At 40.4% G+C, this 72,089-nt stretch overlaps 5 protein-coding genes across 6 annotated transcripts in view; 2 read left to right on the top strand and 3 right to left on the bottom strand.

Annotated features, from left to right (window-relative positions):
- The window catches only part of grid2 (glutamate receptor, ionotropic, delta 2), a gene marked incomplete at both ends in the record, with an annotated part of 484,572 nt that extends 475,207 nt beyond the window's left edge, over positions 1-9,365 (top strand). The window contains one exon of the mRNA XM_080499738.1: positions 8,904-9,365. Within this exon, the coding sequence (XP_080355864.1) occupies positions 8,904-9,365 (462 nt within the window). The remainder of the gene's footprint in view (positions 1-8,903) is intronic.
- Positions 9,366-16,363: 6,998 nt separating this feature from the next.
- atoh1a (atonal bHLH transcription factor 1a) lies at positions 16,364-17,737 on the top strand (the record flags this gene model as incomplete). The annotated part of the gene is made up of 2 exons (XM_080499992.1): positions 16,364-16,634; positions 16,896-17,737. 2 exons carry the CDS (start codon positions 16,364-16,366, stop codon positions 17,735-17,737), a joined length of 1,113 nt encoding a protein of 370 aa, XP_080356118.1.
- A 30,879-nt stretch (positions 17,738-48,616) lies between these two features.
- Positions 48,617-52,408, bottom strand: elac1 (elaC ribonuclease Z 1; the record flags this gene model as incomplete). The annotated part of the gene is made up of 5 exons (XM_080500120.1): positions 48,617-50,116; positions 50,436-50,646; positions 50,988-51,046; positions 51,659-51,865; positions 52,252-52,408. 5 exons carry the CDS (start codon positions 52,406-52,408, stop codon positions 49,623-49,625), a joined length of 1,128 nt encoding a protein of 375 aa, XP_080356246.1. The 3' UTR covers positions 48,617-49,622.
- A 615-nt stretch (positions 52,409-53,023) lies between these two features.
- me2 (malic enzyme 2, NAD(+)-dependent, mitochondrial) lies at positions 53,024-68,575 on the bottom strand. Its single transcript, XM_080500142.1, has 15 exons — positions 68,435-68,575; positions 64,333-64,488; positions 60,436-60,569; positions 60,181-60,330; positions 59,592-59,667; positions 59,126-59,287; positions 58,805-59,018; positions 57,808-57,905; positions 57,576-57,689; positions 57,295-57,406; positions 56,785-56,927; positions 56,596-56,698; positions 56,279-56,349; positions 55,663-55,761; positions 53,024-55,530 (listed from the first exon to the last, which is right to left on the bottom strand). The coding sequence occupies exons 2-15, from the start codon at positions 64,444-64,446 to the stop codon at positions 55,369-55,371; spliced, it is 1,752 nt and encodes a 583-aa protein (XP_080356268.1). The 5' UTR covers positions 64,447-64,488; positions 68,435-68,575; the 3' UTR covers positions 53,024-55,368.
- A 3,348-nt stretch (positions 68,576-71,923) lies between these two features.
- The window catches only part of mapk4 (mitogen-activated protein kinase 4), a gene marked incomplete at both ends in the record, with an annotated part of 12,502 nt that continues 12,336 nt past the window's right edge, over positions 71,924-72,089 (bottom strand). For both annotated transcript variants that reach the window (XM_080499308.1, XM_080499309.1), the window contains one exon: positions 71,924-72,089. This exon is cut by the window's right edge and continues 800 nt beyond it. In XM_080499308.1, coding sequence (XP_080355434.1) covers positions 71,924-72,089 — 166 coding nt within the window.

Raw genomic sequence — 72,089 nt, 5'->3', positions numbered from 1 at the left:
CCCCCCCCAATGCTAACCATGGTTTACTTATCGGAGGACAAGAATTTTGACTACATAATTCCCATGCCAACTACTCTTTTTACCAAAACTTAGAGTGAAATATGCTCATGTAATTTATTTTAATCACTACTGTTGAACTGCAGTATTTCATATGCAAAACGTGTTACTGATGAGCTCAGGAAACACAATTATGTGCAAAATAATGTTTTCACTTTTCATTTGGAGTTAATTATTTATGTGTTGATAACAAATTACACTGAGGCACGAAGCAACAGATTAATTTTTTTGCTAAAAAGAATGAAATGCTAATTTACCACAGTCTCAAACAATTGCTTTTTCCATGTTTGAAGAGGCAATTTGAGACAGACAGGTTAAGGTTAAAGTGTGGATATTGACCAAAGACAGTCATTGGAAAATAGATTCATCACTGAACATTTTGTTCTTGTCGAAAACCAACATACTTCAAATCCATAGGATGTTTAAGTGTTTCGAATGCTGTAAGATGTGGTCAAAGGGGAACAATGTTGCCCAGTTCATACGGTTTGTCTTATTTGAACGTATCTCCATGAGTCCCAGAAAATAAGTGATAAAAAGCCTGTCTCATTTACCTAATCCTTGGCATCATATTAATTTGAAGTTCTGGAGAGAATAAATTAGAAAATTTGACCAAAAGAAGGGGAGTGAAAATTCTGATGATGTGCCCAAGATGATGTGATGACAGATTGTGTTACTCGATGATCAAAAATCAACTGCAGCAGTCATCGGGAACATAATCCAGAAATAAACTTCGGCATGGCATTTCTGGAGATCATGAGTTTCAAATTATCTAATGAACTGACACTGTTACTACAATACTACAGCTGGTATATGCACACTACTGTGTCGACATTGACTTTATTTTGGCAATGAGAGCATACATTTTAAAAGCAAGACCTCCAATTAACTGCTATTCCTTGCAGGTTTGTAACATGAATAATGTGTCTCATCAGCTGTGATCACTGCAGTGCACACAGACCCTCAGTTTAACAAAATACTTCAAAGTTTCACAAAGCTTTGTTTCCTACAGTCTGACATACCACCAGCACCAGCCTGTTTATCACACACCCTTTAGGCTTTTCGCTCATTGTTCTATTGAGTTGTTTAATTTCATTTGCACCCCATGTTGGCTCGTTTCATTTTTAGAAACTGAATCAGTTTAGGTTTTGCTCGGAAGAGATGAGTATGGCATGGTGAATGCACAAACAGGTGCTTTTTAGGGTCATGGGAGGATTCCTCTCATGTCAGTCAATTTGCCAAGTGCACGTTCACCTTGCGTCATGAATCTTGTGCCATTAAACTGACTACAAGCTTCAGTGAGAGTAGAGCAACATTTACAAGTTGACTGCAGTCCAATCTGCTTAAGCATTATTTAGTTTCTTTGATACGTAGACTGGTAGTTCTCCTTTCTACCCTCCAATTACATTTATAAATCAAATGAAACGTATTCAATATTTACCCCACATGCTCACACTTATCATGTGAACTACAACAGATATAACTGGAATATAGATTGTAAACCTCTTGGCCTCTAAGTGTTATCTTTTGGGGGGTCAGGGAAGGGCATGCTTTCTCAAGACTTGTTGGCTGGTAATACAATAATATATTGTGATTCATTGGCTCTCGATTATATGCTCTAATGCATGCAACGTAAGCATCTATAGGGCTCCTTATTTATCGTCAAGCAGCTTCTTTTTCAGTGCACGCGACACACACCAGATACCCCCTACCTTCAACACCCTGCTCCGTTACCAGCTTTAATCTGTCATTCAGACCAGTAGTCATGTCAACCACTGAGCAGCCACAATGACACCAAACCTCGAGTTGAACTCAAAGTCATCTTAAGCACAGTGTGGTTCAGCTGCAACACAAACAAACACACCCACCCCCTGCCATCCTCATTAGCCACTGAGGGCAGCCAGTGGAATCAACCCCAGGCTGAGCACAGGAGTGGAGTTACACCGGTGAATAGGAGGAACAGCGGGGATTTAAATGGTAGTAGTCTTTGATTCTCTTTGTAGACCTGAGCAATCACTTGTATTGATTTGGAAGTCACAAATGATTGTTTTTCAGTTAATTTACATTTAGTAAATCAACATTTGATATGTTGAGACACGCAACTAATTTAATGAGTGAATTGTGGCCAGGGACTCATAGGAATGAATCGCAGAGGTCTGCCATGTCAGTCTTTTTTTTTTTGGATGCTTTGATGACTGACAGTTAATCTGAATATAAATCAAACCCAAGCATTTCTGCTGCAGTAGTGGGTACCAAACAAATGATATCTAATGTGAATCCACAGTTATCAGAATAGCTGTGCCAGTGCTTCCATGGTGAAAATGTAGTTGGCTCAGTCAGCCATGATTGGTTTTGATGGTTGACCCCTGACATGTATCCTTCACCCTGCTGTTGGTGTAGCTCAAGGTTTGCTAAGTGCAACCACTGAACCTTAAGGAGCCAGTCCGCTTCAAACAAAGTGCTCGTCTGATCATCCAACAGCAGCTGTGAGTCTTCACACCAACACCTTTCCCACATCAGAACTGGAGAGATCGGGGGTTGCAGTGGAGAGTGCAACTTTCTAAAACTTTCCCCTTAACTTCCTTTCTCATAACAAGGCAACTTCACATAGTCATTGGACAGGTGTGTCAAGGTGAGAAGCAGACAGGATGTGGACTCTCCACTGTCCCCTGCACCATCACAAAGTGTTGAAACAACATAAAAAGCTTTAAGAGGACACTGTCAAGTGTGCAACATACGCGAATATAAGCTCATCATAGTTTCTTATTAACATTTCCATCACCTTCTAGTGTGAGAAGTCTTCTTAAATAACATTTGGAGCCTGAAAATTTACTTTTACATGTTATATTCAATTGAAAATTGTCAGCCTGATCAGCTTTTATGATGGGGCTCACACACTGCTTTCTTACTTCTCATTAAAATACCCCTGCCATAATACATGTAAGAAGAGTGGGCATGCTCTGATCTGAAATCTGATCTGAAATCACCAGAATGTTTTCAATGAGCAACCAGCTGCAAAGATGGTCTCTGAGAAGAGAACAAGAGAGAGAGTCAAGCTGGGAGCACTGCTGCATGTCCCAACTCAGTGGAGGAGAGAATACAAGTTTAAGTCAACTTCAAAGCAACTAATTAGATAAATTGCATATGTTTCAATTTATCAACTGGGGAAATCTCTGCCCGTGCATGCACTTTGGCCTTAGTCATGGCCAATGGAGTAAATCCAGTGTGTTTCAAGACATCCGACTTCCTAACTTTGAATTAATAATGTGAAGCAAACCATAAAGCTTATAATTAACTCCACCTGACGCTTCCCCTCTAATGTCAGGTTAAATGAGGAACTCGTTGGCCTTCATCTTACTGTCACAGTGAACTTTAAAACTGAGACCATCACACAGGGCCAAGATCATGTGGATTATGTGCATTTTTCCAAGTTTCACATAAAGTGAGTAAGCAACGTGTGGTGACCTGATCTTTACGTGTGGGCCCAGAAAACGTGGCTTAATCCAATGCATTGGAACCACGAAGATGCATTGGAAGTACATAATTGGCATTAGAACAGGTTCTAGTCTTGCTTCAGCACAGGGAGTTACTCTGCCCAGGAAGGCGTAGTGTGATTTTTTTTCTTTCAGAAAGAGCATATATGTAAAACAGAACTGGTGCACTGGTAAACTGATTTTGCCGTTGGGATTATCAGTTGTGTCTCCTTTGTTACAGCTATTCGTTGAACAAGACCAGCGGATTACCGTGCATGTACAAAATGATTTCTCACAACAACCTTAATTTCCACCATAAAAAAAGGACCATTGGTAAAATGTATATAAAACAGTATGTAATTGTTTTTGAATCTCAAAAACACACATCATTCATAACAATCCTTATTTTTCATTCCTACTGGACATAGACGCACACACAGATACACTCACTTGCCCACACACTTGCATGCATACATGTAGCTTCCATGTCACTTCCATCTTGTCAGGTTTGCATCAACATAATGAATGTTTAAAGTATGTGTCAGACACATCATGTCATAATCTATATCTCCAGTTTGTTTTTAAACACCCTTCATGCGTTGGGGAATTTCACTTCATGCCTGTTCCTTCTTCAGTACCTGGCTTTCAGTAACACATGCACTACCTGAGTTGGATATAATTCACCCAAATCACTGTCACGAGTAGATTCATCTGTTCAATTGTATAAAGAAATATTTCCACTTTCAGCATACATTCATCTATACATGCCTTCTCTATACATAACCCTAAAATCCACTGTTTGACCTCTAAAATCTGTGTTTGTGTCTCTGTCTCTGAACTAAAAACATGCATTACCACCTGCTGTACATGTCTAAATATGCCTTCACATCCGTACGGTTTGCTGCAATGGTGTGTTTAATGCTTATGATTGTGGGCTGTCTGTCAGTGTTTGTCTGTGCTGAAGTTCTGTGTTTTGGAATGGCTGCTCCTCTGCTTCTTCTTGGTGTAAACTGTGTGCTTCTCAGTATTTCTGTCAGGGTCATATAGTTGAAGACACTACACATAGACACATCACCATGCTGGCTGTTATAGGTAAGCAGTGGTAAAAACCGTTTCATGACTGAGCACATTTAACAAGAACACTATGTAGACATAATAAAGGGCAACTGTGTATTAACGGCTTCCCTTGCAAGTTATTCCCGTTATCTTGGGATCGTTCACTGTGCTTTTATTACTGCACTTCTTATATCTGGACTTTATTTTCCTTTGGTACACATAAAATGGATTTTACAAAGGTTTTTTTTATCAGTCATTTCCCTGTACACAACAACACTTTGACTATACACAGAAGCATCTGAACTCATTCTCAGAGAGTAATATGGGTGGGTGTGTTTGTAAATGCTGACACTGTAAAGCTAATGAAAAATTGATCAACTTGTGCATTTAACTTTTTTTTTTTTAAGAAGTCTAAAAAGTATTTCCAAATGAGTGTCCAAGCACAGTTCATTCATAGCAGGGTGTTCATATTGCTTTTCTCTTTTTTGGCCTATATACATATGTTGGATCTGAGGTTGGTATGAAAGAGTTCTGTCATTGAATTAAATCACAAATTTCAAAAGTCAAAGTAACATAACATTTATTAGCCATTGTCAGAACTCTTCCATAATGGTAACATCTGTGGTTTTGACCATGTCTTGATATTTCATATAATCCATGTAGGTTTAGCACGAAAAGAGCTGGCACTCCTTCGTGTATCAGCACCTTTGGTACAATCAACAAAGTACAACCCCCACCCCTACTCTTTTTTTATTTTAATTAACTTTGAAGTTTGCAGTTTGAAAAGGGGGCTGCCGCTCTACTCGTTCTAACTCTACACAATGATCTGTGTCACTGTGGCTCAAAGCTCTCATATTGCCTTTTTGTTTTGTTTTTGTAGATAAGTACTCTGTGTTGAGGGGTGTAGCGGGCGAGGGGGAGAGAGAGGGAGAGAGCAATACAAAATGGCATTTAAACATCTCCCCTTTCCAGGTATATAAAGACTGTGTGAATGTCTCTCTGAGGACAACACAGAGCGACCTGCTTAACTGTGTGTGCTGACTGACTGCCATGTCTTTCTTCTTGCTCACCCCCCACCCATCTGTCCCTCCAATTTACCTCTCTCTCCTCCACCTTTCCATTCCTCCATCTGCCTGATCTTGTCCGTCACCCATCTTTCCTTTGTCTGCGGCTGTCTGCCTGTGCGTCTATTTGGAATTTGTTTTGGAACTTATGTTATTCCTCTCACTTAACTTGCATGCATACAAACACAAAAATGATACACAAATGACTCCACATCTCTTTTTTTTTATCACATCTCTCTCTCTGTCTCTCTCTTTTCCAAACCTGTATTTTGCTCACACAAACGCACTCACACATGCGTGCACCATCTTGCACATCACACACACTCACACCAGACGCAGGCAGATGGCCCATCTGCCAGGCAAGCTGCCGATCCGCGTCCTCACAGCCCCAGAGAACATTGTCTCGTGCTGGGCAGTCAGACCCTGAACCAGAACCCCAACACTGCCAACACCACTGCCCCCACTGCCACCCATTACCAGCCCCCAGCATGCTGCGACATTCCCTGCGCCCTGATCGTGCAACACTCCTACGAATCCAACCCTTCCGAGCTCACCCCCAAAATGAGAATGACCACCTTCACCACTTCTCCACCTACTCCAAGGTTATACATACAATAGGATTTTAAAAAAAATTTTTAAGTCATATAACTGCTAGAAATGCTTCAAAATAGATGCGTTTTGAAATGTCTATGAATGACACTCAAGAGGGATGATGAACATCAGGGAGCAGAGTTCAAACTTTGGTGATCATATCAGCAGATCTCTTTACAAGAGTTCAAAAGACTTCTTTTTTTTTTTTTTATGTGTTTACCTGGCATGGTGCCAGTTTACTGTATGTGCAATAAAACCATGCTGCCATAAGAGGGAGTCGTTTCTCTATCAAGAGACGGTTGGAGACTAGTCTTTTACAAAAAAGTGAGAAGTACAGGTTTTGTAATAGTATATAAAAAAAATTAATGTAAATGCCTGCTGTGATGTATTTATTTTAAATTACATATATATTTTTACAAGATGTCCAATTTCAAGTTGGGGTTTAACTTGGCTTTGTTCTCCAAATAAGGCCTTTTCATCACACAGTAATTCAGAGACACACAGATTTTTTGAGTGGTTAACATATTTTGTTTCATCATCAAGTTTATTTGGGTGACTCAAAGTTAACTTAAGCAGTTATACAGCAGGCATTGAAATGATAAGCATACCCCACCTCTCAAAGTAATGTACTGTAAGGGCAGGTCAGGTCCTACCACACCCCCCTCCCCCATAAATGTGTCCTCACCTCACATCCCTTTTACCCTCTTCCTGTAGTTTCTCCTTTCACAGAGAGCAGACTGATCATTTGTGATTCATTCTTCTTCTTTCACCTTCTTTCATCTCTGTCAATACCAACTCCCCCCCCCCTCCGATATCCCCTCCTTCAGTCTGTGTATGATAGTTTCACATCAAACATTAGCGCCCCCTCGTCCTGTCCTTTCCCCTGCCGTCCCATTTTTAGAGGGTAACCAGGGGACACCGTCACCCGTCCCCTCTGCCTGTGAGCCACAGACAGTACCAGAGCCCCCAGAAACAAAGGACACGGTCAGTAAAATCATCTTCACCCCCGGTAAAGTGACTCCCACAAATCACCAAACCCCAGTTTGAATCTTTCTTGCTCGTCCCACCATAAAGTGTGAAACAGCTAAATGTGACACCTTGCAATATCCTCCACCTGCTCCTCTGAGACCCTTCCTGAAAACTGTATCTTACCTTCCTCAAGCCAAGGAAAGCACTGTGGCACACATGTGTGGACAAGGCAATAATATACAAGTCTCTCCAGCATCTTCTCCCAATCCCAACTGTTCACCTGAGCCCTCACCTCTCTATATGCTCACTTCATTCTTTGCAAGCTGAACTCCCCTGTATCACCCCTTCCCCACCATCCTATGCAGTGAAAGCATGAAACACCTCTCACTGAGTGTTACGATCTTTTAGAGTATGTGGATAAGCTATATATCTGCAACTATAGTCATAAAATGTATGCTTTTGTAATTCTGTGTAAGTTTCATTTAACTTTTAATTAACAGTTAATTTGAAGCTTAAGTTTAGTGTATGTGATGTTTTAGATGGAATTGCTAAGATTGTTCAGACTGTAAAGCACTGTTTAAGTTAGATTATCTGCATTGTAGTATGTCATTTTTTGTTCAAACAGCTACTGTGATCATTATGGCCAAGTATGAATTTAGATGAAAATAATAGGTCACTCTAACTATCAATTTATTAAATACAGTGGCCATAATGGCATGTTGTTGACAAAAAATTGGAAGAACATTTTAACTTTCTTCATAGTATAAGTTGCAAATGAAATTTGATAGTGGATAATGTATAGTAATGCTTGCGCTAATAGACCTAACACCCTGGAATCACGGAGCACACAGCATGACAGCAGTGTGTTTTCAATGTGTATTCCAGATTCTCTGCACTCCCTTAAAGACCTTGTAGAAGTGTATGTATGTTTATCTCTTTGGATATCCTGACCACCGCTCAGAGTGTGCTTCTCTATCCCTCCCTACATCTCTCCCTTCCTCTCTTTTTGCCCTCCTCAACTTTACCTCACATCCCGTCCTCTCACATGTTTCTTTGTGTGATGTTAAACATGTATTTTATTACTTTCATGTTGTATCTTGTCCATTTTCTCCACCTAATACAATCAACTGCAATTTGGATATTCTTTTTATGACTGTGCCAAATTGTTTGTCTGTGTTTGCATGGTATCCTGGCCTCATTTTCCATCATTTGCTTTGTCCAACAACCTCCCACTGCTTTCACTATACTTCCTCCTATCCATTTATATGGGTTGGATGAATGCCATCCCTGTTGCTGGATACAAATACTCCTCATTTATGGTCTATTTTTCCAACCGTATCCTCTCTGCACATACTCTGCTTGCTCCCATATTCATTATTTCACAATCTGCTATGCTTCCATTACATCCTCTCTCATTGCTTTCTTCATACATTGTTATTTTGTCCTTTTCTTTTTTCTCTCCTTTTATCTTTTTCGTTCTTTTCTCTTTTTATTTCTGCCCTGACTCTCATCCCTACAATGAATCTTTCTCCCATCTCTTCTCCTCCATTCTTCTTCTCACCATCTTTCCTCTCACCATGTCTTCCTACCTTCCCTTCGCTGCCCTTCCCGTGAACATATCTAATCTTCATCCATTTACCATCGTTGCTTCCTCTTCTTCGTTCTACTCCTCCCGCCTTCCCCTCCCCACCTGCAGGACGATAAGGAGATCGACCTGGAGCACCTACACCGCAGGGTTAACAGCTTGTGCACCGAGGATGAAAGCCCCCACAAGCAATTCTCCACCTCTTCCGTCGATTTAACACCTCTTGACATGGATGCGCTGCCTGCTGCTCGCCAGGCACTTGAGCAGATCAGCGACTTCCGCAACACCCACATCACTACCACCACCTTCATCCCTGAGCAGATCCAGACCCTAAGCCGTAGCCTCTCCGCCAAAGCCGCTGCTGGATTTTCTGCTGGTTTCGGTAGCGGTGGTGGTGGTGGGGGCCTCCAGGACCATCGGACTGGTGGTGTTGGCCCTTTCAGGCAGAGGGCTCCCAATGGTGGCTTCTTCCGCAGCCCAATTAAAACAATGTCCTCCATCCCCTACCAACCAACAGGTCCAGGACCCAACTTCGGATATGGCAATGATCCAGACAGGGGCACCTCCATATGAGGAGTTCCTAAGGATGTGGTTGTTTTGGGAGGAAGAGAAGGGGGAGGAGTAGGAGGTGATGGAGTGGTTTGATGTCAGTCACAGGGCGATAGAGTGAATATGTGGTGGCCAACCTAAAAAGTCAGAAGACAGAGATCTGTGTACATAGGAATCCTTCTGTTTTCAGTTTCTGCTTGGAGTGTCTGTTTTGTATGTGGAGAAGATGAGGTTAGAGGTGTGTTGGGGCATCCCCTATCCTCCTGCAAACTATGCCAGTGAGATGCTCAAAGGTATAGGATGGGAGGGTGGGGGCTTGAACCTTTTCTTTATTGTTGTTGTTCTTGTGATTGTTTGGGCGATTATTTTGGGAGATGCGTGTGAAAGGGGGTATTTTTCTTCTTTATGTTTCATAACATGAGGACTGCCTCATGGAATGGAAATTTGCTGATATGACATGACTCCTCCTACAGTCCAAACCCCCCCTCAGAGGGTTTAGTTTATACTTGTCCAACAACAGAAAATATTCTATATTCTTAGCTACAGTGCTCTCGTTGGTGGATGACCAGTGGACTCCTTAGCCATGAAACAAATCCAAGGGGCTCTATCTAATAAGTAATTATGGAGCTGTTATTTTGGGTTGGAATATAGGACATATGGTTTTGTCAGTATCCCTGGGAATAAGTATGGGCATTGGTCCTTTGTAGTGTTTAGAAAAGGCCCCAATCTCAGTGAATATTGGAAGATTCTTTTTCTCCAGTTTTGCTCTGCCTTTTCACTATATGGGAGTTCATACTCCAGTTTTTGCTTCTCTGGTGTTGGTTCACCACGACCTGGGGTTCTCAATGTGCAATCATTGCCGAGATGGTGTCCAAACAGTGGCCTGACCTGACCTAAGACTAAATAGCTGAACTGTCGCTGACACGGTCCCGGTGCATCGATCTGAAAACTGTTGAAATGCCATGACAACAGTGCAACAGTATGACACTGTAGAATCACCAATTTGGTGCATCGACCTTAAACTACTTCTGCCATTTTTTTGGGTGCATCAGCCTGAAACTGTTTCACCATTTTGATGCGCATCAACTCTTTGTCGATCCCACTGCACTGTACCAGTGCCCACAGACCTGTAAGTGATTGTATGTAGATCTGACCTTTTCTTTTCTCACCTGTGCTGTGCTATCTGCTTTTCAAGTGGAGGTGAGATCCTTGAATCAGACTCTGAAGAGGTATGGTAAAAATGGATGATTAAAAAAAAAAAAAAAAGCAGCTGAAAGACTTATAAAAAAAAAAATACATAAAAGACAAACCGAAAGACTTCAAGAAGCTTATGCTTATTATATGTCTTTTATTAAATTTTGTTTATGAGAAAAAAAAAAGATTTTATCGCGTGGAATGTGTTTTGGTCAGGAAGTACAAAAAATTACATTGTTCTGAGGTGTCTAATTGTTTATTTTTTCTTTTCAGCAAATTTTGAAAAACTGCTAAATGAGTGCTGTAGTCTCTGGTTTTGCATCATTAAGTCATTCAAAGTTCTGCGTTTGAGTTTCTTTTGTTTTTGCTTAATTTTAGTGCTGCCATCGCCCGGTTGTTTTTAAAAGCTGAAAGTTCATTCTGTAATCTCATGTCATTTTCAAGCTCATGAATCACTTCTTATCAGGTCCAAGTGGTGAAATGGAGTTGATTTTGCATTAAGGAGAAGCCATTGCAACAGCATCTTCAGTACAGGCCTTATTTGTCAACTAAATAGCTGTACCCTCCCAACTTCCAGTCAAACCCAAAATAGCACCCGGTACTGGAAACAGTGAAGAGCAACAAATCATCGGTTGTGCTGTAAGTCATGTGAATATGTCTTGAAGAGGCCATCAGATCCGAGCGGCTGCCTTTTAAGAGACAAGGCCAAAACACTTCTGTTTCATATCTCTTGTTTTAAGGGTACTGTTTGTATAACTTGTTTTGGTTTTTTTTAAAGTGCCAATTAATTAAAATGAGACCACTAAGGTGCATTTTTGGGTGAAGAATGGGAGCGGTACATTAATAACATACTTTGTGGCTCACAGGGGTGGGCGGATTGGTAAATTGAACCAAACCTTTTTCCACTAACACTGTATTAATAATTGATAATGTTAGTTGTTTAGAACAAGTTTTCAGTTTGTTATCTTTAAGAACTAAAACTGCAAAATGTTGTGTGTAGAGAACTCAGTCAAGCCACAGTGTTTTAAAGCAAGCATTTTTAGGCATTCTTTTCTTATATTAGGCTACAGTATGGCTATCGAATGACAAATAGGACACAGACGTTTAAAATTTTTTATTTAGTATAAATGAAAGAGACATTATAAAAATGTATATTTTACATGGTGATGCTATTTTTGTTTAACAAAAAGAGAAGAGTATATCATGTTGAGCTTTAGTTTTGAGTTGAACAGTCACATTTGGTTTTTCCCACATCCTGCCCATGGTAAACATAGAACACACTTTTATTGGTTTTCTCATGTCATACGTGATACATTTTGCTGGCTAAATAACAAAAAGTGGCAAGTTCACTAAAAAGAAAGCATGCACAAACTTGCTGTTTTGCTATCTGTTAACATTTATAATTTCATACATAGAACTACAGGATTTACTTGATAATTTTCAAAAATTTATGATGTACAGTATTTAATATAGGCCTATTTTGTTGTATGTGTTGCATATTATTCAAAAACCGAACAAACTGGGGCCTCTGTTACAAGTGGCAAAGCTTTCTGTGTATAATTTGTCTAATAAACAGGTTTTCTACAGTGGGATAGTATTTGTTGTCTCTGATAAGACTTCAATGTGATTTTTTTTTTCTTGTGAACAAATTATGAATAATTGCCACAAGGATTTTTATGTGGTTTTCAAAGTGTGTCTCTCTTTTCCCCCTGGGACATAATTACAGAGTAGAAGCACCAGTAAAGATTTTGGTGGGGGAGCTTTTCCCAGTATGCTTTTAGAATGTAAAACATGGCAAAAACTAATTGAATATAATGTATTTACACTCACATTTCATTTTGAAACTGATTTATTGACATATTTATCGGCTAAGTCACAGATTGGACATACCAAGAATCTTTTTTTGTTGTTGTTATGGATCACAGCAGCAGTTCACAATTCTATCTTGTAACATGAAAAATATCAGGAAATCCACAATTCCAATAAAACTTTGAGATTTGGGAGTACTAAAGGGAGGGTTTATCTTCCCACATTGTTAAAACACCCCGGGGAGCTGTTGTTGATATCACTTCTAACTTATTTCATCTGCCAATTACCAGAGAATCAACCTTTGAAGAAAACACCATAAAACTCTGTAATGCCTGTCGTGTTGCTTCGGCATTAATAGAGCAATCACATACTTTCTATTACAAGCAGCAGGCATGACTTTTAGTGAATGTGGCTGATTTACTTTTTTTTTGCCCTTATTTCAAGCAGTGTTGCCAATTGTCGTGCTGCTAAACTGATCCAGATACAGGTAAGTATGATCATCTCAAGCTAGAGATGTTGTGACTACTTAGGATGTGGTTCTTTTTAGTTCATGATTCTTTGAGTTCTTTGTGAAACATCAGATGGCTACTGGTTGTTTGTTTTATCTAAGAGTCATGTGAAATAACAGACATCCATTGTTAGTGTTGCTTCATAACTATGTCAATTGAGGGTGGGTTAGGTCGTTCACATGTCACAATGTAATTTTTGACCTTTTTAAAAATCAAAGTGTCACTTGATCCAGAACAAATGAGCAAAATTGATTGAGGCAGATGGTTTCTTTGTTTATTGGTTGTTGTTTTTTTAATCTTTGCATGAGCAATCTTTTTTTCAAATTCCAATCCATCACTGAGTAGCTTTAAGCAGAAGACATGATATGATGCTCAAGGAAAAAGTAGCAAGCATTTGGGTGATATGAGATCATATTATGTGCATAAAAAAAACTTCAAGCCTGAACTATGCTTTTGTGTCTCACTTCAAAGCCCTGCATACTGCTGTTAACAGCTGGACAGATATACTGCTGGGGAGACTGCTGTCAAGTTCATTGGAGCATTGCAATGCAGTTAGCCGCGATATCCAGATAGTGGCGCTATGTCGCTCCCAGAGCTGCGCCTCCGTTTCAGCTCTCAGCTTCACTTTGTGGTCCGTGTATTTCTGTCAGATAAGACAATAAAGTATCAAACTGAAAGCATAAAGAAAGAGTAAATGTATCAGATTGTGTTCATGCTTTGAATTTCACTAGAAAGAACAAGGGACACGAAGTTCATAATTAGAGATCAATGTTGTCTTGATTTTGCGCAATGGGTACAACTAAAACGATTCTGTCCTCAGGCTTGTTCATCGAATTTACCTGACTTTAAATGTACAAAATAATCTCTAGGAGTACAACTCATTAATTCCGAAAATCATAGAGTTGAACACATATCTTTGCTGACACGAAATGCAACTACAGTTATTTTAAAAGGTCATGTAAACTCTGGAGGTGATTATTCGGTGTTTAAACTGTAACATACATAACTTTTCTGTACAAAATGTTCACCATGGAGTTATTATTAAATCATTACACTTAGCCAGAGGTCCAAAATAGTCCACAACTTCTTATTTCCACCTTTTTTCTTTTTCTTTTTCTTTTTTTTTACTACAGTAAAAAAGTTTATCTACTAGATCTTATCCAGCGACAACAAAACTTTGCCAGTTTGAGTTATGATGCAGAAGTTCATTAAAGTTTCATTGTCATTGATTTAATGATTTTAACAATGAGGGTTTGAAACCCCTCACTCCAGCCTCGTGCCCGTCGCGCCCCGGTCTCCTGGGAGATGGGAATGAGAAGGGGCAGCACGCAGACTCTCCTCGCGCATTGGAATGGGAGCCCAGCCCTCTCCCTGGAGGCGCCCCCCAGGCGTGACCAATGGAACATAGAGTCTCCATTGTGGCCACGACACTTTAATAATCGCCAGCTACAATATCCAACCTGTCGGTAGCTTCAGGAGCCCGGCCCGGCCCGTTGGACAGGGGGACTGTAGGTGGGACGAGGGGGCGAGCGCTCGGCGCCAGACCTCTCGCCCGCAAGACGTCCCCATGATGAATACATGAATAAAACATAGGAGAGATTGATGTCGGGTTATCTCTGAAATTATGGGATTTCTTCACACAGTTTACACGTTCCCACAATTTCAAAAGCACTCATACGTGGTGTGTGAATAGTAATCCACACTGCTTAACTTTCAATTAAGTCTTTTTTGTTATGAAATTATGTCTATTTTTAAATGGACCAGGCTATCTTATGTTCAGTAGAAATAAAGATGAGGCACTACGTGGTTGGTAGATTAACGTTCAATCCTCTTAGCAATGGCTAAAATATGTTACTGTAAACAAAGCAGTGAATGGGGATTTAGTCATTAAAAGTTTAGTCCATATAGGCAGTTTGTCCGATCAGACCCATATAGTGTGATTTGTCTAAAAGGTTTGGGGCAATAATCACATATGTTAAACGTAATCCCGGGGGGTCCAACACCAGTTCACCAGAGGATCGAATCCGGCCGCAGGATTAATGTCAATGAAAATGCGAAAGAAAATAATGACTTAAACTTTTTGTTCATCAACACTGAGATCCGACCAATGAGGCACACTAGCTGGCTGGCTTCTTGCTTGTAAAGTAGCATCGCCATCAAAATCGCTCGATGGGGGCTGCAAAAACACACAAATCGAGGGCTTGATTTAATTTAGCTCAAGCTGCATTTTGGCCAAAGGCTGTTTTAGGCTGTCTCCAGCGGCTAAATTTGTATGTATTTTAACTTTTAACTTTCACTTTAACTTTCAGTTTGTTTAACTTTGTGAATTTCACTTTGTTGAGGTTTAGGAAACACATTAAATGATTCAAAGTGTACCTCAACATTACAAAAAATAAGACAATTTAAAGTTGACCAAGTTTTTTGTGGGGTTGTTTTTTTGTTTGGGGGGGGAGGGGGGTTCTATTGTTCAGTCCCACTCCAAAAACAATGGGGCTGCGTACGGTGCCTGGGTAAAAAGAAAAGAAAAAGAGTTTGGCACCCCTTACGGTAAAGTATGCTCGCGCATGCGTGCACTTTCCCCATTCACAACTTGTACACTGTATAGATAAGAGCGCGCGCCACTTGCAGCCAGTGTCAGCACGGAAACAGTGTAGAGCGCTCATGTTTCCCTTCCCTGTGAAGCTCTTTTTTTAACCGACAGGGCGTTCCGAGACCCGGATCAAAAGGTTTTAGACCCTCCACAAAAGAAAACTGGAAACTGGAGATGATCTTAGGATGAATGAATTGACAATGAGCGCGCGAGCACCACGCAATGAAAATGGCCTTTTTTTTGTTTTGTTTGTTTTATTTTCAGTTGTCTTTTGAACAAGTTTGTAATATTGTAAATACTTTCATTTGTTTTGTGTGTGGTACAGTGTCAAATGAAATGTTTGTGAAAAAAAATGACCAATCTGTTTAGTTTTTGTGAGTGGTGGGCTTCAGTCTGTGTTTCAGACTTGGGAAGTTCTGGGAGGAGGGCGATTGTTGCTTCTTAATCCAGACTTGGATTATGAAAAGTACCAGTGCCTCACCAGCTCCCTCTTTCTCCTCTCTCCTTCCTCTGTCATGTCTTGATGCAGCACGCCTAAGCAGTCGTCTCACGCCGTCCACGCTTCTCACCTTAAATCGTCATCACCTGCACGTGCGTCCGGTGGGAGGTTCCCCTTACCTCCCTTTGCGTTAAACACCCCCTTGAATCGTAACGCTATCATAAACAGCCTAACTTCGGGGGGCCATAAACGTATCTCTCGGGTTTTGTCGAGGCTTCTCATTGGACGTCAACACGCGACCAGCGCGAGGAGGGGGGCTTCCAGACGCGTGCCGCTTTTTAAACCGACGCGGCGCCTTGAGACATCAGAGAAGGAGTCCCGCACGCGACAGTCATATCCACACATTGCGACAACGCCTCAGTGCGAGTATCCAAATACTTTTCCCGCCCCTCATTTGGTTAGGAATTAGTTTTAGGGAAAGATGGATATCCTCACTCTGGAAGACTGGAGCGAGGGCGCACGGGACGGGGAGTCCCTGGACTCACCGCAGGAAGGATGCAGCAGAGCCAAACTGATGGAGAGGGGTGGCAAGGAGCAGTTTGAGGGTTCCTGCTACGACGCTGGACTCAGACTCGTGGACAGCGGCAGTGACCCACGCGCCTGGCTGGCTCCTTCCACTGGCACCTGCGTGGCACACGCCACTTCACCCGACTACCTGCGGCACTCGCCGTGTCCCAGCACCGGCTCCTATGGTGAGACTCAGCAGGCATGCATACAAGTTTGGGAAATTAATACAAGTTTAGAGAATGTTCCAAGTCAACGAACGCAGCTTGCACAACGACATGCGCGCCGCGATTAAGTTATTTTGTTTGCAAAGAAGTTGGAAACATGAGTAGGCCAGTTATTTTTGATCAATTGAGATGCTGGTTGATTACAAAGCAAAGAGGCTTTGCAAGATCATGTCTCTGAAGTTTCATCAGGCCTGTTGTTAAACTTGTGTTTTCACCTTTCAGAGAGTGGCTCCCCGGGGTCCTCGGGCCACCCTAGTCCCCCCAGCTTCCGAAAATCTGCCAAGAGCCCCTCCTCCTCCTCCTCGCTCAAAGTCAGAGACCTGTGCCGCCTGAAAGGCACGCTCCCCGGGTCCGAAGAGGAGGCGTCCATGAGACAGAGAGCCCCGTCCAACAAACCGGCCAACGGCGTCCAGAAGCAGAGGCGGGTGGCCGCCAACGCTCGCGAGAGGAGGCGCATGCACGGCCTGAACCACGCGTTCGACGAGCTGCGCAGCGTCATCCCGGCTTTTGACAACGACAAGAAGCTCTCCAAATATGAAACTCTACAGATGGCGCAGATTTACATCAACGCCCTGGCTGAGCTGCTCCAGGGTCCGACCTCCGCCAGCAGCAGCAATACTGACACCTCCGACTCGAGCGCCGCCTCGCCAAAGTGTGACATTATGCCCTCGCCCTCGGTGGCGTTCCAGGAGGCGTGCGACATGCAGGACATGACGTCCCTCTCCGGGAGCAGCTGTAGGACAGCGGCGGCTGTACCCGTGTCGGGCAGTAGTTTACTGCACATCGGCGGGCTGCCTTTCCGACCCTCCTTCGAAGAAAGTGCTTTCTCTGGTCGGGTTGAAGAAACGATGCGCTCGGCCTCACCGTCGTCCTCATCCCGAGCAGGGGGCTCGCAGTTTGGAGGCGGGGGAAAGAAGGAGTCCCCCCGGAGCGACGGAGAGTTTTCCCCGCACTCCCACTTCAGTGATTCGGATGAAATAGCGATGGAGCTTCACTCAAGCGAAGAAGACGACCTGTCAGAACTCAAGCTACCCTCGCACCACCCGCGCGCCATGGCTTTCTAAATGATTGTAATTATAGCTTGACGTGAAGCCTCCAACACTGTAAAGTTTGTAAACTGTGTCAATCATACCATGCAGTCTATCTGTATTTTCTTTCTTTTTTTTTTAAAGACAGTTCTGCGTAAAAATAAAAAAAATAGGTCATGTTAAATTTTTAACTAACTCTATTTTGTCAACTTGTTGCACCGTCTAAAGATTATTTTTTATGTGAGATAGGCCTAATTCGGTTCTGCCAATAAATGTATATCCTATAATTTCCAGTTTCCATGGAGACGTGGCTGGAAGACCCCTCTGCCATGTCGCGCGCCGCACTGCCACGGGTATTCCCCATCGCGTCATTCCAACCAAAAATTTTAAAAAAAGCTGTCTTCCACAAAATCATAACTTTATGGATAATTACTTATATTTGATAATGTAAAGCTAATTTTTGTAGCTCTGACATGAGGTTTGTTGCGATGTATGTTTGTAATGGATAACTTTGTACAACGTGTTTGTTTTGCAACTTCAAAAGTTCATGATGCGCACTTTAAAATATGCGAGCCAGAGGCTTCAGAAATGCGACTTTTTATTCTCAAACCATACCCAACATAGTTTTGCTTTGTTTGCGATAGTGTAGTACTGCCAATTCCACACGAATAGCCTATTTAATGTAGCCATCACTGCTGCCTTCTTGTGAAATGTGTTTGTTGTTTTCACAAACGTTTGTGTGTGTTTTTTTCTTTCACTGGATGAAATGGATTATGATATGTGATGTATTTATTGCTGAAATGTTTTCATTTGATTTGCTTTTTATAAATCCATAGTTGACGTTGCTAAAAAAAAAAAAAGCAGTCATTTTTGCCATTCTTTGTTATGTTCATTTAATTTTGAGAATAAAAATGCAAATGTAAATATAAATTCTCATTTTTTTTCCACGGATATTTCAATGTTAGTGAACTATTTTATCAGTATATTAGTTATTTTTTTCTTTAGTGAGTCAATTATAATGATAATAACAATACTGATTCATTATTATTATTATTATTATTATTATTATTATTATTATTATTATTATTATTATTATTATTATTATTATTATTATTATTATTATCATCATCATCATTATCATTATCATTATTATAAGGGTATCAGGTCCAGCTTAGAACCTGATGATAACTTTTTCTGTATATACTCTATAATAGTTAACTTTAGGCTCATTATATTTAGCAGTTGCCCAATATGAATTGAAACTTATGGTCGAGAGTTTAGAGAAGCGACCTTTTCCCATTTTCATCCCCGTGGCTCCCTGAACAAGGCCCACAAACTCGGCTCCTTTCTTGTGTTGTTAAAGTTAATTAAAGTTAGTTAAATGCATTTCACTAAAGGGATCAACAAAGTGTCATGTTATAGAATTAGAATTTAGTTGAGAATTTATAATTCTATTCCATGATACTTTATTGACCCCTTTAGTTAAATGCATTTCACTAAAGGGATCAATAAAGTATCATGGAATAGAATTATAATTTAGTTGAGAACCATAATTTACAAATTGTGTTGAATTCACCGCATTAATTGAATGAATTGGGGCCTTGAAGTAAGTTTGAGAGCTTAGGAAACCAAAATAGGGTCACAAATTTACGGAGAAATATTTACTTCAAACGTCACGAGCTGACATTTCCATTGAACTAAAGAGTCCACCTGAAACGTGTCCAACACGCGCTCGTTTGCCATATGCCGCAGGTGCACGCGCCCCTGCCTCACTGTCCTGTGATTGAGCGCTCTGAGCCGCAACTTACAGTTTTACCGCAACTTGGCACTAAATCATTGCACAATGTTGTTTTCCTGCAAGAAACCTCTCCGCACTGCCGAGTCTAACCCCCCTGAACTCTCGCCACGTCCCCCATTTGGTGAATACCAGATTTGTTAATGGGGAGTGTGCATTAATTTCAGGCCATTGTTGGCAGGCTCGTGGGCCGAGGTGTTGGATGGCCTCAATGAAGCACGCGCTGTCAGCTGGTGAGCGCTCGCGGGTCCCCGCCGTGTCCCCGAGGACCTGACTCGAGAGGGAGCACACTTTCTCAACTAAAGAAAAGCCTGTGTGCGCACACACACTCTCTCTCTCTCTCACACACACACACGTTAATACACTTCACCGTCTTCACTTCTTTCATTCTCTTTTTTTTCTCTCCCCATCAACTCAAACAAGCACGCGCGTCACGCTCAGCCAACGCGACTGCTTGACTCCAGCGCACCTCTCTCTCTCTCTCGCTCTTCGTCTCTCTCTCTCTCTCTCTCTCTCTCGCTCTCTCCATTTTTTCACCTTCAGCTTTGTGATGCAACCGTGATGTTGGGGAAAAAAACATGACACACAAAAGTGCGTGACACACAAAAAAAGAAAAAAAATAGAAATTATTTATCAGAGTGGGCAACCTGTTCACTACCTGTCACTGTTCAGTCTCCCACCCACTGTGTTCAGCCAATCACAGCCCGTGCCCCTGTGCTCGCCTCCTGACTGCACGGAATAAAGGGGAATATAATAAGGATGGGTGCTGAATTATTCACTGAATTTATGCAGGTAGGCTTGTATCTGGGTATGATCAGACGATCGTCCGCGCCGAGTTCGCTTTGCGGTGAAAGGAGATCAAGTTTCTGTAAACTTTTGAAAGGACTGAAACAGCAGCGGTGATCACCTCTGTGAGGATTTCATTAATCGAGATTCAGTGGCAGGCTTGAAGAAATCATCAGACGTAGACAGCACCTTAAAATCAGTATAGTCTTTCTTTGGAAAAAAAAAAACTTTTATTGAAAAGTTTGAATAATGATAAAAACACCCAAAACTCAAACTTCTCCCTGAGTTTTCCCAAAGAACCGAATAAGAAAATTACAGTTGTTATCAAAAACTTTGTTTGATAAGTATAAAGCTCCTTTCAAATACTTAAACCACAACGAGGATGGAATCAATTTCTGCATAATTTGCATTACAACCTGTTGTTTTATGCCACAAAGACACCCCAGGGGCGCAACTTTATTAGAACACTCCCAGGGCATAAACATAAACATCACAATTCCACCATAATATCTGAAACTCAGGCAAAAACGGCATCTTCGCATTCCATTTCTTTCCCAATTTTCCCCAAGTCGTTTTATTTATATTTTGTTTATAAGCTGGTGCAGAGCTTCTAATATCCGTTATTTCTATACACAGTGTTGATACTCATGGAAAGTGGGAGGTAAACACAACCTGTCGAACAGGTGGGAGGCTGGGCATGTCCAGGTTTCACTGTTTCATGCACATCAATTATTTATGCAAGAGACGTTATGAAAAATAACAACAGACTGATAAAGTTAGGTAGAACCTGAGACACACTGATGAATGTGCATGGAAAAAAAAAACAAATGGAAAAAAGTTGATTGTGACTCCAGGTTGGTCTTAACTTACCTTTTTAGGACATCAGTGAATTGCTTGCATGTTTATGGAAGCTCATTGACAGAAATCTGATAGTTTTTCCATTTGTGTTTAAAACACATTTGCTCAGGCTCTGTCTTAGCTTGAAATAATTGTAATGGATAATTTTTCTCTTTGCTATTGTCAGACACTGTAACAAGTGGCAGACATAGGGCATTATGTCTACATCCACACCTGTTTGTGGAGATTGTAGCAAAATATAGTGTTTTTATGGCTTGGAGGGTGAAACTACAGTTTTTTTTTTTGTAAAGGTTACTTGTAGCAAAACCACATTCAGGGAAGCAGGTTGATGCATAAAATGTTAAATACATGTGCTCTGTACTTTATTGGCAAATGTTGTCTTATCTTGTCTTGTGATGTTGCTGCGCTGTGTCTGGTCTTGTCACGTTGCATCGCTTCATATCCTATCCTATCCTATCCTATCCTATCCTATCCTATCCTATCCTATCCTAACACGTCACATCTCATCTCGTCTCATCATATTTCATCATATTTCGCCTTGTCGCACCACTTTGCATCGCTTCCTGTCCTGTCTTGCCCTGTCCCGTCCTCTCGCCTTGTCTCGTCTCGTCAATTTTCATTATTAACCAACAGTAGTGTCTCCTAGACCATCATCAGTTCAGCAATATATTCATACACATTCATTTTGAGAAACACCACCACATTACTTTGAAAAACAGAGTGCAGGATATTAGTATTATGTTAGTCAACATTATTCAAGTACTCTTTGCCTTGTACCTCAGGACTTAACAGCACTAAATGTTGTTTTCTTGGAAAATATGATGTACAAAACATAAAGAAGACATTATGGTGAATTAAATTCTATTCACACTTAAAGAAAACTTTCTTTTCATTAAGTTTTATAAAGTCTGAAGGAATTACACAATATTTGTGTGTATTCAACACACTTCAATTCTCTGTAGAAATGCTCATTAAAACAAATGTATTCAGAGAAATTCACATTCCCCCGCTTCCTTTTTAAGGAATAGAAAGGCACTTGCATTTTGTATGAGATATGGGGAGTCGGGCTGTGTGCAGTCCAAAAAGCCACTGGTCTCTCTGGGGACCCAGAACAAAGGGCAGAACTGGGCCATAGTTTCCATCTGCTGTCCCAGAGAGAGAGGGAGAGAGGGAGAGAGAGAGAGAGAGAGAGAGAGAGAGAGAGAGAGAGAGAGAGAGAGAGAGAGAGAGAGAGAGAGAGAGGAGGCAAGGAGATGGGTGGTGGGTGAGCAGGAGGGGAAACGTAGAGAGCAAAGAGAGACATGAGCAACAGGCAACATGGTGGCTTCGAGAGCGTGAACAAGAGGTAATGTTGTGATCAGTTCAATTCATCTAGCCTAAACAACTAAAGTCTATCACTAACAACCAACCTTTATTTAACCTTACCCTTAAATTAACCTGAAGCCCTCACCTCTCATTAACCACTGCAGCCCTGTATTATCATGTACTGTAGCGTAACCTATAGTGGTCACACAAATACACACTGCAGCTGTGACGCAATGAGCACCTGTTGTGTTGCTCCAGCTCAGCCTATCAATTCTTAATGACTTCTACTGGACATGCAGTCAAAGAAATTGTTTCATTTCTGTCTAAAAGTGTCTTATTTTATGTGGCAGAATACACAAGTTGATTATGTCTACCTGATTTCCATTTTGTGTATTAATTTTCAACAAAAATAAATGTTACTCATTATTCAGCTTGCAAATTTCTATTGTGTTTTGAAGATTATATGATCGTAATTGGGTTTGCTCCTGATATTTTTGTAAAACTATTATTACAGTCTGCTCTTGACATCCAAAAGACTGTTGTTTAATATGTTAGTGAAACAAAAGTATTAAATATTGTTCATTAGCTCCAACAGTCATATAACCTGCTCATTGATTATTATGCAAAGTACTTTGGAAGGAAAATGTTCCTTTCATCACTAAAGTTATTATAAAAGATAATTATCATGATAAAATATTAATATCTGACTAAACCTTAGATAAATGTTTGACAACATTTTTTCTTAACATTATATTATTAGAGCAATTTTTGACTGTGTCACTTTCTCCGTGCATGATTAGTGTGAGAATAAGATCATACTGATAGAGTCTATGTTCTCATTTATGGTTAATAAAATATAATTTCAAGCAGTCTACTTTGGAGACTGATTGACATTATTTGAAAAATCATCAACAAATAAGTCAGAGTGTGTTGATTACAACATCTTTGTGTAGGACTTTTTAATTATTAATCTTTGTTTTGTTTTTTTAACCTTCAGTTATTGTCCTATAAATCAGCTCCTCTGAAGTGAGTCTCACATTGGAAGATTTTTTTTTTTGCAGTGCAGAAGGGTTACGGAGCTGAGGGTTGTCCATCTTCTTCTTCAAACAGAGAAGTGGTGAACTATTTTGACAGAATGCATCCTGTGGTTTTCCTGATGACGAGCAGCCCATCCCTCTGAACATGTCCACCTGCACGCAAACACATTGACACAGTCGCACACACAGCACATACACACTGAAAACAAGGAAGAAGATCATTTATCTCTGCGGTTCTCTCCATGAAAGACGTCCATGAGTGAAGCAGGGTCTTCCAGGGCTTTGTTCTGGGCAGGGTTCAGCTCTTTGTGTCCACCACCTTCAAAGCAAATGTACATGAACACTAACATGAGGCTTCTTGGGTAGCCAGCCCATTGAAGAGCAGCACAATAGTGCGACCAATTATCCACAGTGCTCAATGCTCCTGTGGAATCAGTTACACGGCTTTGTGTGTGCTTGTGTGCGCTTGTGTGCATGTGTATGTCAGACAGTGTGTATGCTAGATTTGCATGTTTGACGATGTAAAGCCTTTATGTGTGAGCAGGTATCTTTCATTGCATGGATTTCCATGCAGGTCAGTCCATGCATGTTTGCTCTGTTGGCATTTTTTTTGTTTTATTTTCAAAATCTTTTGCAAAGTCTTATAATCATTTTTTTAAACATTCTATTTTCAAATATTTTGTGCTGTCATTCTTTCTTTTCAAATGTTAACATGTTGTTGTCATTGAAAGTGAAACAATTTCTCGAAAAATTATTTTTTTCATAGTAATAAAATTGCATTGTAAGGCGTAGGTGTGTGCACTTCTAGTTTTATGAGTGTCTATAGGATACTTCCCAATAGGAAACACCTCAAATGCAAGGCTATTTACTCCCTTTTGACACCGTATGACTTCCAGCAGGGTTGGGTTACAGTGTGCAGCCAGCCCTCCTCAGAGTCCGACACAAGGAAGGCCTCCTCACCCTGACGAACTCCACACACATGAAAAGAAAACCTCTTCAGGAGCTTCGGAAGTGAATTGTCTGGGGTTACTGTTCCTTCTTTTTCACACCTTGGAATATGAGAGGTGTGTGAGATGAGTGCGGAGAGGGGATGGCTGTTTTGTGTATGGTCCTGGAGACACACGTGGACATATACTGGTGTGTCTCTCCATCACCGACACGCCGAGCCGCTCAACCTGACACCCATCAATTTTACCACTGGCAGTCTGCCAGTTTCACGTGTCCAGCGTGAACATGGATTGTCACACAAGCATGGAGCTCTGTGTTGCTGATTGTCACTTGACGAGTAACCAATGGCATCTACCGCAACCAGGTGACCTGGCTGCGTCAAAATAAACTCCTGTACCTTTGTGAAGAAAAAAAGCAAATCTGAATTCAAGATTTTATTTTATATCACATATCTTAGCACCCAAAAGAATTGCAAGTCGAAAGGCAAACTCATGGAATAGTGATAATAGTTCACAAGATAATAATATATCACTGAATCAACTGATGACCATCATGGATCTGACCTACTCTAGGACTACACATTTGAAAACAAGTGTAAACTTGTCATTGTGCATATCATTTAGCTCAAATACAAACTATTGGGTGTGTGTTTGAAATCATATTAAATACTGAGAGGAGTTTATAGTAATAGATTGAACATTGCCATTGTATAACTTCATTCACTTCACACTGTCCCCAAGCTGCAGCACTGCTCCCCAGCGCCAAGGGGATCCAAGGCCTCCATCACCAGCCAGAACACCCACCCCGGAAGATCTGAGGCGAACCCCACTCTGACGGGCTAAGGTCATCCCGAGCACAGCGGGAGGCCAGGAACATGACGCACAGGTATTAAAGGCAGCAACGCGAAAGAACAAACGCTCTTCAAGATAGTTTCGTTGTAAGGCTAGACGCAGAGCTGCGTATGGGGGAACGCAGAGAGCCGAGTGATAACGCACGTGGATCAGGCCAGACCTTTTATGAGTAGAAAATCTGTGGTGTCACTTTTTTTCTTTCCTTTCTTTTGTTTTTTCTCTTCAATGGACCACATCGCTCCAGATGCCTCAGCTTCAACCCAACTTCTTCACTCTCCAGCCGTATGGCTCACCAGGAAAGAGAAATACTAACTTAAATATTAACTTAAATAACCCTTTTCACAAACGAGCCTGACATTTTGGTATTAGCTACTTCCAGTTTAGCTGGTGGAGCCCCAATTTTATTATCATTTGATAACTAACCAATTTATTCAAATTAATAATTCTTCACGAATAAATTATTTTTGATAATTTTGATAATTTTAAGTGATTGCTCAATGACTCTCGGAGTTGTTAATGAGTAAATGTTTACTTCCATTAATAAGTAAACATTTTCATAAATTACTTCCAGTGATTTACTATTGTCAGTAATCTATTACTTACAGTAATTTTTAACGCTAATAATATAATATATAATAATCAACCATGAATCCCAACACCCCATTCTGCACTGAGAGGATGAGACACTGCCTGATATCTATTTGTTTGTTTGTTGTTCTTTGCCCTATCCTTTGCTCTCTTGCTATTCTCTAACCAAAGTCAAATGCAAGCACCAATCTCCCACCCCTGAGTCTTGATTTGTCAAAGGTTTCTTCTTGGTAGAAGAGAAGTTTTCTTTACCCCCCCCCCCCCCCCCCCCCCCCCCCCCCCCGTTTTCATTGTCTTCTATGCTTGCTCATGTGGATTTGTGGATGTTATTTCATTTTGTTAATATTTTGTATCGATTTAAAGTTCCATGTGTTGAAATTGGTGCCATGCAGGTGATTTGAATCAAATAATTGAACTGAATATTGAGGTCTACTGCTTTATTGATGAATCACTGAGAGAAAGCCTGTTTCAAGTAAATTGTTTTGATGATCATAAAGGCAACCATATAAATTGCATGTCTTGTAACAGTGAGCTTGCCATTTTTAGATATAATTTGTAAGCTAAACTTGAGTTAATTTGAGGAAAAATCACTGCTTGAGCATAGATTACAGAACTTGATACAGATAGACATCTTTCTGGTGGCAATAGAATACAATTTACTTGAAAGAAATGGTCAAACAAAAAGAAGGAAATAGGAAATAAGGAAATTAACAGCATCCCTTTTCTGTAATAATCATAATTTTTTACTGTGTGATTAAGGTTATGAACTGGACATAGCTAGCTCTATCTTCATTCTGCGTCTCTCTGATCTCTTCTCTTGTCCTTGCTGCACCCATTGTACAGTTGCCCTTGCAGCTCTCCTTTCAGCTAGTTGCCCTACTCAGGTTAGGGATACAGTATATTGAAGGAGATTTTGCTTGTATTTGATTCCGCTCCTTTTCAGAGAAGCTGAAAGCCTGGCCTCCATGCTGCCCTGCTCCCACCCTCCCTGTCCTGTCCGGTTCCCAGGGGACCCCCACTCTCTCCTGGGCTGGCCTGGGTGGAGCGGCCTCAGAGTGGGGCAAGTAGGGAACAGACAAGGGTATCACTTACAGCCTCCCTCTCGCACTCACACAGCAGAAAGAGCACAGACAGCAAAAGTGCACCCCTTCACCTTCCTGCCTCCCACCCTGTCTCGGGCGCACATAGACACACGGTGCTCTCGCTCACACGTACATGCATATCTTTTCTCCTTATCTTACCAATTAGAGATACATGTCCTATCGTTTTTACCCCGTCTTTTCAATCTGTCCATTCAGCCACTGATCCTGGAAGGAGGTGGATCACAATGAAGCTGTGGAAAGCCATCTCTGTGCACTGAACAGCCAGCAATTGAGATTTGGTGGCTCAGAGTGACACATGGGCTCATGTGGAGACAGGCAGAAGTTGCATTTACAGTGGCCAAAAGCTTGAATTCAAAGGAAACTGCACAGGGAAGAAGACACATGCACGCACAACCACACGGACACATGCACACAAATGCTTCCAATCACACAGATGATGAAAGGTTTTGGTTCCTTCACTCCATGTGCACACCTTTGGCTTACTGCTTATGCTGGATATCAGAAAATATTGTTCCTGTTTCACTATGAAGACATGTTTGGAGGCACACACATAATGCAACAATCAGTGACAATGTGGCATAAAATACATACATTTTCATTGATGGCTTTCCTGTGGTGAATTTGCATGTTCTTCTTGTGGTTGCACGGACTTTCCATGTGAACTCTGGTCTGCTTCTGCAGTCCAGCAAGATGATTTTGAGGTTAAACGGTGACGCGTAGGTGTCAAAGTGGATTGTCACGCTCTAATAATCAAAGATGCACTTATCCTGTAGAGACTATGTTTGTTTGCTGATTACTTAATTTACAAAGAAATACATTCCAGAGAAACATGTCTGTTGATCCCTGGTGATCCTAAATTGTCCCTCGGTGTGATTGTTGAGTGTGTGTGGTTGTCTGTATGTGTGTTAGCTGGAATCAGCTCCAGCACCCGATGACCCTGAATAAGATACATCTGTATAGAAGAATGATGGATGGATGAGTGGATAATGCCTTATTATTGCTGAAATTACTCAATTCTATTGAATGCAACATGAAAGATCTCCATCTGTAAGTAACTCTTGCCTCCAAAACACTAGACTTTAATACAGACTGTATTTTACCTAAATAATATGTGTGTAACCCTTGGATTTCTAACTAATGTAACTCCAGATAATACAATGAGTGAATTACTCATTAGACTGAGCGACACGTCGCTTACAGCATGGATGAATCCAGAAGTGGAAAGAGTAATAAAATGTTGTACTCAAATAAAGGTACAATTACATTATTACAAATTTAGTTAAATTAAATTAAAGTTATCAGTCTAACAATTTACTTAAGTAAAAATATAAAGTAGCTCATTTAAAATGTACCCAGAATAAACATTACTTTGTTACTTTTTTGACAGCAGGAGAATGGTCTCCCCTGAGTAGCACAAGAGTTACTGGGAGATAAATCTTCTTCAGCCTCTCTCAGCAAACACAGCTTACACTGCATATTAATGCTGTTGCCTTTCTTGGGCTTGAAGCTGAAGTGGTCCCTTTAATATGGCTGGGGGTCCACATTGTTTTTTCGATTACAACAGAAGTCAATGAGGTTTTGAGATCCATACCACCGACTCAGTCTCCATCTTTATTGTGACATTAGTGACAGTTTGTTGTCCTACCCATCATTCAATGCAGTATTTCTGGGAGACAATATTTTTTATTTAATAATTTTACTTTTGACTCAGTAACAGATATGAGCAAAAGTGGTGTACAATACTTAAAACAACTTACTTAAGTCAAAGTAAAATTACCGAGTTTAAGAATGACTTTAAAACGTACAAATAGACCAAAAAAAAACCTACTCAATCACAGTAATGTGAGTAAATATAATGTGTTGCTTTTCATCTCTGGCTAAATCCCAGCAACCTTACATTATTACAACTATACGTTTACATATATAACCCTCTGTCCTTGATTCTGACAGAAAGATGCTAACCTTGCACAGAAAACCCCCCAGGCCTGACCTGCAATCACACCATAGATTCATTCATTGAATTTCTGATTAAATATTTTATTTCCTTTGCATATTCAGTGACATGAAAGGGCCACACGGTGGTGTAGTGATGAGCAACAAAATCTCTGGTTGATTGCCTTGTCTGCCTTGAGTGTCTATCTGTGCAAAATTTGCATATTCACCATATCCAGGCATGGGTTCAGTCAGGGTCGTTTGGCTTCAATCCCACAAAGTTTATATTTAATCTGAGTATGTGTGTTTATCTGTCACTCTGTTTTTGCCCTGCAGTGAACTACCAACCCGCCCAGGGTGTACACGACGTTCAAACATAGTCAGCAGAGAAGAACTGCTGCACTTCGGACAAAATAGTATTAAAGACTGATGAATGATCATCATGACCCATAGAGCTCATTGAAGAAGTAACCATTTAAAGAGAGGAGCAAAGTCTTCATTAGGAAATCGTCGATGTTTTAATACGGAGCAACGTTTTGCATCACAAAAGGTTTGTTTTGGTGTGTTCAGATTCTGACATAAAAGTCTCACTAACTTCACACATCAAATCAGAGGAGGAAAGCTATCATGTATTTCTCATGTGCTCTTTGTAGACAAATCGCAATAGCTGTGGGGTGTATGTAGAAGCAAGGCCCTTCCTGGATTAAACAACCGAATGCTGCTCCTCACAGTGAAAGAACTGGATTCGCATGAATGTTTTTCAACAAAATAGGAAATGTAGGTTACATCATCACACAAAACCGCTTCAATGTCTAAAATACCGACACACTTCTTAAAAGATGTGTTGTATTTATAATGCAACCACAATATTCAAGTAGTATAGAGTTCTTCTTTAATGTGTCAATATCTGAAAGAGTCATGTGAGTCACTCATCAAAAATAAGCCTATTTGAGATAAATCCCAATGCAATTCTAAATATGTTTGTTGGTTGGTGATGCCTGGGGGGTATCTTGAAGAAGAGAAGGCTTTAATTAAGACACAAAAGGTCTCAGCAGGATTACACAGCTACTATAGCGAGACATTTCTTACCACTGGAGTGGATTAGGTATGCTTTGCAGGCTAACATAAACACAGTTGGTGTGTTAAAATCATTTACATTTGTCTGTGCTGTCTGTACAGAATGGATCATGTTTGATTAAGAAGTCCAAACCTCGATCAAACATTTAATAAAAAAAAACAAAAATAAAACTAGATTGGACCTTAGTGATTCATATAGAAATAATGTCTGCAGGCTGACATAAAACAATTAACTCTCATTTCAGTGAATGTTCAGAGGCTTTTATTCAACTTGATTTCAACATTTCAGTGAGTGAGCACGAACATCTGCTTATCAAACACTAATTGTTAATGAGCTACCCGGGACGCAAGCCTAAACGATACAAACATAAAACTGAATAAGCATCAGTGAAATCTATATTGTTATGACAATCAAGGTTATTCCTGTCAGTATACTGGCTGTGTTTGTTTGTAGCATCCTTATCATTCTCCTTCCAGATTAGTGCTGCTGTCTCTTTTCACACCATTAACACCAATCCACATCCTCTTCTTTGGAGAGGCTCCCGTGGAGATCAGTGACGCCTCACTGACCACATCAATCAATCATTCTCCCTCCGACCACCTCTCTCCTGCTTCCTTTTGTCTCTCTCTGTATGTATCTGTCTCCGTATCGCTCTGTCTCGCCTACACCACTTTAATAACGGTCTCATCCCTCTTTCCCACACATGACATGGGAACTATTTATCATGGAAACACAGATAAATGTTGTTGTTGCTTTTGTTGTTCTTCGGATAGTCGGAGCCTTTCCAGGAAGATCGTTTGGGCAGGGAATAAAGAAAGAAAGCAGCCGCTGTTACGTTTTTTTTCTTTCAAGAAAATAAGTAATAGATTAATCGTTTCTTTAAACTCAAAAATAAACTCGAACTTTTTCTCCTTCGCAAGGTTTCTGAGCAAGTCCATTTTATAAATCTTTATTTCTCTTTGCTCAGAGATTTCTGCCTTTTGTGCAGGTTTTAATCCTTACTTGTGCCACGTGTCACAGACGACGGCCATGCTTCGTGCAGCCGTCCAGAAAACCTTTGCACCTGTCTTCATAATGAGGTCAACTGCACAAAATCTGTAAGAGAAGCGAGGCCACAATAGAGATCGGCTGAACTTGCGCTCCCTGTATAGCAAAGGCTTTTGTTCCTGCATTGCCCTCATGGGAGGTCAGGTATAGACTGCATGCCACATATGTGTCCTCTGTAGTATGTTAACCCTTTATCAGTCAAGTTAACATGCTTGGTAACCTTAGAATTCCTTTGAAAGTAATAATAAGAAATGTCACTAAAAAAAAGTATATATAGTGTTTTTTGACAACCATTGGAATATGTGCTGCTGTTTTGCATCATTTCATTGGCAATTGATTTCTTAATTGGGTGTTTTTTGACGCTCATTTCAGTCGAAATACTATTTAATCCCACAATGTGATGGGGGGGGGGGGGGGGGGGGGGGGGCTTAGTAGTTTTAAAGAATGTGAAAGCAAGGAAGTGAACAAAGTGAAAGCATTTTAGCCATTTTGGAAAAATAAATAGCAAACATACGGGAAGTGTGATATATGTGATACATATATGATGGGGTTTATTTTCTTTGCCTGTAAAGCAAAAACTATTTTTGTTTGCTGTCAACCAAACTCATCTAATGAAATTAATAGCTGTCTGTAGTAATGTATATGCAGCCAAATCCTTGTTAAGTTGCAGTTCATTTTGGATTTCTTTTTTTTTTTTTTTACAATTGTCTTACCAGTTACACTGAAGCTTTTCCTAGATTATTTTTTTTTTTTTTACATTTATGAAGTTGTGATTTACTTAATTTTGCTCAAAAGCAGATTGCACGAATATGATTTTTTCTTGTCCCAGAAAAATATTTGAATGATTGAATGACTATAACTATGAATAACTATGAAACTGTTATAGGGAATGCTTGTGATTGGCTTTTTACTTTTATAGTTAAGTACATTTCAGATCCAGGATTCTTTTAGTTTTGTTTGAGCAAGGGGTTTATAATACTGTTGCCCCTTTGTTAAGTTATTCATCATGAACTTTGTAAAATTAAACCGTCATATTTTGTTATATGGGATGTTTTTATGACTGAGAGAACAATCTCAAATCTCCTCAGCTCCCATTTCAGCTTTTCTTCTTTCTTTTTTTTTTTTTACATACTTTGTTGTTCTGCTCCATCTTATCTCACCTGTCTGTCTGCATACCAACCTGTCTGCTATTTACTCTGCCTTTTTACCTCTCAGTCTGTATGTCTGCCAGCTAGGAAAGGTCAGTACTAAATGGGCTGAGTGTAAACAATGCCCTCGGTACCCAGGACAGGGACAGCCATCATCCCACAGCCGACGTCCTGCCATCACTGCATGTGGTGTATGTGTGGCCAGCCCTCTCTATTCATCTTTACTTCCCCCCTCACTTCCCTCTCTTTGCACTTGCTGCATTTGTTTCATTCAGTCATTTTTTTTCTCTTTTGCCGACCTCTTCTACTCCTCTCCTCCTTTCTCAGTCTGCTTTTGGCCACTTGTCACTTTTTTCCACCACTCTCTTTTCACCCCTCTGTCCTCCATCCCCACTTCTGTCCTTCCCTTCTTTTCCTTCCCTCCTCTCCCCATCAGTCCCCATCAGGAGGAACCTAATAGGAAATCAAAGTTTCTGGTGGAAGAATGGAGTGGGGCTTAGCATTACTGTCCCCTGGGTCCTCGCTGCTGAAAGAGGAGTGCAGAAAAGACTATACTGGCACTGTGGAGGGGAAGGTTAATGCAGCAGATAGTCTTTCCCTTGCTCTCTTTCCATGTCTCTTTATTTATTCTTTTTTTCTCAGACAAACACTCTTTCTCAAAAATTTCCCCCTGCTTACTGCCTTTCTTTTACTCAAAAACACTTAACACACATGCTGTTTTTTTTTCTGGCGAGAGGTTGAATAGCAGGTGTATTTAGCCCGTGGCTGCTTAGGCGAGGTTGAATTTGCAGACCGCCGCTGCACCGTCCGTCCTTTGGGATGTGGTGTGTATGGTTGGGGAATGGATCGTGTGTGTGAGCCACCCCCTAAGCCCTGTGCAGAAGGTACCCCTGCCCTTCAAAGCGTTGCCTATGTGTAGCAATTGACTCCATTGCCCCTGTGAGCTCAGGTACTGCTGCCTTGTAGAGCATGTCATGGTGCATTTATAAAGTTTGTCCCTGTGCTGCACGAAACATTATGTGTCTCATCAATTCACACGTGATGATAAAAGGCAGACCTAATCAATGCCATGGTCCAAATGTTGCACTTTGTATGGCAGCGTTGTTCCTACACTGCATCTCAAAGATTTGTGCAAAAGCATAATGTGATGATTGTTGATGGTCATTAATCTGACTAATTTTGAATATTAACGTTGTGACATTCACATTGAAAAATGTAAGAAAATCAGAAAATAATATTGAGGTTACATGTATTACAACTTAAAATTCATGGACTGCTTTGTAGAGTTATGCATTTATTTATTTTTTACAGACCGTTCACCTTGAGAATGATACAAGTAGAAAAACTCTATTGAGTTTGAGTGGTACCTTGCATGATCATGGTGCAGATGCTGCAGTATTCCTCACACATCAACAGACATGGGGGAAAAGTGCCATGTAAAAGTGATGGCTAAGCCTAGAATTAGTCTTGTATTTGCTCTCGGGCATCAGCCGGCTCGGGGCTCAGCAGTCCAGATCCTGCTGTGTTTAAGCTTCTTAAACACTCAAATGTAGAAAGGCTTTAACAGTGGGAATGCCTGGAGGCATGAGGAAGCACCGAGAGCAGCGGAGGAGAGGACAGAGGGCAAAGCTAGAACAAGGTGGAGCCAGTGAGCAGAAGAGGATGGAAAGAGAGATAGAGGTCATGAGGACATACAGAATCAGGACAAACAATTAGAGATGAAAATTAAAGAAAATGGTGCTGTTTCATTTTAATTTCTTAAATCCTTCAGATTTCCCCCTGTCTGCCTCTCTTCCCTCACACTCCTGCACACCACCCACCTGCCCTCTGTACTCCCCCACAGAAGAGTTCGGATTCTTGGAAGGTGTTGGGTGTCTACAGTGTCACAACTAAACAAAACCATTTGAAAACAAAGTGGGCCCGTGAATGTGCCGGCGCAATCCGACCCCTCTCCCTTTGTGACCGTAGAGAAAAACGGCCTCTCAGAATCAAGGGGATGGAGGGCGGGCAAGGGGAGGCGCACCATTTCAATCCACAGGTTACCCCCTATCCACCCACCCAGACCAGCTTTTGCCGTCTCCTCTCCACCCTGCGTACACCCAACGCTTTTAAGTGCACCCTTCAAAGGTGAACGTGAAACAGAGCTGTCTGTGTGGCAGTACCTCCAAGATCTTTTCCTCTCTTATTTCTTTTTCTTTTAAGCCAATTTCATTTGCTTTTTGCCATTTGTGGATTGTAACAGTTCAACTAGTTTTTGGCAAATGTCACACTATCTCTGGAAATAGAAAATCAACAATGACGGAAAAGAACCCGACACAATGAAAAGTATGAAATCACATCATGTGACTGGTCATTTCTAGGAAAGGATGATGATGATGTTGTGAGTCAATGCATTGGTTTGGTAATATGAGCACTTTGGAGATTTCCACACAAAAGACAGACATAAAAGTGATCACTCATAGCCGTTCAACTAAACAATGTGCGCATTGTAGATCGCATGAATGTTACATTTTCTTTTATGGTGGTAGAAAAGACCAAAAATCTATAAACATGTGTATTCGAACCTACAAGATAACATCACATGGGTGTTTTTGGTGGCAATGACTCACCCGGCACATTAGCCTTCTATGAAGACACCTTATTTTGTTTTTATCTTTATTTTGGCACACAAGGAGATAGACGGGTCATCTATCTTGTTTGTGCTGCTGATTATGGGAAAGTAATGCCCTCAGCTCACGTGTGTGTCACTGTGATGAACTGTCTGTCAATCATAGCCTGAGTTAATTATTTTGTCACCCCACTGGGTGTGAGTGTGTGTCAGGAACTCTGACCTGGGGACCTGGGGTTGAATCACAAACACACACACACACACACACATTCTTCCCCCGAGAGAGCAGAGGAGAAGTCCACCCATGTCCTTGCAGAAATTGTCTATTGGCCACGTGACTAATCACTCAGCCAACCAGAATGAGCCTCAAATGTGTGTCTAGCAAATATATGACATGATTTCTCGACACATAGCTTGGGTTTCCCCTGTACAATATTAAAACAAAACTGATTATAAGTCTTTTAAACACCTACTTCACTTACATGCAAGTCAAGTAGATGTTTCCTTTAAAAAGATTTGTTCTGTATAGAAATAATCTGTAATCAGGCAAATTGAGGGTTGGAATGATGAGTGGTGATCCCAGAGGTGGAAATGTCAACATACAAACTGACATATTATTATTAGTATTTGTATTTTTATGCATATTATTTTTCTAAATAAGACATTTTAGGAGCTACATTTTACACAATGTAATCTACTTTTCTCTGTGAAATCGTAACTCACTACTGAGTGCATCCACCATTTGAAATGATTTTAAAACTGCATGTGTTTACTCTTTTAACAGATTGAACTGGTGCTCTATATCTTCATTTATGCATATATCTTTTTTCAATCATAGATAGCTACACATAGTCTAAATAAAATAGCGAATATTTTGATTAGTTTTTTGAGAAAAGTACATTATCCTTTTTTTCTGAACAGGAAAAGCAACCGTATTGTTACCAAAACAAATTAGGGAATGTAATAGTTGTTGTTTTTGACTACATTTTTTCAGGACCTTTTCACCTTTGCAGGACCTCTGATAAAGCAATCAAACACTAAGAACATGACTTTTTTTAAACCTTTCTGTGGGACCTATTGAGGCAGAGAGCAAAAAAAACGTATATATCTTGGTGCATAATTAAATTACCTTATGTTTCTTATCAACAAATGAAATTGGCAACATTAATAAAACATGAGATTGTCCTGAATATCACATTTTCTTATTGGACAACTTGGTTATTCACAACTTTTGTGCAAAGATCCAAATTCAGAGATCATTTATTGGCAGTACATGCATGTAGAGCTGAAGAAAATGTGCACGATTACGCATAGCTTTCTTCCATATTCCTCTAATGTCCTTCATTGTATTTTATTTTTACTCACCAGAGTTCAAAGACAAGCATTTCTTTCCTGCACAATGGAGTCACAGTTCTGCTGTCTGAAAAAAAAAAACCCATTCATTGTGCACTGACCCCACTGGCCACAATCAGTGATCGAAGCCACGAAATAAGCATCAAAATGATCAGACTTAAACAGATCTTCGTAGTGTGATCCAATAGATGCTGCATCTGTGAATAAACAATAACAGAAAACTCCTATTTTTAATGACATCTAAAAGCCAAAACCCTGCACTTCATGTTCCCGCAGGAGACAAATAAAAGCTTGTACAATAACCAGCACCTACATGTGTCTCGCTCCATAAACTCCACCACACACCGTGAGCCAAATTGATGGAGAGTAAACCAAGAATGAAAATTAAAACACTGTCACCTTGTTTTTGAAGATGAAAGACGGCGAGTAAAAGAAATGTGAGCGGGGGCTCATTGGATTAGCAACCGACACAATCGCATCTGTGCAGATTTGCCTCTGTGCTGTAAATGTGATTGTGGGCAATAACATGTCGATTAAGGGGCCACGGCTGGACTATTGGAGGCTTTATGTGAGACTGCAGAGGAGGCGATTGGATTAGAGAGGGCTGGAGTGAGAAGTCCTTTGGGAGAGAGAGAGCGAATACTGATGAGAAGGTCCAGAAGTAACTGATCCACAAGTAACACTTTTCTCTTCACCTCATGTGGCGTCACGTTTGTTTCATAGAGCAAACATCGAGAGCAAAATGACTTTATGAGACCACCCAGTTCCACAATGTGCCAGCTTTCCTTAATGATGGAAAGTAATCTTCACCATGTCCAATGCAAAAGATGTTAATCCAGGAACACACCAGTTAATTTACTCTTACCAGTAACAAATGTCACTCAGGTTACATCCATTTCTTTCACACATTCACTTCTGTAGCTTGTGTCTCTATGGTCAAGCGCAACAAAGCAACTCAACTTTAAAATATTACCACAATAAATGGTTTAATTTATCTAATAATCAAATCCAATATAATCTCATCTTCAGATTTAAAGGGGTCATATTTTACATTTTTTCAACAATGCCACATGGATCTCATTAGTCCAAAAATGTTGTATTTAAAGTTTATTGCCCCAAATCCAGTTTTTCCTTGATTTTCATCCATTTGAATATTGAATCATATGAGCTGCATTTAGAATCTGCTGTGTCTGTGAGCGGGACTGGCTCCGCCCACACACACCCATCTTGGGAAGAGAAGGAAATACTTCCTATCATGGTGCCATGTGCCAGAGGAGAGCAGCCTAATTCTGGGAGGGTCAAAAAGAGGGCTTTCCTTGATTGGGATTGGCTAAACCCCCGATGACAATTTATAGGGTTTGATTTCTGATTTGCTCTGGGAAAGGCTCTATATAAATAAACTATTCTATTCTATTCTTCTAAGTAAGGTGATTTGTAAAGTATCCAAATTATCACATTGGACATTGTAGAGTAAGTCTAAGCACCAGTATATATATATATATATATATATATATATATATATATATATATATATATATATATATATATATATATATATATATACACTTTTGTATACACTTTTTCTATCATGTTCCAGCATATCGTTGTTTTGCCACTTTCAAAACGCCTGTAGTTATCTATGTTTTACAAATACTTATAAGTAATTCTGCTCTCAACCTTTTCCGTCTTCTGTCTTCTTGTAAGTAAAACAGGGCTTCTCTGATTTCTGCCTTACAAATTGTCTTATCGGTCAGTGAGCCAATTGGGGCGAATGAAAACATGACCTTCTCAGACAGGGTCCCCAGCAGAGAACTCCAGGTACACTGATCAGCACTGATAAAGGCTCAAGGAAGAGGACACCACACAGTCACACAGAGACTTATCTGCAGCTACACTGATCAGTAGTGATAAAGCCATATGAGGATAAGGGAAAGCAGTGGAGTGGCAAACAAGCACCATTAGGGTTATTCTATTCATACTTCGAGTGAGAGAGAGAGACAGAGAGGGAGAGAAAGAGAGATAGTTAAGTGGCTAACAAGGCCCATTAGTACTCCTCAGACTTTCAGAGTGATGGTTGGCAGACAGACTGGATGACTGACTAGCTTGCTGATTGACAGGACTGGAGGAGCTGAAAGGGAAGGGGAGGAATATACAATAATTTCACTGCTGTGCTCAAATATCACAGACCACTGCAAATCACCTCGTTTAGTTTAGCTACATGTGACGAAAAGTAGAAATGAGTGTTTTCCCATTGTAAATGCTCAATACACTGCCTTTGAGGGCTTTACATGATCAGATACACTCACATTGATACGAGTTGCTGTTGCATGAGGAGACTGACAGAAGTCAGGAGGGAGCATGATTTTAGGCTGGTGTGGAATTTTAGAAGTTGATTTGGACATGCAGTGTGGGAGAAATTTAATTGTAAGCATATTTTGTGCCAGAGTCATTTACAACAGTGGTGTACAACTCATTTAAATGTGGGGGCCTCATACAAGTCAATGTGATCTCCAGTGGGCCAGACAAGGAAAATGAATATATACTAACAAAGAGACAACAACTTTCCGTGTTTCCTTTTCTTTTAGTGAAGAAGTGAAGAAGAATGTGCATAACATGACACGCAAAGTTCAAACTTTTAAAGTGACACAAGTCAAATTTCAGCATTGTATCACTTTCAAATATGCCTCTCGTGTAAAATAATGACATTTTTATAAAGTATGTCCACCATATTTTCTCTCCTACTTCTGTTGCAGCTGAAAAAGTAACTGTATTGTGTTTTTCCCATTTTTTGTTTGTTTGTTTGTAAACACATTGTTTTGTCTGTCTATATGGGCTGGGAATCCTTGATCATAAAGCAGTAATCAACATAGCCACAACTACACCAAGACAAAAAACTCAAGCAAAGTTTGAACTTTTTCCTCAAGTATTCTTTTTTTCTTTTTGCCAACACTTTCTGTGTGTAAAGCCAAGTGCAAAACTTTTCATCTAAAGACTGTCTGAAAATGTGTTCTGTTAACAATCCATTTGCATCTCCTTCAGTCCGACAGCAGGCCTTTCACTCTGTCCGCCATTGTGGCCATTTGGAAGTATATCTCAATCTGTGCCATTCAAACTACTTGGGTTGAAGCATAACTGGATCTTAATTTGTCTGTTTGGTTTATGAGGTAATAACAGCATCAAAGCTGATGAAGAATGGGAAGGCTGTTGGCCCAGATGGAATACCAGTCCACACTTTAAGGGAGACAGCCGTAGGCTCTCTGACTCGACAGCTAAACTCAATAGAAATTGTAAAGATCCCAGAGGACGTGGACTGATTTCCATCTTCAAGAACAAGGGGACTTTCCAGAGCTTTAGTGCTGACACAAAAACCAAAATGTTGATCAGTCATCACATGAAGCCCTGGGAAGGAGCAAAGAGGAGCGATAGGATAAGAGGAGAGGTGACATTCTGCGAGATTTTGGTTTTAGATGCAATTTTTTGCTTTGAGAATTCTGATGGAGAAATGTGGCGAAACCCAAAAGAAGGCTTCACTACTCTGTGGATTTGCAGAAAGATGATAGATGGTGGAAGTATGGTCAAAGTATGGTAGCGCATCAGAACATCAGATGCAGTGGAGGATTACATCAAGCCATTTCTCGTGGTGATACATGCTAACGGATCAATCAGAATAGGAGTGTCCATGGACTGTGATATTTGCAGAGGACGTATTTACCTGTAGTGAGGGTAGAAAGCAGGTGGAGGAGAACCTGCAGATGTGGATGTTTGCACTAAAAAGGAAAAGAATACAGGTGAGCAGGTGTGTATGTACAGGAAGAAGGACTGTGGCACAGCCTGTGACAGTGGCAGGAGTTTAAGTACTGGAGTTGAACTGTACAAAATGGACAGTTTGAAAGAGAAAGGGAGTATACAGCCAGGGTGGACTGGAAGGAAATTAGTGTGATGGGTGGTCTGTGATGGAAAGGTCCCAGTAAGGTAGAAGAGGAGTCATCATGGTCAAGCTCTTAAAATATCAACATGAAATTTTAAAAAAGGCATGATAATTTGTTTTTGTTTTTTGTTTTTTGTTTTTGTTTTTTTGGGGGGGGGGGGGGTTGGGGGGGGAGTCAGATGAGGGGAAAACAACAAGAATATATAGAGGCTTTGGTGGGGGTGAGGAGGTGCAGGGAGATGTTGTGCTAAACTTTCAGATCTGTCCTATTGTTCCTCAATAAAAGCGTCAGTGTGCACTGTGGGAGCAAGGAGGACATGGTCTCTCTTCAAGTTGACGAAAATTTGAGAACAAGGACAGAAAGTCCAGTGAAGTTAGAGGGTATCACAACAGCATAAACATGATGGCAAAATATGATAGGCGAGATAAATATTATTAACAAAAAGGGGGGGGGGGGGGTAAAGGTAAGACAAGTTGGGGTGTGTGCACGAGACAAATGTCCCCTCCTCTTTACCTCACGCTTGGCTGCTCCAGGATGGAGAGAGAAGGAGAGAGAAGGGTTGGGGGAAGAATAGAGGGTCACACTAGACAGTGGGGGCTTTGTTGGCAGTTATCAGACTGATGGCAAAGCACTGGACCCGGAGAGAGGATAGACAGTGAATAGAAAGGGATGAAAGTGCATGTGTTTCTATGTGTGCGTGCTGGACTGGGGGTGTGGAGGCCAAAGAAGTAGGAAAGACTAGAGGGATGATGCAAATAGAGATGAGACGAGAAACTGTGAAGAGCAAAAACGGGTGAAAGAGAATGGGGGAGAAGAATGGAAAGCACACTGAGCAAAGTCACAGCACCCTGTAGATCACTTTACCGACCTGAATGCACCTTCAGGAGGGACTGAGCGAGGGAGAAAGAGAGGAAAGCAGGGTGCACAGGGACACCGACAAAGAGCGAGAAGGTCAAGGAGAGGTATATGATATGGAGATAGAGAAAATGGAAAGCAGAGTAAGAAAAGGACAAGAGGAGCTTAAGTAACAGCAGAAAAAGCCCAAAACTCCCTGTGTGTTGTGCAAGTTACTGAAAGTGTGTTCTTTATCACAGCTCAGAGTTAGTTCTTTAAAATATATTGAAGTTACTGAAAATAATAAGTGATTTGGAAAGTTTAAATAGTTGTTGTTGTTTTTTTGTCAGATTAATGATGTGAATAGTTTAATATTGTAGTGCTGCTATGACACATTAACTGAGCTGTCAGCACTGTGTCAACCAATTATTTAATAGTGGTGCATCAACATTATTTTTAAAATGATCATGAAAGATCCACTAATTAAACTGCCTGGTCCATTGAGATGAATGCATATTTCTCAAACAACTCAGGAAAACCCCCCCCTTTTTTTTCATGGAAATGTATTTATGAAATGAGGACAATGAGTTAAACCATCAACATGCAGAAAGCAGCACACAGGTCTTACAAAGGGAAACTAACATTTATGTCAGGCTACAAATACAACATCTCTATTGTTCATACAACTAATGTTTATGAAACTAAGTGCCAAACGTCTTTTCATGTCTCCATCAGGAGGCGTTAATTAATGAAACGCTGCTCCTCCAGTCAATAGGTACTTTGGGTCATGCTCATGCCAACAGCCTGCACAAGAGAGACAGCAGCTCTACAATCGCTTTTAACCAGAACAAAAAAGTTGTGAGTCACAAGCAGGTAACTGGCAGAAGCACTGGTGTTACAGTAATGCATTACTTCATATGGTGTTGTACCCAACCTTGATGATCACATCAATTTTGAAAGTGTTTCTCTAAGCCAGTAGCACCACTGAGTGCGAGTACGTTCCAAGAAACTGAAAGAAAAGTGGTTTGTTTCATGTCTCGGTTGTTGCTCACTTTGTAACTCGTACACATACAGACACACAAGCGCACGGAGTCTGCGGCAGCTCCCAGCTCCCCGCGGTGAGCCTGCTGAGAGGGGTCATGTCAGACATCAACTCCCGTCGCGTCAGCTCTTTTTCTCCCACAATTCAACACAGCTGAGGCTGTCAGCACACTAACCTTCCTTCCCCCCGCTGAAAAAAAATGGCCAGACACAGACCCCTAACATTCATGCAGACAGGAACATATTTATGATGCACACGCATAGGATCCAAAACGCTCACACACTCATTCACGAGCCTGATCAAGCACGCACATTTAGATGCAGCGGCGTTCCCAGAGGGGCCCGACCCCCGACTGGTGTCAACCAGCGGGGGTGCTGACATTCCCATCTCAGTCACCTCAACTTCCCTGCGAGTTTACAAGACTGGAGAGGCCGGGACACACAAACACACACTCCGAGACTCACACAGTCACAGTTGTCACAGCTCGTCTGCCACCAAAAGGAACAGCTTAACGAGTTTTTCATTCTCCTCCTGTCCAGACCCTCTTCTCCACTCTTCAGGCAACTTTATGCATTAATGGAAAACTTTTTTGTTCGGCAGTGTGAGTGCACATTTATATGCATCTCTGTGAAACAGTCAAGGTGAATGGATGTGTTTGCTGTAAAGTTCTCAGTTGATGGAAAGCCAAACTAGCCAGACAAAAACAGTCCAATCTGTTGATATAAAGCTACGACAAGGACCAGTTACTATACTTTAATACAGAAATGTAACAAGCAATAATATGAAGTATTTATGGGGCAAGTGACCACGTTTGATAACTTCAGCTTCTCTTGTGCCTTTCAAAGGAATAACTACGTGATGGCCATTAAATAATGCAATGATTTAATTATATTAAGCATCTGTAAGTCATTTCACCTGATTGATGCATTAACTTTACCTCAGCAAAGCATTTATTTGGGCAAATAATGTATCATATAGAAGACATAGATGACAGAGCCAATCTATTATGGAAGTTCAATGTGAAGATGTTTTCACTTTGAGGCTTTTCAGGTTAGAAAAAGAGAAATATGATAACAAACTTTTCTCCATGTGTAAATGACACATAAAGGTGTTTAAAATTACTATTGGTCTACTGTTCTTTGATAACACTATGGGGTGTGTTATTCTAATGAGTGCTCCATAAAGGGTTAAAAGACTGGATCTATGATCATCCTACAATGGCACTGTATTAGTGCTACTTCGGGAAGATTTTATTAATTCAACCATCTACAAATCAAGAATAAATGTTGAAAATTACATTTTCAGGAGAACATAGTCCAATTGTGAGGAATGTGAAGTTCTAAAACACAGGCTCATGTGGATGATAGGCCAAAAACAGCTTGTTTAGGTGAACTGATTTCCTGGTGTGGACGGCCCCGAAAGTGTATAGAAATTGAATTATTCATAAAAACAGTAGATATCTTTGTTAGGGGTCTATTGTTCAGCATTGTTCTCCTGCCTGCATGCATCAACTGACCATTCATTGTATGTATAAACGCAACACCTTAAAATTTACTCACAGTTTTCTTCTGCTGCTACAAACTCCCCATTCATTCTATAATTGACCCTTCACATATGACAATGTGTTGATACTCACCTCAGACATCAGGCTTCAGAGGAGTGGTATCATCTTGCTTGTGTTCAGCACACAATTGAAAATCCAGCTTTGGATAGAATGGGAATGCTTTCACTGTACTATGGCAGCCATTGGAGATGGCAGTAATTTAGACCACTTGCTGCTGTCAAATTGAACATGATCCAATATTTTTCATGCAATGGTCACCTCAAATATGTTATCATGTTAATAATTGACATTTTAAACTTCTTTGGAATTTGATTTGGCTTTTCATTTTTCTTGAGCAGTTCCAGTGACCAGGTTTTTGACAATAGAACGTCTCATTGCTTTTGAGGAATGCGGTGCTGCACTGTAAGTACAGTTAATAGAAACTGTGCACGTTGACTTGAATTGCTTTGTACCCGAACATGCTGATATCATTAAATGCTCCAGACTCTCCAGGTGTCAGGGAACTTATCAAACACATATTTGACTCCCTTTGTGCTGCTTTTGTTTAGTCATCACTCATGTAAGAGCTCGCTGTCTCTCTGAGAAACAGCAGCGGGGGAGAATTCCCATGTTGCTGGACGTGATGCCACAGAGCAGCCGAGACAACGCACCAATCACAGAGAGACAATGACTGATCCTCCTGGCTGACTTACACAACATCAGTCAAACAGAGCTTTGTTAGCCCTGCATTCCTCTGCATTGTCCTCCTGTGTGCAGTCCTCCATCAAACATTAATTGTATCTACATCATAAACGGGACACCTTCAATTTCTTTACATAGTTTTATTCTGCTGCTGTAAATTCCCTATGTATTCTATAAATTCAACCTCTTTTATGATGGTATATCATTAACATGCACAATCACAACTGAGAGAAAAGGTTTGCTTTTGCTCTAACTTTGGAAATGATTTGTCAGAAATGGCTGCACTTGGGTCTGTCACATTATCGCAGTGTTTTAATTAAAGAGGAGACGTGCAGAAAGACAGCGGGACAAAGACCGATCCCCAGGCTGCCTTACACAACGTTTGCTCAGACAGTGCTTCACTGGCACTGCATGTGTTTGTATTGTCCTCCTGTCTGAAATAGTTCCAGTCCAGAGATGCCAATTATGTCTTCCTCATTTAGACAAATCATATCATCACTTATATGATTCATTTTCCAGTGTAGATCCACCTTACAAGTTTATTTAATGGCCAGAACAATGGTAAATATAACTATTACACGATAGTACCAGTATAGTATTAGAGCTATATCTCGGTACAGAAACATATGAAGACAATGCTTTTCTTTAACGTATTTCAAAAGTAATGTTCAAATTGAGGGAATATTGTTTCCAGAATGACTTTGGAAAAACATTTTGAAAAGTAAAAAATATATGCTGGCAATTCTCTTTTTCAACAATGTTAAGATGTTTATTTTAAATCAAATTGGTGAATCTTGGCTCCTTTATTTCATAGAAAAACCTGCCTTGGTAAAAGGCTCTTTGTCTTGCTCCTTCCTTCTTTTTTGATGGGTGCCACTGACTCTTTCATCCTGGCTGTTATAAGTTGCCATAACTTTCAAACTGCAAGTAAAACTAAGATATTTTCTCTTCCAACCAGCTGCTATTTGTGAGGAGACCATTTTAAGTTATGTACAAGTGAAGTTCAACATATGACATGCCATTTGTACTCATGATAAACATTTGGTATTAAAAATCCTGAACAAATGTTTATGATTTGCATCACCAACATTAAGGTTTGGTTGTCTGTTTAGTACTCTGTTACATACTGTACTTCACTAGCAACAGCAGACTAAGAAGAGGTGGAGGACTGCCATACTTAAAATATCCATGGGAGTGATTACAGCAGGTAATATTTGGATAAAATTACAATATTTTGGGGGGTAATATCATTTGTACTAGATACTTCAAGGCCTCAACATGTAAGAAGTCAAAATTGCACCAAACTGGTAGAAATTTGAGTTCAAACCAAAAGCACATCCAATACGTTTTGATGGCCAAATGCAAAAGACTGTTGAGCCGAGCTGCAGTCTCTCAAACTGAATGAAAATGTGGTGGCTGCACTACATGAATGCCTGCCAATCTGTCTGATTACAATTATTTCTCTCTGCATTGACCACGTCAGCCTTACATTTATTTCCATGTTCCAAAGTCAGACTGGGCCTTTCTTTATGGAGGTGCTGGTGTGTGTGTGTGTGTGTGTGTGTGTGTGTGTGTGTGTGTGTGTGTGTGTGTGTGTGTGTGTGTGTGTGTGTGTGTGTGTGTGTGTGTGTGTGTGTGTGTGTGTGTGTGTGTGTGTGTGTGTGTATGCGTCTCTATGCATTTCTTAAGGGAGGAGAGGGGGTTACATCCCAGACGTGTTCCCATGGTAACAAGGTGCTCCCTGCCGCCGTCGGGTCTCGGCCAAGTTGGGCGCCGTGGTGACTGGATGGTGACAGACTTTGTGACGAGTCCACTGGGACATCACGGATGGGTCAACCTTAAAAAACGCACACAGACACGCATGCAATGCAGGCACTTGCCCGTGCACTTGACACAGGCACTAAATCTTTCACAATTCACAAACTGTGAACACATAATCAACACGTTAGATATGCAGGAACAAGCTTCTTGCGGGGTGCATGCTAACATCTTCCAAATGAATGTCGCTGATAGTTCACTCACATTCAGCATTGAAACGGGTATGTGAGTGTACTTTTGTGTCAGAGGATTCTCTTGTGTACTTGCAGTTTATGTGACTTGTTATGACAGTGAGAATTTGTTTACCAGAGCAGCAGTACATCATGTCACCTGCTTCACTTTTTCAGTCGGAATGATTCCATACTTTGATCTCAGATGCTGCCTCCAGCCAAAACATCCATTAAGACATCCATTAAGACTCATCAAATTTTGTTGACGCTATCACTCTGGATGTGTGTGAGTGCACATGTCTATGACTTTGCTCAGCACTGGAACAAGCCAGTGATTTATAAATGTGTTGTTATATACACACCTTACTCTACACAGGCAGCCATCTATAGAGCAGACAAACACACACACACACACAAGCGTGACTAAACTATTTGAACAAAAATGAAAAACAATATCTATACTAATACAGATGTAGTACACACACACACACACACACACACACACACACACACACACACACACACACACACACACACACACACACACACACACACACACACACACACACACACACACACACACACACACACACACACACACACACACACTTGACCAGGAGACAGGAGAAGCGAGGAGCCACAGTTTGAGCTTCCTACTGTGAGAGGTCATGACCCCTATCAGACTCTGTGTCAGTCTGCCTATTGTGCCCTGGGTAAAGCACAAACACAGACACACACAAGCATGCACACACACACACACACACACACACACACACACACACACACACACACACGCACACACACACACACACACACACACACACACACACACACACACACACACACACGCATACACAAAGCTATAACTCACATGGTCTCCATGACAATGGCTAGGCGACAGTAAGGCGGCAGGATGGCGCTGTACTGGCTGCTGAGGTGTTCTGATGAGACGAACATAGTGGATTCACTGTACACAAGCGACAACTTGCAGGTATAGTCTCCAATATGTGATTAAACATACACACGCACGCACACACACACTTCTATTTTTATTTAGTCTTTACACCAAATGATCTACTTTGCTTATTATAAAATCATTGATACTGAGCAGGCTCACTAATTAATTTTAATATTGAAATCCTTCAATCTGCATTTTTGTGTACGGTTTAGAATTAAAACACAACAAATAATGGCTTCATATTCACAGTCTTTCAAAATAAACTTTACTGTTTGTTTAATAAATATGATTTGCACATGTACCTGAATTGATACAGGTAAATATACATTAAAATGCCAGGGATTACTTTTTTTAGAGAGACTAGACAAACTAGTACTTTTACTTGTAGCTGTTGAGTAAAACATTTCCTATGTGTAGTCCATGTCTGTCTATTTCTCTTAGTTTTACAATAGGATTCATGTTTGTATTTGCACGTGGTGTACATTACCGGTAATGTAATTTTGGCAATTTGCATTATAGAAACAATCATGGCACTGTTTAAGAGTAAATACAATCCTGTTTTCCACACAACACAGGTGCAACAAACAGGAGTGAGAACAACCTGCAATCCTATGGTTGGACTGAGTGCCTTGCATGGCTCTCTGGGGACTGCTCAAGTGGTGAAAAAGTGCTATACCGGTACTGTATAAAACCATTTACAGATGTGATTCATGCCAGACCTTAGCAAAGCCCAAGCACATAAGTGTGTGCGAGGTACTGCAGTATCTAACAATAACATTGGCCATCAACACCAAGTGAGGATTAGACACAAGGGGTACAATTGGAAACGTGTAGTGGACACAAGGGGTCAGAATGAGATCATACAGCTGTAACTCTGCCTAATAACTAACTTTCAAATTTTTCTTGATCTCCGTCATTGTCACAAAGGCTCTTGAAACATGTATCTGTTTCAACACGGGTTATTACCCAAAGTACTGTAAAAAACCAACAACGATATTATATATTTTTATTGCCTCATAATGGGAAGCAGAGGAATGTCTCCAAAAACATTTCCATGAGGACAATAAAGCCTCAAGCATCATCATTTAGATGTATAATTTAAAAACGATACAGTAGAGAAAAGGGAATCTTATACCACGACGACTGAATATGTTGAAACGTCTTTATTCAATACTTTTCCATGTAAACTTCTCTCACAGTTTATACCACATCAGTAAGTGAGGACTTGCTGCTCCCTTCTGGCCAATGGATGCATGGCTGCTCTTCACTAAGCAAACGTGTTACCTTTCGACAAGAGATGAATAACAGATATAACAGACCAAAATAAGTTATTGTGTGCATTCATCCTTGTTTTTGAGAAGATTTTCAACTACTTTGTTCCATAATATGATCCTAACATGCATTATCTTGCACTGTGGATATTTAATAATCATAAAAAGAACAAAGTGAGAGAAAGTTCACTACAATTGTGGAGGCTAATGATCTTGTTTATTACTGCATGTCCAAACGTGAGTTCATAGAAAGGCTCCAAAAGGGCTGCTGAGCCCAAATTTGCTGGACTTTCTTGGCTTGATAGTTTTTAATTCTAATTTTAAAAAGAATCATAATAATAGTTTCTTGACCTATTAGACCTAGTTTATTCAACTTCTGCTTGATGTGGAGAACGATGAAATGATTGAAGTGAAAGCATTCAGCTCAAAGTGCCCATTAGCTGACAAATTTAATATTTTAATATATAATTTTCTGTCTAAACAAGCATTAGGCCTATAGCCCACATGCAAAAATATTACTTTTTACAAGCAAAGGACATACATTTTGTGAAAGAACTTACCAGACCAACACAAGCGTCTGTCCTTCACAGACAGAGTAATTAATGTTTCCTGAAAAAAAAAAGACTGTTACATCATTACAAACAGAATAGTCAGAAGAAAACCCACACGTGTAAATATCGGAAAGTCTAAAATCCAAAGGGAAACACTGATGATGCAAGGATTTTCTCATTGTGAGGCGAGAGTGCCAGTCATTGAACCAGTATTCAGCCTCCACACGCGTATGTCTTAAAGACATCAAAGAAAATATCTGACTGGGCCAGTTTTCTCGAAAGGACATTAACAGAACTTTGACAAAGATCAGAGCTGTGTATTCACAAAACAGACCAACAATTTACCATTTAAAATTACTTTCAAATAGACTTTCTAACATTGTTTTTATTCTTGTAATTTGTAATTCAAAGACTTGACATAGGGACCAAAAATCTTTATTTTACCAAAATATAACCTTTGTATGTTCAAATCTTTAAAAAAAAAAAACCCACAATTAAAACAGGTTACTTTTTTGATATAATTCAACAGTACTTTTTACTTTCAATAATATATTATCTTGTTTTGTGTTTAAAATACTGGTATTCAAATCATTGTGAAGTTAAGTGCAATGGGTAAACACTGCATTTACGTAAGTCATAATCCAAACATGCAGCGTAGCTCTAAATTTAATCTGATTCTTTACATCTGCTTTTCCTGACAGGGACGGGCAGAGTCAGAAAATCTTCGGCGAGAGTCACTTCAATGCCACAGTCCTGTAGAGCGTCTTCCGCCTGCCTCTTGAGCTCCGAAACATTGTCCTCGTCTCCGTCTTTCTGCTGCGAGGAGGGCTTGTAGCGCTGGCTGAAGTGGTACAGCACCAGCCTCCTCACGCCACACGTCCGAGCCACCGCCGCCGCCATCTGCGGCGTGCTGTGCCCGTGTTCCACCGCCTTCTCTCTGTGCTCGTCCGCGAGGGTCGCCTCGTGAACCAGGACGTCGGCTCCGCCGCACAACCCCATCGTTGCCTCGCTGGGCGCCGAGCTGCAGTCCCCGAAAACACACACTTTCCTGCCGGGAATGGCTTCTTCCAGAACGTCGCTGGGCTGCACCACGTGCCCGCTTTCAAGAGTTACGGGCTCCCCAGCTTTGAGACGCCCATAGAAAGGCCCCGGCTTCATGCCTGAGGTACATAAAACAACATCAGTCAATAGAATCCACAACAATAATCTAAAGGATAACAGAAATACGATTAAATCATGTGTACTTAATTTAATGAAGGAAAAAAATTTAAATGAAACAATCTTCCAATGCCACATATCCACAACCCACACACATTTAAAAGATATTTAAGCTGTGGAGTAAGTTCTTTCAGTTAGTGATAAGTGAAATGAATAATGTGCACATTTTTGAGTTTGTCTCATAACATCTTTTTTCACATTTCCCTAAATTATTATAAAAAAAAATTTGAGATCCTAAAACATAGAGGTTTTTTTTTTTACCGAGTTCCTTTAGCAGTTCGGTTTTCAGTCTCCCGGGTCGTTCATGCTCTTCAACGCAAAAACCAAAGGAAGGCACGCGGTGAAACAACCTGAAGGCTTTGACAACAAATTTCTTATCTTCAAAGAGGAGATACGAGTCCGTGGAGACGTCGAGTGAGATCGTCCGGCCTGGCTGCTCCTGAGGATGGAGCGGACCGCACTCTGTGGTCATCTAAAGACAGAGAGAGAAGCATACATACAAAGATATCCAAACATCTTCAGACACTTTCGCTGATGTATTCATTTTAGCCATTGAAGTTGAAGTTCTAATGCATGTTAGCTAGACATGTATTAATAAAATATTCATATTTCAAGCAGAGATGATTTTGAGATAGTGTATTCACAAATAAATGAAGCGTACATGTTGTCACTGTGACTTTAACCATAAACCAGAAAGATTTTCTTTCCCTTTCCCCAAAAGGTCGGGTATTAAAATGTCTTATGACTACTTCACGTCAGCGCCGTTGCATTTAGTCATATATTGTACCTTTACAACTAACCGACGATACTCACCTCCAAGCTGAGGCGTCCCTCGGCTGGACTCTGGTCATGTGTCGGCTCCAGTTCGTGCACTACAGCAACGCACATGGTATATTTTAAGAGTCCAGTTCAATGCAGTTCGAAGAGCTCAATAAACCCCCAAATGTGCAATTTAATACACACAATATCCACAAACAATAACTACTGTTAGAATGTTGAAGCTAATATAGAATTATTGCAAGTCAAGATCTAGTAAATGGGCAACAAATAAATAGATTGATTGGATAAATGAATGCATAAGTAGGCAATAGAAACTAGAGCTAGAACTCACACAGTTACTCCATATTATATGTCTAGTGGGGAGCTTGACATAGAATTCAGGAGATAAAATGAGGTCACAGCTACCAAAAGAGAATTTAAGTGCCTCCTCTGTCCTCCAATTATATACTAGCACATCTTAATAATGTTATTAAGGCTGCTTTTGTCTTTCAGTAAAGTTGAAAAAAAGTAAATGAAGGTTGAATTAAACTGGAACCATAAAGGTTAAAAAAAACAAAAAACTGTAATAACTACAAAACAGCAAAACCTTTTGCTTGAGCGTCAGATTGAGGTATCCTGAAGGTGGAGCGTGAAGAGCTAACTATGCATTATCCCTCTGTATATCAAGTTTGATTCAGAGCTGGTGCTGTGCATTTAGAACCTGCCTGCATAAGGGAAGAGCAGCTGGGATCCTGTGAGGCCGAGTGTGGTCCTGACGAAGTGACGGAGGCCCCGGGGCCCATAGATGTCCACGCAGTTCAGAGTCTGTTGCACCTCAGGGTTGGAGTTGAGGCTCACAGTGCAAAGGAGACCGGGCAACCCAAACAGATGATCTCCATGCAGATGTGAGATGAACACCTTAGTGATTCGACCTGCGAAGAAAACAGAACACATTTAGAAATTTAGCAACAACGAAGTAGCGTTTTTAATCCATTGGTGGTTGTTTTTGTTTTCAAATTGGGAATCCACTCGTGCTACGCATAATTATAACAGGTATTCTTCAAAGCTGTCGTTATATCCCTCTTCAGACTGAAGTACATATCGATGCTACTGCGACTTACGTTGTGTGTGTCATCCAGGAAATGTGTTGAACTTGTGATATTTAAGGGATTTAAAGAATAAAAAGTTGACCACATTTGGGCACCCCCGCAGGCAACAATAAAACAATAGAGCGAAACGCATCTTACAGTCTTTACATGAACAAATTTCATCAGCTTCAATCTGCACTGTGTGCTGTGTGTGGTAGAAGCGGGATCACCGGCTCGGATGGGGCTCTTCATCAGCTGGGTCTGGGTTCCCTCTCCGCAGTCGAACAGCCAGCACTCCCCCTCCGTCCGCAGCACCAGAGCCGAGGCGCCGCGGTGAGGAGACGGGTAAGCCGAGCCGGTCCCCAGGAAGGTGATGTCCATAGACATCGTCCCAGCGACACAGTGAGAAATGTAGGAAGGAAATCTACAGCGAGAATCCACAGCGAGACAAGCCGGTCATGCTTCCGCTCCACTGGCGCATACTGATGACGTCATATTTAACTTTCGCCATAGTAAAGCCTCTCCGGCTCTGATTGGCTGCTTTATAATTGACAAGTTTTAATCACTCCTTATCAATACATTTTAAACTAAAGCGTTCGAGGCAATCAGTGTCAAATTGGATTACACAGTCAGAGAAGGGTGGGTAACATTACAATGTGGATATCATAAAATTGTAAAATTATTATTCTAAATACCCCAAGTACATTGCCTTGGATTTTATTGAGTACACGAATGACATTTCAATCACATAAGAAAAAGTAAATCCTCTGGACAGTGGGTCTAGCCCATCCCCATTTGCTTTATTAATAGATCATCAAAATAAAATGCAACAGATCATTTAATTCCCATCAGATCTACAAACCCAGTCCTACACGACCATAAAATGGACTGAATTGAACACATGACTGGATTCACCCATGTTGGATTATTGAAGTCTGATCTCATCTCTTGAAATATTTCTGAGACAATCAGTCATAGAAAACAGAAGAATTAAAACACAGACAAGGTAAAATAGATTTTATTAAGCAATTTCAGCACATTAAGAGTAGTTAAGCAGCACAAAGAAGCTGCTGCGTACATACACTAAGGCAATATTACTTTGTACCAAAAATAAACCTCAGAAACACACTCAAAGGTCACAACACGACATGAATGGATACTTCAATGAAACATGTATTTCCCAACAAGGTCGACAAGAGCTTGCACAAACAAACCGTTCACCTGACAAACAATGGCAACATTTTATGCTGGACTACTGCTGTAAGGAACATCAACACAGAAAGACAATTTGATAACAATTAGCTCTGCATTACACTTCTTAAATAAATGGTTCAAAAGTTATAGGTAGAAAACTATTTTACGTGTTAAGCTGCACTGTGTTGGAGAAAATGCTGGAGATGCATAGAAAGTAAATAAGGTTTGTCTTCATAGAGCCATGGAGTCATCTGTGCCTGCAGCATGTTGTGACATCTATACCACAAAGCAACACTGAACAGACACTATGAAATCATGCAGGCACTTCACTGCAGCAGATTTTAAACAGGCCCTAAAACAATGACCTGAGATTATATTCAAAGTTACGTAGTTATTGCATTCCACATAACTGAGCATTATCAACTGTGTTGCCAGTGTTCGAGCCACGAGACGCACTAAAGTATTTGACAGCAGTTATAGTTGTATCCTCTAGTTAGTTGTGCTTTAGAAGCACTATTCTTGCATTTTAAAATTCAGATTTCTGATCTACCAAAGCAAAAAGCAGAATGGTTTTGTTTGACTGCTGTGGAGCAAACTCGCGTGAAGCATTTGGGGGGAAAAAAGTAACTCATTTATCTTTTCGGCACCAGTATTGTGCAGTTTCAGTGAAGATCGTATGAGGTAGCGAGGACAAAAAACATTTTAAAAGGCCAGAACATTCATGCGTTTTTGTGGAATTACTCAAATTTTCATGAGGTTTAAATATTATTTAAGCAGAATTGTCTTTTGAAAAGAGCCTTTAATCTGATTTATTGTCAAAACATAAAATGTGACCATATTATTATGTAATGAAAAAAATAGTGAATAATCCTCAGAATATTGCCCTAAAGTGTAGTCCAATAACAAAAATAAATATTTTCAAATTCAGATGGGTGCCGTTACTGCAACTTTATAAATACTGGAGGGACGTTACATTACCAATAAAAGTGCAAGTATGGTGGACAAACTTTTAGAAAAAACAACATTTCCTTGCATCACTTCATACTACATGGATTTGTTCAACTTCTATTGTACTGTTTGAAGGTATGTAACACAACAAGGTTCATTTGTCGGGATGGACACGTCATGAAATTATTCACGAAGGGAGTGTTGTGATGACAGGTTGTGCAACACATAAAAAAAAAATACTTCAGAAAAATAAATACAAGCGTGTGAAGCGCATTTAAAATGCTGGAGTGGCTCTTCAAGTGTTCTATAGGTACAGTGTATCATGAATGTTTTTAGATATACATTTCCTTTAGTTTCCCTTCACATAATATCAAAAACTCATAAGAAGTTTTGCAGGACTCACTTCATTTCTCCTTTCAGGTAAATACTTTTTCCTGTTTTTCTCAACTTGTGCACACAATGCAGCTCTTCAACCTTCTGCTTTGCTTGAAATCTTACACCAAGTGTTACACCAGGTGGCTGGTTGGGTCAGCAGGTCCATTTACAGTGAAAAAGGCAATGCAGAAATCCATTCATAGTAAAATAGAATGGTCATTCAATTCAAATAGTCAATTGTTGCAATTAGTAGCTACAACTTTAACCCTCAACAATATTGAAAGTACAGAGCATGGTACTAATGGTAAATAGTATAAAGATTTGCCAACAATAATAAAGTTATATTGTAACTAGTCATTATAAACTTTGTGCAATGTCAGGTTCACTTTGAATCAGAACTTCATTTAGCCAATAGTCGCAATTTTATTGAAGTTTAGTCCTGTGATTTTTTTATGCACGAGTGATTACAATTAGTACTTTCAAAAGAGGGTGTAGAGAATAAAAAAAATATGACAGATGTTGGCATTGAAACCAGGCTCCTACATTGCCTTTTTCACCACTAGATGGCGCTCTGGCTCAGTGAAGTGTAGGCAAAAGCAGAAAGGTTAAAGAACTACACTGAGTTCTCGTTCAGATGACCTTCTCTTTCTGTCACTTTCCTCAAATGTTTCCCCAGACCTAAAACGACTCATTCACATCAAGCTGCAGCTATGGTATATTTCATAAGCGAGTTTGCGTTGAAGGATCCATTGAAAAACTGATCAAAATGGAAAACAAAAAGAAAGAGAAGGTCACTACGACTCAGTGCACAGTGAGGGTCTGCTCTATTCTTAGTCAGTCTTGGGGCTGTAGCTGACCCCGGGCCAGTCATAAGTGTCCGGCAGGAAGGAGTCATAGTTGGTGTTCCACAGAGTCGCACGGACGAAGGAGTCCTTATCCAGAGGCTCAGGGTAGCGGAATGCCATGCCTTTAGCATAGACATACTCCACCACCTGCAGTCAAGAACAGAGAGCAATACTGAGAGGCAGACAGGAAGTGCAACTCACAAAAACACAACACAACAACACCCCAGGTTTGAGCCTTTGATTAAAAAAAATTAAGGTCAATCATTTGACGACACTCACCTTGACAGCCATCTGGACAGAGACCTCTCGGATGTTGGACAGAGGAGGATACAACCTTCCTTCTTCAAGCTCTTTATCCGTCAGCTGTTCTGCAAGAGTCTGAAAGGGATAGAAAATTATTTCAGTCAAGGGAATGATTCCAAAGACTCAAAGAACAGAACCGACTTCTGTTATTTCATCATATCCCAAATGTACAGTCGTTTGCATGCATGTTCAACATTTAAGATATTGACATAAATACCTTTTGCCTCTATCAATAAAAATAAAATTACACAAGCAGTAATATTGTGAATAACTGGTTGAAATGCTTGTGAGTAACAACTGCACTGAGGTCAGTGTCATGAACCCAAATGATGCCAAGAAAAAGGAAGCATAGACACAAAACGGGTCAGTCTGTTAAAAAGCTCTTCCTCTGTTAGCGGTTAAGCCAGAGTCTAGAGAGAGGGAGAGAGAGGGAACAGGAGACATCAAAAGGGTTAAAGAGGTTTTAGATGAACATACAGGGAATTCAACAAGGAAAAACCCGGCAAGAAAATGCAGGATGTGGTGAGGGCTCCGGTACAAAATAAAAAGGATTTCAGCGAGTTTACAGAAGAGATTCACGATATCTTCAGACCTTTGCAGCCTCTAAGAACACCGTGTCGCTGATGTGTCTCACTCCACTCAGGATCACTGCCAGAGCCACACCTGCAAGGCGCAGAAAATATTATTATCAAGCAGATACTAATGGGACAAGTCTATTATATAAGCACCAATAAGTAGCTAACAAAACAAGACAAAATCTTCAGGCATTCCTCAAAGGTGAGATTCCAACCACTTTTTTCCCCAAACACTTTAATACTGGCACATGCATAGGCCTGTTGCCCCTCCCCCCACCTTGTTCAGGGACTAATACACCCTTTTGAAGATTATTAATCGGTTGTTTTTGGTCACCTGGGAAGATGTAGGCGTTGTTCCCTTGTCCTGGTGTGAAGACGCGGCCGTCGCTCAGAGTCACTGGACCAAATGGACTGCCGCTGGCAAAAAGACATCGACCCTGTGAGATAAAGAAACAAAGGTTGTGAGTGAGTGCAGTATAGAGTCGAGTGAGGCAAGAAAGAAACAGAGAAAATAAATGGGTACATCAGTTAGTGTGTAGGCGTCCTCGGCTGTGCACTCTGCTTTGGCGGTCGGGTTACTGAGGGCAAAGATGATTGGCCGTTCATTCAGCGCTCCCATGGCTTTGATGACATCATGAGTGAACAGCCGTCCAGCTCCAGACACACCTGAATAAAAAAAAAGAGAAAAGGTAGACATTGCAAGGTTATGATCCATAATGAAGGCGTTATAATAAAACTTAACACTCACGGGCAAATTTAAAGACGACTTGAAATGGAGAATGCATTTTCCTTGATTCTGTCTTTTGCATACGAGCGTATTTTTCTTTAATATATTTATCTTAGCCAAATATATTATTGTGGTACTTTAACATTGGATTCCCCTTCATCCTCTTTCTATTTAATAGTGTAAAATGTGTAATGACAATCAAAAACATCAATAACATCTGGAACTTTTGAGTGTTTTAGAGAATTATGTAAAACTTACTCAGACATCATCTTTAGGAAAGAAGAACATGAATTGTTTTTTGTTTACCAATGATTGCTGTGGGTTTGATGGTGTTGACTGCATCTAGAAAGCTCTGCACATCCCCTGGACTGTCGTGGACAAAAACCTCCTGGTTCGCGTCAGTCGCCTGCTCTCTGCCCTGGAGACACAGATGCTGAGTTGGTGACCATCATGAATCAATAGCAATTACTACTCAACGACTTAAACAGATTTCCAAAGAGCCAGACAGACAGGGAGGCCTTACACAGAGGAAGCCACACAGACATGTCCAGCGTTTTCAAGTAATTGTCTGCGTAAAAACCACAAACCTTTACGAGTAAGCCATATTTATCATGCATCCAGATCTTCTGCCTGGCCTCTGCTTGAGTCATCCCCGTCTCCATCATGGCCATGACAATCAGATTGGCAATACCAAGCGCAGCCTGTGAAGAAAATACACAGAAAATATGAAGATTTATTGAGTTTATGTAGAAAAGAAATGCACGTAAATATATATATTTTTTTAATTTGGGATAAAAAAAAGAAAGATCATTAGTATACCTCTCCTGCTCCCAGGAAAAGCACGCGATGGTCCGTGATGGGTTTTCCGGTGGCTCTCTGAGCTGCCAAGAGACCAGCAAGAGCAACGGACGCTGTGCCTGGAAACACGTGGAAGAACAGATCAGTAAATAAAGGCAGTCTGTGCATCAGCGCTGACAGAAAGACAGACACTCATTCAACTCATGAATGGATTTCGTTGCAAGGAAACAAGGATTTTGTTGCAAGAACAACCTGTTCTTCGCAGTACATCAAAAACAGTCACTTCTGTACTGCCTTGAAAGTATTTTTTTTTAATGGTCTTGCCACAAAATTTTGAGTCTTTAAGCATGTCTATCCAGGTGCCAGGACTTTAAAATCTATATAGGACTGATGCTTTTTAAAGCAAAGTGACACAATTAGGGCAGCACACAGTAAGGATGTGATAAACTCCTGGGAATAGAGAATATTGTAAGGAATACCAAAATGCACAAAGTAAATCATTATAATCCTATCCAACCAGCGCTGGTAGAATTTTGCACAGGTACTTCTAATAAGAATAACTCCACTGCTGTACGCTCTTTGTAAAATATAGAAAATTGAGCATCCATGAAGCGGAGAAAATAAGCCACTGATTTGTCAAACATTTCTAACCTGTTCTTCGCAGTATATCAAAAACACATAACTGCAAGATATTACATTTCATCTTGAAATATAGAAACAAAACACTCACTCGTTGCATATTGTTTTTGGTTTTTTTGCAATTCATAAAATCAAAGTAAATCAAGATGACTTGATTATGATTACAGGCATAAAAAGGTTCAACTTAATTTGGTAATCAAGTTTTAATACACAAAGACAATAAATAAATCAGTCGATTAAATAGTTTATAACTTATTCCAGTCCTAAAAATATCTTAGGATATTTTTGTAAACAAGGTACTGCAATTCTTCTCCCAATAAACACATTGTGTATTTCATAGTAAAAATATGTGTGTTCAGACGGTGTGTTTTGCGTGAACCTTGGATATCATCGTTGAAGGTGCAGTACTTCTCCCTGTACTTTCTGAGGAAGCGGAAGGCATTGTGGTTCCCAAAGTCTTCAAACTGGATCAGCGTGTCCTGTCCGTATTTGTCCACCACAGCTTCCATGAACTCGTCGATCAAATCGTCGTAGGCTTGAGAGCGGTCTCGCTTCTGGTACAGGCCCATGTACAGCGGATCCTTCAGGAGAGTCTGACCGCAGCACAGGGAGCACAAATAAAGATGAAACATGTTGTGTTTTTTTTTTCTTTCATCCGTCAAACACAATAATGAGAAAACATCCATGTCTGCACTCCTACCTCATTGTCCGTGCCCACATCGATCGCCACTGGGAGACATCGCTCAGGTCTGATGCCAGCACACGCTGTGTACAGGCAAAGCTTTCCAACAGGTATTCCCATTCCATAAACACCAAGGTCGCCTAATCCTAAAATACGCTCTCCATCAGTTACTACCACAGCCTACAAAAAAAAAAAAAAAGAAAAAAAAGAGTGAGAATGGGAAAACTCGTGGGCAAAACTGCAGATGAAAAATGTAAGCGCAAACTTGTGCAACAAATAATTTAAAAAATATTCCCATCAGATGAATGTGCACAATAATGGGCTGATCCACAGCACCTCCTGCAGCAGCCATGTTTAAAAGTTGCCACCTCTGCATTAACATTTAATACCTAAAATTGCCTCCAAGCTTAAGAGGGATGAACCTCTTGAGGCTTCTTTTCACAGTAGAAATTGTATTAATGTGCTGACATTTACAGGTACTCACAGCAACATTAGTTTCTGGCCAGTTGTCCAGGATGGAGCGGACGTGTCCTTTGTCCCGGATGGATATGAACAAACCCCTGGTGAGAGGGATAACGGTTCAGTAATTCCAGGAATTATGCTTAAGATAAATGACAGTAAAAACATTAATGATTGGAAAAGAGAATGCATTACTCGTACAGTATTGATGCCTGGATTTATTTTAACGTAAAGGGTGTACAATCATCCTGAAGTGAGCAGTAGCCTTTTTCTGAGATAACTTTTATAGTGTTGAGTATTTTCCCAGTATTTAAACAAATCTTAAAATCTTGTTTGTGATGGGACAACTGTGCTGCACGAGTAGTGTATGTACACAAAGCTCTATTCCCACTCTATTTGTCGTTTTGTTTTTTTTTTTAAATGGAAGCTATAATTAGCTGCCTCTGAGTTATAGTTATTAGAAGAAATTCCTGTCAGTGGTGACAGGATAGCAATATAAAGGTGAATTCATGAGCGAGCAATAACAAGGTTCATCTGCAGCCGACATAAAGGAAGCGACAAAGAAAAAACAATTGCCGTTTTTATTCTCATAGTATTTGATTACAGAGTCTTACTTGGGCCTTCGGAAGATGTGCCCGTAGTGCGTGCAGGCCAGACCGACAGTGGGAGTATAAACAATCGGCATCAGTTCCTCGATGTCTTCCATCAACACCCGATAGAAAAGCCTCTCATTCCTCTCCTGGATCCCCATCAGGTAGATATATCTGTGTGGAACCGGAAAGTACAAAAAATTAGAACAGAAGAGTGATGTGTAAATGATCAATACAGTATTACAGTTTTTATAAACACGTGCTCAAAAAAGTCTTTACTTCTGCAGGGGATCAGTCATCTTCTTGAGATTATTCTGAAAGCGCATGGCCTGAAGGTCCTGAGTCTCCACTTTGGGGGGCAACATACCGTGTATACCCAACATCTGCCGCTCCTGTAAGGTGAAGGCCATACCCTGTAGAGACCGAAACAGAAGAAAAAAAATAGGAGTGAACCTGAAAATCATGAGCTCATAGATAAATCAGTGGATAAATCACTGGATTTTGAGAAGAACGTGACAAGTTCGGCACCAAAAATACTATAACATACACAAATGTATCCATTTTGTGCAATATCATAGGAATGTTGCAAGATTGTCACACAAGTCAGGGTGAACTTTTTTGAAGGTGCATTATTCACGTCACATGACACTGGCTTGAGAGTCGCACAACATTTCCCTTATAATAAGAATTTTTAGCTCCTGCATTGAACATAGTCACGCAACACCAGGCAAGTCAATCATTCTGTAATCAGACCTCCTGTGAAACTGAGCTAAAAAGAAGTGCAGAAGCTTCTGCAAATTTAAAGATCTGCGGATTTAAGATCACAAACTGGGGGACACATAACAAGCCATGTCTGTGGTAAAAGAAGTAATGACTTGCCATCAAGGAAGCAACACTGAATACACTGAAATGACTCTTTAATGGCCGCTGACAAAACGGTTTCCACACTGAGATGAAGTTTCCCCCCCCCCCCCCTCGAGTGCCCTGAGGTGGGGTTGACCTTTTGGCTCTGTACTGAAAAGGAAAGTGACAGCTGAGTGAAAGGAGGGAAACCAGATGAAAGCAATTTTGGAGAAGCGAAAAGGAGAGGAAGAGGGGGTGAGACAGTGGGGAGTAACCTGGAGGAAGCCAATGAAGTACAGAGTGTGAAGAAACACCCCCATTTTGCGAAGGACTGAATGGGAGAAAGTGAGAAGCGGGCGCAGAACTTTTTCATGTTCCTGTGTGAATGTGTGTGTTTATGGGCTCGTGTGTGAGTGAAATGTGGGCGGAGCGCTGCGTGTGGCGCGCTGGAAGAGGCCGGTTATGTGACGAGAGTGATGACTGTTGGGGGGGCTCCCCCGGCAAACTGCTGAGTCATGCTGATGGGAGTATATCGCTTCTCTCCCGCTCCTCTCTGCATTATGCAACAAGCTGCAAACCTCTGATATCTACTTTCCGTCTGTTCACGTTGAATTAACCATTGGAACTGTACTGTGTGAATATTTGAATGGAGTAATTCAATTGAGTGGTTAAAAATCTCATCGCCAAAAGTTTTTTTTTTTTTTTTTTTTAACTGTTCATATAGTTTTGAGTATTTCCACTGGTTTTTTTAAGGACAGGCATTCCATGGCTTCAAAATAATTAGTTTGACTTTTTTGATTATTTCTGCTACACACTGGCCTTTGTTGTGAGAGTATGTGCGTCATGACAAGGCAGCCTGCTGATGCAAGTCACACCCGGTATACATAGTGCATGCCTAAACAGCATGTTGATTACTTTGTCTTCTTCATGCCGTTATAAATATGCCGACATGAACGTCACAGAGTTGGGCTACCGCTTAAAATGGAAATCACCAAAAGATGTGTGCAGTTGTGAAGTTATATTAATCCTTGAGCAACTAAATATTGGTAACAATATGAACTAATTCAATGTGACCCACTAATTCACTGTTTTTCCTGTGACATATTTCATTCTGACTCATTTCCTCTCTTAATGATCGTGGCTGGCGCACTTTCAAAGCCTTTCTGCTCTGTACATATCCACGTTTGTTTGAGTTACATGCGGCATGCTTGCTTGTAGTGTGAGAAACAGACAATTGGGTTTACATTGGGGAGGGAGGACCTTTACTGTAACCCAGCCCTTTCTTTGATCTGAAGCATGAGCAACCACCATGCTTCAGATCCAAAGTAAACACTTCTGACAGGGGGAATTTAACTTAAACACAACCAGTCCTTGAGCAATTATTAGGCTCTAATAAATAAACATATCATGATATTTGGTAGATTGTGCCCACATCTTGGTATAAAAGCACTTGAATATGGCATGGCTCGGTTGGTAGAGCAGTCGTCTCCCAATCGGAAGGGAGCATTTTGGTATTCAGATGGGAATCAAACCGGTAAGGTTTGATTCCCATCTGAATACCAAAATACTCCCAGTGGGTCTTTTAAAGAGTACAAGTACGTGCAGCATCAGACTCAATACCTGATACTGGTATCAGTAGTGGTGCATCCCCTACTTGTGTCTGATATATTTACTCGAGGGTTGCAGTATTTTAGGTAGAATAGCAGAGGACATTGATAAAGAATCGTTACCATCAAAGCCACACTGTGAGAGTGACTTTGTGGGCATTTCACTCTTTTTGGTGCCAGGGGGCATCAATAAATAAAATGGTACATTGCAGCCATTTTTCTTATTTTTCTTTAAATTATTAACTTGTTTTGGGGGGTTTTTTTTGTTATGCAATGCAATCATGTGTTTTTACAATGACAGCAACAATACCACTTGAAGTTGTCCAAAACATTATCCAAAGGTTATTACATTATTGGTCTGGCTTACTCAAGAAGAGACTGGGTTGCCTGTGGCCTTGAGACTAAAATGAACTGGAGTTACAGTACAGAGACTGACTCGCCAACTTCCCACTGTACAATAATTGATCATTGTTGGTCTGATCTTAGTCCACCTACAATGTGCTGCTATCAAACTCTGCAGAAGCCCGATTTAAGCCACTGATTTGAATGAGGAGTGTTGGACCATTCTAACACATGTAGGGACGGTGGTCCCTTCAAACAGGCTCCAGTAACACTGGTCAATGGGACCAGTAAGCAGCTGGCTTGTGAGCACTTGAAATGTGGACTGGAATGTCTATATTTAGTCCAACGTGTCTGAGCCAAGTGGGGCATAACCTGCCCGTGCAGGGAGGGAGTGAGATAACCATGTCACCTCATGAAGCCCAAAGACTCAGGTTACAAATGTCATTTGCAACTTTAACATTTGATAAATCTGACACGGAAATTCCAAAGGCTTCAATTCTATGACTCAAAGTAACTTAAGTCAAAATACAGTACATTGAAGAACAATTCCATCAGACCACTCCAGCCATTAAGCCACTGATGAGTGAGATCCTACTTATTTTGAGAGGAAAAAAACTAATTGGAATCATAGGAGATGCAAAAAAGAATTTAGTAACAGTATGAACGTTTGAGTCCAGATATGGAACCTAATATCCTTAATAGTCATAAGTAGCTAATGAGAGAATTTCTTTAGGTAACAATTTAACATATAGAGACTGTATAGTCACATAGTAATTCCTTTTTACCGTTGCTTTTGCTTTCATGTGGAATTGTTGGGTGTTTCCTCTGTAAAAGTCATTTTAAATGAGTGTGTTTTATTTGGTGCCAACGGAATAGAATTGAACTGAATATTCAACATTCTCAAAAGAAGACATACACTGCGGGTTCATATCAGGAAAAAATAGCTTAAATACAACGTTCAGAATAATGTGTTTAAGATCAAATGTAGCTCAATACTGGACAGTCATGTCAGCACATTTTTGTTACTTCCCGTCTGTCATACGGCAGTGGCTCTATCACTTTAAGACTCGAATACGAGTCTTTTTTCTGAGAGTTTTTAGGCTCTCATAACAGTTATGAACAGTCAAACCTCAATCAGAAGGAGCCCTTTCATACACACACAAATTGTATTTATCTCGACTCCAGATAAGACTTTAGGAAAATGTATGTGCTCTATTCACAACCTGCAAGCAAGGCTGAAAGTTTGAAAAACAAACAATGAATAAAATATTTTGGATCTGCATGAAATGGGATGGCAGTGTAAAGGACATGTTTATGAAAAACAACGTCCAATGAACTCAATATGTTTTGAAATTGTGAAAAATGAATACGGTAATCCACATACCTTATTGGTGCGAGGGTTGAGCATGAGAGGCTTCCCCTTTTCTTTGGTGTGAGCCCATCTGCAAGCAGAGACACAAGGCCTCAGGGAGCAGGTCGCCCTCAGTCTGGACAACATGGTGCACTGTACTGGTGGGGAAGGTCTGCTGGTGGAAGGTTTCTAAGAAAGAAGATAGGTAGGGTTTACTGAATGACCAACCAACATTTCTTTCATCTGTGCTGGAAATCACAACACTTTGAACGAGTAAATGCTTGTTACTACCTCTGAACTGTATCCATGAAGCATTTCAGAGCAGATGCAAGAGTCAATGAGAGATTAATAGTCAATGCTAGTACAAACTTTCCCCTCCGACAATTGTTTTGTGTTTTGTCTGCTCTCTCCCAGAATCACGACAACAGATCATGTGATCAGTGATCTGTTATGGTACAGGTTTTACAAGATGCTGTTCCTTATGTAACATGAGCATCTTCCCTATGACAGTGATTGCCGGAAATGCTCTATGGACACATGACATCAGACCCCTATCGTATCTTGTTGATAGGACATAAAGCTCTCAGCCGTGAAGACTCTCACCCCACTGACACACCTCTTCACTACAACTGCACTCTGGAAGTGTGCACTCTCCCACCCTTGAGGATTACAAATGCTGACGGCAGTGGCCACTGTTAATCTCGACATGGTCAGCAGTGATTTAGTGTGCAGTCTGAGAAACAAAGCTTAGAAAGATTGTCTTAATCCCTTTTGCGGAGAGCTCTGCAGGAAGACCCCGGCCGAGATAAATCAGGGCAACATCAGCCAACAGGGAATGGATGTGAAAGACACGCATCACGAAGCAAACTCCAACTAATGACCACACAAATCTTCTGTAGCATCGAGAGACCAAACAAAAGAATGGACCAGTTCTTGTCTTTGGGGATTAAAACAACTCAAATAAATCCATAAATAAAAAGCAGAAAACAGAATGGGATGGTAAGTTTTCGAAAATGAATGCTCACTTGACACAAGAGTCCCTACCCTACTTTCAGCTGCTGTTGGAGGCCTGGAATAGAATCATCATTGTCAGCACCATGTCATGCATGTGACCTGTGACTCGCTGCTGGATTGTATTATGCTGTGTTGAGGTTGTTCAGGGGCCAAGTGAAGCCCCACTTCATATACATTGCACCAGACCAGTTAAAACAAAGCACAACAACTTACAACTCACAACAACCCTAAAGTCTTTGTTATAGTCCAAAACAAAGCATATCATGAACAACCTGGAATTTCTTCTTTTAAAGTGCAAACTGAAACATGCTGGCTCAAGCAGCGGCCTCACTGCATCCTCTTGTGCAATCAACTATCTAACACAATCAAAAAGTTAGTCATTTTCTAAAATTGCAGTGGTAACTTTTTTTTTTTCTGACGGTACTACTATGAGCCTGATTGAACCTTCAATTAGAGTGCCAACAATTACAAGCAGCAACCATTGTCCTACCAGAGAGTTTTACTAGGACAATTTTATCATAAACCATTCAGACATAACTGTACCTGGTTCTCATCAAGCCAGAAAGTACAGACACTAGAAAAAAAAACAATGTAATCAATCTATTAAAGATGTAGATTTGTTCTCACCGACTTTTTCAGTAACAAGTTGCAACTAATGAAAAAAGAGACTGCACCTTTAAGTTGTGTCAACAAATACAGTTTATGATTTAGTTCCCTGTACAAAACGCATACAGCTGTACGGTTACTTTCATTACAAAAGTGGAATAACATATGATTTTTAGGTTTAAAGGACATGAAAAAAAAAGACAAGATCATCTTACTGAGACATGCTACAGCAACAGGCTGCTTTTGTCTGCGCAGTCACTATTTCCTGCCCTCGTCTATCTCTTGTTTGTGAACGTAATGCTAATCACCAACACAGGAGAAATCCAAAATTTTACATATTTTCCAAAAGCTGTTATATCAAAGCTTACATGGAAATTGTGCTTCTCTGAAAAGAATCCTTGTGGTGTATTCAAGCCACAATTGTTGACTTCTGACTTTTAATATTTAGTGGTAAACGTTCACTGTAACTCATCAGTCGCTTGAATATCGTTGTTAAAGAGACGATTCAGAGGAGGAAGCACAGGATTCAGTATCATGTGCTCCTCTCTTTGACCACAATATCTGATTAAGGAAATTACAAGCATGACCAGATGGTCGGGTTACGACTCACTATAATCCATCCCAAAACTACTGTCTGGAAAGCAGCAATAACAGCGGGATCAAAGCAGCCGGGCTGTGTGAGCAGCATCAGCAGCCTGCAAACATTTCCATGATCTGTGGGTGTGATATTGGGAGGAAACCGCCTTGATGCAGCCTCAGTGAACTCCAGACTTTGTGCTGTACACACCTTCTTATCAAGCAAAGCTCGAACACATGATCAGCTCATCTTTGAGACAGCAGAGTCAATAAATTCTGTTTTGTTTCCGTTTCTCGCTGATTCAATCACTGTCACCTCCAGGGGAAAACCAGCATTCTGAGAATGTCCGTAAATTGCTTTCTTGGCACTTTCGCCAAATAACCAGGAAATTGTTGCACACGGGCCAGCTTTGTAGCATGGTTTAAAAAAAACTGGGAGTGAACAGCTTCTCAGCCAGTAAACTAGTCTGTTCTACTTGTAATTGTTTGCATGCCAACAGCACTGGCAAAGAGGGTGGTGTACTACCAAGAAAACAGTTGCACTACTGAAGACAGCAGACAGATCTTTAGGAGCTCTGACAACTGCTTTTCACATCTCCACTAATTTGCCAAAGTTTGAATTTATCTAAAGTATTTCCTTTTGCCGAAAGGACAAAAGTCCGGTTTATTAACTCTTTTGGCAGTTCCAGTCAATACAAGACCTTTCACTTCCTGCACTACTCTTAATTAATGCTTAACATGGGAAGAACATACAATCCAACCAGGTCTTAAAAAGCCACTTGTTTGTATAATGTTAGCTGTAACAGTTAAAGTGATGAATAGTAGACAGTGCTCCCTATTGTACTTTTTCAGTGGGGGTTTCATGTTGCATAGTCAAACACAAAAAACACACCTACAGAGAAGCTTTCAAGTGTTTTTATGGTCTCAGAGGATTGTTCTCGACAGAGATCAACTTTAACCACATTTTATTACATTTTTATGATACCATATCATTTTAACAGACAATCAGACAAAGTGGCTTTACTGAACAGATGTTTCACAGTATGGCTCTCTGGATCCAACTCTCACATTGAGGAGGTTCTTACCACTGGGAAGAAAGATATTCCGACTGATGGAAACAAAACAAACAAACCAACACAAGGCTGCTGAATGTCTTTGGCGTTGCAAATGGCCTGCATACATTTGAAATGTTGTCAGAAATGCTGGTTATTTTTGTCCCATTTGGATCATTTTACACATGCTCGAGGGGTTATTTTGTGGCACACCTATAATCGTTTTGATGAGTTTTTTGTTCTCTAACCGTACTGTTTTTCCTTGTTAAATCATTTACAATTAAATTTGAATTAATTTGTGTCTTATTCTGGTCGTTTCAGAAAATAGTTACATCCTCGCTTTGCATTATTTTAGTTTATCTCCGTCTTATTTGAGTCAGTCTGACCTTTGCACACGTGGTTCACGTAGTACATTGATGCATTCCTCCAGTGTCCACCTTGCGTGAGAGGTGATGAAAGACGAGGGAGTGTTCAGCATTATTAGGTTTGCGCTGCAGAAATATACTATCTGTGGACGTGATTCAGGAGAAACACCTGCAGGCAGCCGGCAATTTAAAAGCTAACCCAGCGAGTCTCACAATGCATCCACAACAACGCAGCAAACAAACAACAAGCAAACAAGCTAATATGTGGCTCGCTTCAAACTGACTCGCACCTAAGGTGATAATGAATTAAAGGTTTCAGGGAGTATGTGAACAACATGGAAAGCTCACAGACTTTACAGGATATTATCTGTAAATCCTGACACTTTCTCCTGAGCTGCCTTTAGCTTCCAGCTGTCATCCATCCGGACACTGCTCGTTACATCTTGGCACAAATAGAGGAAGTTCTTCGATGACACACTGACGACAAAATCTATCTATCAACACAATGACGGCCTGTCTTACCTGCTCTCGAAGATAATGACACTGACGCTCCCGCCGTTCGTGAAATCACTGTTTGTGAAGCATATTTCCGAGGATATTCGCCGTGGTTTGAACGCCGGTTTACCAGCGGAGAGAAACAGCAATCTGCTGGCGGTGGAGAGCAGCGCGAGAGCCACGCGAGAGGAGGCGCTGAAGGAAAAGGACGGCTCAGCCAATCACAGGCCGCCTCTCTGCTCCCGTAAAGTCCTAAAACACGCGCGAGATTATATTAAGGCAAGCCCATTTACCGTAATTATTGAAACGCTTTCACAGAGGGATGTGTAAGATGTGGCTGTCGACCTTCATTTTAAAACTACAAAGCTTTTGGAAGCAGTAAAATACATACATGTAACTCTCTTATCTTGAAATTTGATAAAAGTGCAATAGAATACTTCGATTAATATATACAATATTTGTAATATTAACTTTTTATTTCGCACACTGACATTCCATGTTATTTTTATTTCACTTGAGTTGTGTGGTGACTTACTGCAGAGCAAGGTTGTGGATTCTAATTTGGGCTGAGCTTCTTCACGTGAAATGTGCATGTTGACAAGGAGCTGTTTGTTTGTTTGTTTTTGATACAAAAGTGGCCTTGTTGTTGTGAGCATACATGTTTTTCAAGTTTTTCAACCCAATTTTTTGTGTGTGTGTGTATATATATATAAGTCTTGGTGGTTCCTTTGTTCTTCCCTTTTGAACAGCTTAGGCTTTGTTGTGATGGACAGTTGTAGCTACATCAATGAAACGTTCACTCTTAAGTGACAAACAAAGCAGATTTCGCACTTTAAATTGGTAGCAATAAATTGCCCATAGGCATGAATGTGAGTGTGTGTGTGGATGTCTCTCGCTGTGATGGACTGGTGACCTATTTACCCTGCTGTCACCCATAGTTAAGCCAATACATTTTTTAAAAAAAGGGTCATATCAGAGTTTTTAAATTGTTTTATTAATTTTCCAGCAAAAACAGAGACTTCAAAAAGAGATACTATCAGTCGATACCAAGCATTTAAAAACCTCCGTTTTTGTCAAATGACTAGCCGAGGTCTGCTTGAAGCGTGAGTACAAAAGAAATAAGAGCTCACAAAAATTGTACTGCTTCACAAAGTGATACGTAGTAAAAACAGCATTTATGCGATTCGCATAGCCATGCAGAAGAGGGGGCAGGATGTTTGTTACATTCAGCAAGCTGGAAGCATTGAGGTTTACTGAGGCACATTTTTCACATTGCTTTACACACTTAAAACAATTACTTTTTGACTCTGTATGTGTTACAGTGTGTTTGTGTTGCTTGTCACTGATGTTATTGCTGGCTCACGTTACCTGCAGAAGGAACTATATGATGCAGACTGTGATCATCAGACCTGCATGAGATAAAAACAAACTTCTCGTGTGTTTGGTGGAATGCAAAACAGATTTTGTACTTTATAGACAGAGGAAGTACGTCTTCATTACTTAAGTACTTCTTTCAGTTTGCCCAGCAAACCAGGTATGGTTAATGACAGAGGATCGTTCAATCCTGTATGTCTGACTGTGCTAACTACATGTGCTTTATTGTGAATATAAAACAAATACTCCTGGATTTGCTCTTTTATACTATGAAAAAATGTCAAGTATGTCTCAGTCCTTCAAATGTCACATTATGCTGTACAAATGAAGATCTGCAGTTTGCCAGCACAAAGTGTATTATAAGTTGACCTTTTTATGTGCATTACCAACATTTGAAATGAGAAGTTTTAGCTAATTGACGTTACGTTTGAGGACTTTAAAGTCTTCTTGCAAACCAACTGCAAATTGGTCAAAGGGGGTAACTGAAAGACGTCAAAACATTCCTTTTTGTGGTGTTGCTGGCAGTGAGATTTTTATTTCATATATTAGGACTCTATATTAGAACCTCTTGCACTTCTTACAATTGGATTCTAGTGTGTATGTAAAGCTCACAGTCTGCAGATAGTCTGTAGAAAACCCGCAACACAACATCACATTTCAAAGGGCAAAACTAATGGATGATGAGATTATGCCTACAGAATGTGCAATGCCATATTTCATCTGGACGTAACTTTAGTGCAAGTCCTTCAAATGATCTTTGATGCCATTTTTATATGCTCACTAATGAGTATTCAGTTCAACAACAGAAGCGAATATGTGATGCACTTGACTGAAACATTACAAGGCACACGCCAACAGCCTTGCTAACTGACTGTGCAGCCGACTGTATCTCTTCCCCAGTCACGTTACCTTTCCCTGGGAGACATCAGAATTTAATATACTACTAATAAAATTGAAAGCGTCTGCTACCTTGCAGGCTAAGAGAACAGTGCTTAAAAATATAAATCTTATTCATATTTTTGTTCCTTGTCATTGGGCAGCACTCATTGGGCTTTGAGTACAAATCAAGTCCTATAAAGGTTTTGAAGAGTCTACGTTCTCTAAAATACAGGCTGCTGTTGTTTGCATTAAAGCTTTCTGAGGGTAACAATTTGGTGAGTAAAAAAGGAGAGAGGATATTTTGAACACAGAACAGATGATGACCTTGTTTGGTGCATCAGGCAGATATGAAACTACTTAGGCTAAAAAAAACTAGAGCAATCATGAAGCATTCCACATTGAAACAATATACAACTTACTCCATATTAACGTGTGCCCTCCCATTTAACAAAGAATACAAGAACATTTTAGATGCGAGAATAATGTCATAATAAATATACAATAGAATTAAATATTACAATAAATTTTCAACAAATTTACAGTCTATTTGAAGCTGTCCCAAAATTAACTTAATTTTGTAAGGGAGAGTTTAAACAGCAATGAAGAAAATCCATGTGGTTTAGTGCCATGAATAACTTAACCAGTTTGTTTGTAGCTGGTCCAATCAGCTACATTCAGAAACACACAAAATAGGCATTTCCTGTGTCACTATGATTATTTGGTGAATCTCACTATTGGAAGACAGACTAGCTTTCTGAAAATTTGCAGACTGACACTCAGTAAAGTATCATTTATGAAAAACAAATTAAAAGCATTTCTTCGCTAAATCTTAATGTCTCATGTCAGTAGATAACTTTTGCTTTTTCTTCGCTTCTTTGTGTCAAATCATGTCTGATCTTTCCTCAACTTGTCAAAATATATAAAAACACAACCACTACAGTCAGTGAATAAATTATTGTGGTCGTCTAGAAGATCTTTCACATTTGCAGTGCTGAGCATGGTCATGTATATTTAAACAATGATGCTTTCTCAAGTTGTATTGCCTGAAATCATCTCAGGAAAAAAAGCTGCGAGATTGCTTATTGAAGTAAGTGACTTATTGTGTCACGGAGTGGTATCAAAAAGTCAAAAGCTGCTAGTTTCTAGTGTTAGTGCAGCATATTCATCCATGGACTCTGCTTATTAAGCAAAACACTGTAAGCATTTGTAACTGCCACCCTTAATGATGCATTGCTGTGGTAACCATGAAGTCACATGTCAGCATCATGACTGGGGCGTCTGCGGCGGTGGAGTCCTGTGCTCCGGAAGCCTGGGTACCTTTCGGTTAATGTTTGGTTGCTTGCTTTCCTCCATCCACCCTGCCTCTTTGCCTTTCTTAACATTTGCTTTCTCCTTATTCTGCCTGCACAGTTTCAGTGCTCGGGATATG

Source organism: Blennius ocellaris (assembly GCF_963422515.1).
Source record: "Blennius ocellaris genome assembly, chromosome: 7".
In the NCBI taxonomy this organism is placed as follows: Eukaryota; Metazoa; Chordata; class Actinopteri; order Blenniiformes; family Blenniidae; genus Blennius; species Blennius ocellaris.
The sequence above is the reverse complement of the archived record's forward strand: the minus strand, read 5'-3'. Positions and strand labels throughout refer to the sequence as shown.

Coding starts and splice junctions, on each gene's coding strand:
- me2 (XM_080500142.1), bottom strand. CDS start 64,446: ATGTTGTCCAGACTGAGGGCGACCTGCTCCCTGAGGCCTTGTGTCTCT. Junction 60,570..64,332: donor TCAACCCTCGCACCAATAAG/GTATGTGGATTA, acceptor CGGTCTCTACAG/GGTATGGCCTTCACCTTACA. Junction 56,928..57,294: donor CAAACCCACAGCAATCATTG/GTAAACAAAAAA, acceptor TTTTTTATTCAG/GTGTGTCTGGAGCTGGACGG.